Source organism: Podarcis bocagei, assembly GCF_964188305.1.
Source record: "Podarcis bocagei genome assembly, chromosome: 15".
In the NCBI taxonomy this organism is placed as follows: Eukaryota; Metazoa; Chordata; class Lepidosauria; order Squamata; family Lacertidae; genus Podarcis; species Podarcis bocagei.
The window spans coordinates 15,906,444-15,978,532 of record NC_138141.1 but is presented as its reverse complement, the minus strand read 5'-3'; the positions used below and the strand labels follow the sequence as shown (position 1 = coordinate 15,978,532).

The 72,089-nt window shown below is 43.3% G+C and overlaps 1 long non-coding RNA gene across 2 annotated transcripts; it reads right to left on the bottom strand.

The window, feature by feature from the left end:
- Positions 1–32,094: 32,094 nt before the first annotated feature.
- On the bottom strand, positions 32,095–71,452 carry LOC308574293. 2 transcript variants are annotated; one of them, XR_014002451.1, is made up of 3 exons: positions 71,245–71,452; positions 55,433–55,520; positions 32,095–32,405 (listed from the first exon to the last, which is right to left on the bottom strand). It is a non-coding gene; the product is annotated as an uncharacterized lncRNA (long non-coding RNA). The 2 variants fall into 2 exon arrangements; XR_014002452.1 differs by lacking the exon at positions 32,095–32,405 and adding an exon at positions 54,349–54,462.
- Between the last annotated feature and the right edge of the window lie 637 nt (positions 71,453–72,089).

The following is a 72,089-nucleotide window of genomic DNA, read 5'->3' as shown; positions in this document are numbered from 1 at the left end:
ACCAGACATTTACAGAATTGGGGGCTGGTGTCTAATCACTCCACTGAGGAGTCTGTGCATTAAATTCTTCAGTGCTCAACAACACCCTAGTACTGCTGTTTCTCTCCAGCAGGAGATTTCAAGCATGCACCTTTGAAGAGAACTGGCTGCATCGGAACCAACAAACACTACTCATTTCCTCCATCTAAACAGTTTTAGCAGTGCTCTGGTTCCCTTTTGCTATGGTGAAGACACACATACAGGCTGTGGAATAAATTTTCAGTATCTCTATCTGTCTCCCCCCCCCCCCCCCGTACCACTTCAGATGAGTTGTTCATATTTTTATTCATGTTCAAAGGTCTGGCATATTTATCTGACTAAGTTTCCATTCAGTGCTTTAAAAAGAGAGGTGGGGGAGTGTCAGAGCCTTACTGTGCTAACAGCACTGTGTAGGTGTATGCATCTGGATAGGTGTTTGAACCCTTTAAGCACAGGTTTCACTGACATTATCCCTGGCTAACAACCCACAGGCAAAGGTGCTTATTTGCGGAACAATGGGGGGATTTTTCACCCTGCAAAACCCCTCTACCTTTTACCTAGACTGTAGGTCAATCAAAGTAAGTATTGAAAAAATCCAGTTTCTGATTTTAAAATTAAATGTTTTGTACACAACCTATATTAACACTCTTTCCTAAGCTTGTTTTGCTCACAAATAAGTTCCATTGGATTTCAATAAGATATATATCCAAGTAAGTATTTTAGGATTGCAGCCTTAATTAAAATTCTAATTTAAGATTCTGTTTATTTTGGGATTTAATTATAATCTCCATGTGCTTCTAAATACACATCCCTTTTGATTCTTACCAGAACACTAATGAGAGGGACACCTTCCTGAGTTTCCTTAAAGAGGTTCTCTGCCAGCGGAAAGCTTCTTGTTCTGTTCAAAGTGATGGGGTTGGTGTGAAGGTGTGAAGCTTCTGGCCCAAGCAAGGGTACACAGAAAGAGTCAGGGTCCTGAAAGCAGAATCAGGTGAGGCAAAGCAGAGCAAAGTCCAGGTTTCAACAAGGCAGAACAGGTTCAAGCAAAGGAATGCAAGGTAAAATAAGGTAAAACAAACTCCAGGTTCTGGCAAGGCGAAGCTTCAGGATGCGGGTAGCACTCTGGACAGCTCCCTGTGACACTCAAGCAGAATACAGTTGTCCCTTGGATCCTGAATGCTTTGGTACTTGGATGTTTTGGCTCCCCTACGCCACAAACCTGGAAGTGATTGTTCCGGTTTGTGAATATTCTTTAGAACCCAAACATCCGATGGGGCTTCTGCAGCTTCCAACTGGCTGCAGGAGCCACACTTTGGTTTTCAAATGTTTTGGAATTTGAATAGACTTCTGGAACAGATTTCGTTTGACTTCCAAGGTATGACTGTACTTACTCATAAAAACAAAGCTTAAATAATGCTGCAAGAACACATAACCCCCCAAATGAGCTTTAGGTTAATGGGGCATAATGTGGTTCAACAGCCATTGACTTTGACAGTGCAGGAGAAACGATGTGGCAGGAGACTGCAGCTGCCCCTCTAATAACACTACTAGATAAAAAGCCGAATGGACCAGAAACTGATGGGTTGTGGTGGAGGAGACTCAAGACAGTCAGCGAAAGAAAAGGTAAGCTGCTCACACAGCTGAGTCAAGTCCTGGTCAAAGAGGATGGGGCCTGGAGCTGCGGGGGCAGAAGGCAGGAAGAGAAAGGAGAAATAAGGAGAGTAGTTTGAGTACAAACAAGGTGGTGGTTTGAGGCCAAGGTAAGGCAAAAGGTAGGATCTGGGGCTTGCAACTCTGGTGGTGAGCTAAGTGGTGTGGGGGAGGTGGGAGACTTGGGAGTGGGGGTACTGTATAATAATAATAATAATAATAATAATAATAATAATAATAATTATTATTATTATTATTTATATCCCACCCTCCTCAGCCGAAGCCGGGCTCAGGGCAGCTAACAACAATAAAACAGTACAAAAGTACAGCACAAACAACACTCTAAAAATCATTCATTATAAAATTAATTCAAATCAAGCCACTGGCAACCATTGGGCCAGAGCTCCATGAAGATTGCCGAGGGAGGGAGTCAGGCTGTGCCCTGGCCAAAGGCCTGGTGGAACAGCTCTGTCTTGCAGGCCCTGCAGAAAGAAGTCAAGTCCCACAGGGCCCTAGTCTCTTGTGACAGAGTGTTCCCCCAGATCGGAGCCACAGCCGAAAAAGCCCTGGCTCTAGTTGAGGCCAGCCTAACTTCTCCGTGGCCTGGGACCTTCAAGATGTTTTTATTTGAAGACCGTAAGTTTCTCTGTGGGGCATACCAAAAGAGGTGGTCCCATAGGTACGAGGGTCCTAGGCCGTATAGGGCTTGAAAGGTTAAAACCAGCACCTTAAACCTGACCCTGTACTCCACCGGGAGCCAGTGCAGCTGGTATAGCACCGGGCGAATGTGATCTCGCAGCGAAGACCCCGTAAGGAGTCTTGCTGCAGCATTCTGCACCCACTGGAGTTTCTGGGTCAGTCTCAAGGGCAGCCCCACGTAGAGCGAGTTACAATAATCCAGTCTGGAGGTGACCGTCGCATGGATCACAGTGGCTAGGTCAGGGCGAGAGAGGTAAGGAGCCAACTGCTTAGCTTGGCAGAGATGAAAAAATGCCGTCTTTGTTATAGCTGCAATCTGCGCCTCCATGGAAAGGGAGGTGTCGAAGATTACACCCAAACTCTTAACGGACGGTGCTGGCACTAATTGCGCCCCCGCAAGAGATGGGAGTTGCCCCCCCATCCCATATAGTCCTGTCCCAGCCACAGGACCTCTGTCTTCGAAGGATTTAGCTTCAACCGGCTCCCACGTAACCATCCAGCCACAGCTTCCAGCGTCTAGACTTCTTGGTTGCGCTGTATCAAAGGATTTCTGCCTGCAAGCTTGTGGAAGGAACTTGTAGTTTGGGGGTTAGCCGGTAATAACGGAGCACAGCTGACTCCCTTGAGCTGTGGCTTCAGGTAACCCTGGGACGAGGGAGTGGTGGAGCTCTACCAGTGCCATTTTGTCCTGTTTCTGAAAAGTAAACGGGTTTGCCAGCCTTGCCCAAGAAACCTGATCTGGCTGGAGAAGCAAAGACAGGTGAGGGAGGGGCAAGTGGCTGGGCGCCCGGTTACTACATGTATAGTATTACAAACAGAAGATCTGGTGATGGAAAGAGTACCTAAGCTTTCAGAGTAAGAAGCTAACCCAGGGGTGTCAAGAGATAAGATACAGTCTGGGGCTTTAAGCAATCTGGAGACCTTGGAATCTTGTCTCAGCATACTTCCACTGCAGCTTCTGGACAGGGGTCCTCAGGGTCAAAGGACCTGAGCTCCCCAGCATAGCCCCCTCCCCCCTTGAATAGCTGTTCTGAAAGACAGGAACAGAATGCCAGGGTCATGACATGCTGCTCAGTAGAAAATAAAAATCTGGCTCTTTCCTACAACAGAGGCCCAAGTGATGGAATGCTTATCCTGTTTGGTTTCTGCCTACCACAAGAGTTGTTCAAAAAGCACAGGAACCGAGCCTGGGGAAAGGTGGCTATTTGTCTCTTGTATTTATGTTTTTCTTAGGTATGCACACAGCTCCCCTGCCCCTGCCCCAGTTATTTCACACACAATTAAGCTCCCTCAGTATACTTTCAGGAGGTCCTCAAATTGATTTGATTTCCTCCATAAAATGGTCTAGGGGACAGCTTTCCTCAACAGTCTCTGAAAACACCAGACCAACAGAGAAAACAGCCCCAGAATTACTTGAGACATGGCAGAATATTAATATTTAATTGTGGCAGGCCAGGGTTGCTGAGCCCAGTGGCTTTGAAATGTAATTGAAACAAAACTCTCCTTTCCCTAGTATATTGGTAATTTAGAGGACAGGGCTATTCCTGCCTGCATATCAACATTACAAAACTCTGGAATTCAGCTGTTGCTGCAGCTTTCCTGCTGTCAGCCAGTCGGCTCTTTTCCTCCTGTAAGGTACAGAGGGAAGGTAACATCCTGCTCCAGTTAACTCTGCAGTGAATAATAATAAACGGACTTCAAAGCTATATTTTAGAGAAGCACTTGCTTTCATCGCGAAGCGCGGCTCGGGAACATAACCTGGGTTGTAGAGGGAAATAAAGATGTCAGGGGAAAATAAAATGACATTTTGAAACTCTCAATGGCCATTCTGAGAATTTGAGGCTTCCAGATGCGGAGCGATGTGGCAGAGGAGAACATAAGTAACATCAGTACATAAAATGGGGTGGGTTATGTATGTATAAAGCAAAGGCTTTCCAAGATAGCTCTAAATCTCAGAGATGTCAGGGAGAGACGATGCTGACTCCATGCTGACTTGCTCTGTGAAATCCAGCATTCCAGCGGGAATCATCAGGGCAATTCATTCCTTGATGGTGGGCTCAAATCATAGAAAAATACGGCCATAATAAGCGAGACGAAGACAAGGAGTGTGATGCATTTTTCTCAGCCAAGTCTGGGGCAAGAGTCAAGCTTCCAATACATCCGGTATGTCAGGTGTGAGGAACCTATGGCCCTCCAGACACTGCTGAACTCACACATGGCTATTAACTATGGTTGCTGGGGCTGATGGGAGTTGTAGTTCAACAGTATTTGGCAGGCCAAAGGTTCCCTACACTTGCTCTGCAGGAACACAGTATTCCTGTCCATGTGGTCATTCTAGTCTTTGAGAGCACACACTATTTGAATTACTTCTTCACCATTTTCCCTAGCACCTCGAAGCATTTTACTAACGTAAAAGTGACATGAGAATAGAGCTATTAACAACAACAAAAAGAAATAAATCTGAGCTGGCTCCATGTTCAAGAGGGTCTCTGGTAAACTCATCTGATGGGGTCCTCTGGCAATAGCTGGGGAGCCCTCTTTTACACTTGTCTTGCTGGTTTTGATGGTGGACAGCAGCAGTGTCATGATCTTACGGACATAGGAAGTCAAACCAGTGGTCTGTCTCTCTCAGTTGTCAGGCTTGGGGGTTTCTATCCTCCCCCGGCAGCATCAAGGAAGGTTTTATTCAGTGGTGCAAGACAAAGAATCCAGTCCTTGACTCCATAGTGACGTTGCTCACTCTGATCTCCTCCCCTTCCTTCCCCAGCAACAGCCTGTGACCCTACGGGTGGCCTCAGGAGTCTAACTTTTTTGAGCCCCTTGGTCTTGAATTATAAGTGAATGGCCAGTAAGCGGCGATGGTGGCTCTTCTGTGCTTTCCAAGGATGTCTTGGCTGGCAATTCTCCCCCTCCTCCTCCTTCTCCTAACACCTCATAACTTGGCAGCTCTGAGTTCTGCTGCAATTCAATCCTGTCTCCCTCTTCTCTTGAAACTACTGGAGAAAGGGGTGCAATCCCCCTTCTCCCTCTCCTCCTCCAAGGGAAGCAGAGGAGAAGGAGAGGGTGATTCCCAGCCTTCCTCTCCAGTCCAGTCCCTGACATCAGTATTGCCAACTTTGACTGGCAGTGGCTCTCTAATGATTCAGATGATGATGTCTCTCAGTCATACCAGGAGATGCCAGGGACTGAACCTAGGACCTTCTTCGTGTGAAGCAGATGATCTGCCACTGAGCTTAAGCATTGCTGTGGGGGATTGCTGGAAATTTTACATAGGAAGCTCACAGCGCCAAAGCACCTAGTGAAAATTGAGTTGGGGAGTAAGGGAGTGAGTAAGCATGATCCTGGCCAGGCATAGCACCTTGGGACCCTTAGCAACTGCTGAAGAAGCAGCGCTGATGCCAGTCCTGTGGCAACAAAAGAAGCCGTGTTCTTGTAAAGCTTGCCTCTCCTTGGAGGTGGGGCTTTTTTGAGACCCCTAAAGCTCCAACTAACTAAAAACTGTGAAGCTCCTTGACGCTGAATGATAATTCTGGGTTCTTCTCTTGCCTAGAGATAGGCTGAAAAATATATATTTCAAATCCCCAAGCATCCATAAATATGTAAAAGTATAAAATAAATGGAAAATTCCATCAATTGCAGTATCATGCATCATAAAAAACAATCAATTACATGTTCTGCTTCAAATTTCCAAAGTGCTATGGTTGCAATTTTGGCATGGCTCTCTTTACAATGTCAACATTTCTATCAGCAAGTAACAATGCCATATTTATTTGTTTTTGTTCAACTGCCCAGTTGCCCTGTGTCTTTTGTAGCTTGGAATGAAGGTGTGAGTTCCAGCAGTTGGGTTAAAAGAGGGGCACATAGTCACACCATTTTCAGGAGTCTAGGTGCAAACTCCCCACCCCAGCCTGCTGACCATTCCTGCACCCTGTCCCAGAAGAAGTGAAACATACAAGAAGAATATTCTCTTAGGCTGTATCTGACCTCCTGGAATACTCTGTTCTAGGTGAATAAGGTAGACCTCTGAGGACAGTGGGCCCTATGCTGGTCTTGGATGCCTGCCAAATGCCCAGTCTTGCCATCTGCTGGAGCCAGTCCTGTTTCAGACCAGTAATTTTGCCCTCTTGTTGTATGTGAAAGTGAGAGATAGTGCCTTTGCTTTAGCTTAGTTTAGTTCTGGACCGTCTAGAGGGGTTGGGAGCTCGGGGCACTGTTATACAGTTGTTTCGCTCCTTCCTCATGGGCCGTGTTCAGAAAGTGGTGGTGGGGGATGAGTGTTCAGACACTTGGGCCCTCACTTGTGGGGTGCCTCAGGGTTCCGTCCTCTCCCCCATGCTTTTTAACATCTATATGAAGCCGCTGGGAGAGATCATCAGGGGGTTTGGACTGGGTGTCCATCAATATGCAGATGATACCCAGCTCTACCTCTCTTTCAAATCAGAACCAGTGAAGGCGGTGAAGGTCCTGTGTGAGTGCCTGGAGGCGGTTGGAGGATGGATGGCGGCAAACAGATTGAGATTGAATCCTGACAAGACAGAAGTACTGTTTTTGGTGGACAGGGGGTGGGCTGGTGTGGATGACTCCCTGGTCCTGAATAGGGTAACTGTGCCCCTGAAGGACCAGGTGCGCAGCCTGGGAGTCATTTTGGACTCACAGCTGTCCATGGAGGCGCAGGTCAATTCTGTATCCAGGGCAGCTGTCTACCAACTCCACCTGGGCTGAGACCCTACCTGCCCGCGGACTGTCTCGCCAGAGTGGTGCATGCTCTAGTTATCTCCTGCTTGGACTACTGCAATGCACTCTACGTGGGGCTACCTTTGAGGGTGACTCGGAAACTACAACTAATCCAGAATGCAGCAGCTAGACTGGTGACTGGGGGGGGGGCACCGAGACCATATAACACCGGTCTTGAAAGACCTACATTGGCTCCCAGTACGTTTCCAAGCACAATTCAAAGTGCTGGTGTTGACCTTTAAAGCTCTAAACGGCCTTGGACCAGTATACCTAAAGGAGCGTCTCCACCCCCATCGTTTTGCCCAGACGCTGAGGTCCAGCGCCGAGGGCCTTCTAGCGGTTCCCTCATTGCGAGAAGCAAAGCTACAGGGAACCAGGCAGAGGGCCTTCTCGGTAGTGGCGCCCGCCCTGTGGAATGCCCTCCCATCAGATGTCAAAGCGATAAACAACTACCTGACATTCAGAAGACATCTTAAGGCAGCCCAGTTTTTAATGTGTGATATTTTAGTGTATTTTTGGTTTCTAAGGAAGCCGCCCAGAGTGGCTGGGGAAACCCAGCCAGATGGGCAGGGTACAAATAATAAATTATTGTTGTTGTTGTTGTTTCTGGTTTAACTAACCTAGTGAATTTGTGGCTGAGATGTTATTTAAAGTTGGGACTTCTTGCCTCACAGCTGGCACTTTTCTTCTCTGTGCCAATGATTGTCAGCTGTTGCCCCTCCAGACGTTGCTGTAATACAATATCCATCACCTCTGACCAGTGGTGGCTAAGAGGTCTGGAGGTGATTGGAGTTTTAGTTCACCGCCTGTGAAACCCCCTACCAGATCCTGTGATATAATCCAGCCTTTAGAATGTGACTGTTGCTTCACAGTTCAAAATGCATTTATTGGGGCCAGGCACTGTGGAAAACCACTGGGGGTACTCTTTTAACAGCATCCAGATTTTGAGGCTGGCATGATGCCCTTGCACATAAGGAACAGCGCCGTGCTCAACTATTTCTTTTTAAAAAAACAAAACAAAACAAAACCAGGAAACTGTTCTCTAACACTGACCTCCTCAAGCCCCATTTTGACAAGCTGCTAGCAGATTTGGGATCTCACTTTTAATCCAAGCAGGTTTCCTTAAATTAATTTTCATTGCGCCACACAATTCATTAGCCCCACTTTTGGAATGAAGTGCTAACGTTTCCTGTCACCTCCCGCTCTTCTCTGGCTGCAGTTTCTTAAAGCTGTTGCAATCAGGAACATCAAAAGCTAATCAAATAAGACAAAATGTATGCCGAGTTTGGGAGCTTGCAAGTGCCCTGTGAAGATTCAAATTCCTCATTATTGCTCTCACGAAGCTCCTGCTGTTGAGGGGGGAGGCAGGGACACCCCCTCTGCCTGAACCTTTTTTTGCAAGTGACTTGTGATCCTATTAACTAGAGCAGCTTTGTTATTCTGAAACAATTCTCCATCATCTTTGGACTTTATAGAAGTCTGTGGAACACAAAGGACAGCCTTTATTCCAGGGCATGTAAAGTCAGAACGTTTCAAAGGCAGCCACTTGAGAGATCTGATGTAGTGAGGATTACCAAGCAGTCAGTATTTTACCTATCATTTTTTAAATTTCCAATATTTATAGACTGCTTATTGGCACAAATGGTCGCAAAGCAGTTCACACAACCATCAGTAAAACAAATGATGATGATGATTGCCCATCTTTTTCCTAACAGGGACTCAAGGTGTCTTACAGATAAAACAAGAAAAGCTAAAAACATATATATATATATATATATATATATATATATATATATATATATACACACCAATTAATTAAGAGAATATTAAAGGTAAAGGGACCCCTGACCATTAGGTCCAGTCGTGACCGACTCTGGGATTGTGGCGCTCATCTCACTATATTGGCCGAGGGAGCCGGTGTATAGCTTCTGGGTCATGTGGCCAGCATGACTAAGCCGCTTCTTTTCGCACACCGAAACGCAGTTTACCTTCCGGCCGGAGCGGTACCTATTTATCTACTTGCACTTTGACGTGCTTTTGAACTGCTAGGTTGGCAGGAGCAGGGCCCGAGCAACAGGAGCTCAACCGGTTGTGGGGATTTGAACCGCCGACCTTCTGACCGGCAAGTCCTAGGCTCTGTGGTTTAACCCACAGCGCCACCTGCGTCCCTAAAAGCATATTAGATCTATTAAAAACATACACATAATTACAATAAAAAGAGCAAGGCACCAGCCCTTTCATTAAAAACAGTCATTTCACAATTATATGGTGTTCAACAGAAACAAAAGCACTAGTGAAAACATGCATGTTCCATAAATAGGTATAACATGACCTGTATTCCATCAGGAAACCAGATAAGGGGTAGGAGAAACTGCATTCTATCCTGCTGCAACCATGATCTACTAGCTTCCAACTCTGCTTTACCTCACAACCTGCTAGATTACATCTTGACATTAGCCCTCTTCCTGGCCCTACCACTGAGCAGTGTGAGATGACCGTTCCTAGTGATAGATGCTGAGTCCAGGGCAGCAGTGGCAACTTCCTGGCTGCTGCTTCTGAGCTCCTGACCATTAACCTACGCTGAAGGATAGAGCTGTATATGGCACACATATACAGTGGTGCCCCGCAAGACGAATGCCTCGCAAGACGAAAAACTTGCTAGATGAAAGGGTTTTGCGGTTTTTGAGCTGCTTCGCAAGACGAATTTCCCTATGGGCTTGCTTCGCAAGACGAAAACGTCTTGCAAGTTTGTTTCCTTTTTCTTAACACCGTTAATACAGTTGCGACTTGACTTCGAGGAGCAACTCATAGAAAGCGGTGTGGTAGCCTTTTTTGAGGCTTTTGGTGATTTTTGAAGCTTTTCCTAAACTTTTCCGACACCGTGCTTCGCAAGACGAAAAATTCGCTAGACGAAAAAACTCGCGGAACGAATTAATTTCATCTTGCGAGGCACCACTGTACTAGCCTGCCGCCTCTTGTGATGGAGGATACTATCCCATCCTCAGTTCTGTTCCATTTTCATTATAGCAAAATGAACAGATAAAAGCATTTCCCCCAGTAATCAAGAAATATCAAACAATTCCAGTAATACAGAACAAAGGAATCTAGAAAAATAATAATTAGGAAGACCTACCAGGCACAATCATAAGTTGCAATTTTTTATATTATTAACTCCATTCTTTCTGAAGTACACACATAGTGCTCTGCTTTCTGTTTGCCCAATGAGGTTTACATGAGCGCCCCACACCAATGCTTCTTTTGATTACTGATATTGTCCCTTGTGCCCTCAGCAGAGGGAAATTCTGTCCCCACTGCATTACCAATAACTCTCATGCCTGCAGAAGCCCCTTTTTATGTAAATAGAACTACAAATACTTTTCTGATTATGTATTCCTAGTAGGATTATAGAAGCGGCCAGCCTATAGTTCAAATTCCCCATCTAAAAAACCACATTTATGTTCAGTCTAAAGAGGAGAAAACAAACAAAACATTTACATACCCAGAAGACTAAGGACTATAACATATGAAATAGAGAGTGCTCCACCAGGGGCTTTTGGATGACTGACGCTTATTAAATCATATCAACAAGAACTAAAAAAGTTTTGCTGTTGTGTAATTCTTCTCATTGGGAAGAAAAATACAAAGAGGTTGATTCTGCCTCAGGGGAAATTTAGTGGACTATTTCACAACCATTGTTGTTCCCCACTCAGGCATAGGGCAGGCTTAGAACATATTACAGTTTCTGTAAAAAACAAAATAGCAAAAACCACAGAATGATTCTCTCTCTTTGGGAGTTGTGACATAAAATTCCACCACTGTTTTCTTTTCCCAATTGTAATGCAGCCAGTTTTTAATTTGCAGACCTGTGCACAGACCCCCACCCAATCCAATTTGTGATCCTGATTTGCTAATCCATATGAGACTCAGTTCAGTCCAGACCAATTTGGACCTCTTCCAACCCAAATTACAAATCTTTGGAAATCCCATTGACTTGCACTGAGAAACCAAAAATGGCCATAATTTCATTGTGTGTGTGTTTTAATATAAAGGGTAAAGGGGACCCCTGACCATTAGGTCCAGTCATGACCGACTCTGGGGTTGCGGCGCTCATCTCGCTTTATTGGCCGAGGGAGCCAGCGTACAGCTTCCGGGTCCTGTGGCCAACATGACTAAGCCGCTTCTGGTGAACCAGAGCAGCGCATGGAAACGCCATTTACTTTCCCGCCAGAGCGATACCTATTTATCTACTTGCACTTTGACGGGCTTTCGAACTGCTAGGTGGGCAGAAGAAGGGACCGAGCAACAGGAGCTCACCCCATCGCGGGGATTCGAACCGCTGACTTTCTGATTGGCAAGTCCTAGGCTCTGTGGTTTAACCCACAGCGCCACCCGCGTCCCTGTGTTTTAATATAGAGGCATATAATTTGGAAACATGGTAGCCCCTACAGAGGGCATTAGCCCTTCTAAAATTTAGATGGGTTGCTCAATGAGTTTTTATTCTAGCCACCTTTAACATTTGATTTTTTTAAAAAAGTTTTTTGTGTGTTTTTTAAAGATGTTGAATGCTCATTCATGCCAATTCTCATGCTCCTGTGTTTGCCCCATGTCTGCTCATCAAGAATGGGTGTTTGGCTTTGACATTTTGGGTGGCATTCAGTTAAGTTCTCCTCAGTGCAGACGCATTGAAATGGATTGAGTGAAGTTAGTCATATCCCTTAATTTCTGTGGGCCTACTCTGGACACAATTATTTATAGGTTTACTACTGTGGGGGGTAGGGACTGACAGTGCTTGCTACATTAAGTGAAAAGCAGCTCTGCATGGCAATTTGCACCGATGGCTCCCTCGGTTCAGAGAGAACACTCTGCCCATTACGCCGCAAGAATAACATCATGAATAATGTGCTTTGCAAATACTGCACAAAGGGAAAGAGACTTCCATTATTATTTTTATTAGACATCATCAGGAAAATCAATTAGCCCCATATAAATTTCTAATCTAGGGAGCTGTTGCAGTTTCTCTGCCCAAATGTCTTCACATTATATCGTTGCATGCTGAGAGATGGCTTGGTGAAGGTACTGTATTTCTGCAAAACATGTGTGATCAAAACAGTTTTTGGGCAAACCTCGCCAAAGCCAGCTTACCCCCTGCCTAGATATGCAGTTGGTAGCATTATAAGAGTGTTTTCTTAGTGCCAAGTGGTGGCATTCCGCCATCTTCTTCATGACCACACAAATCATGGGGAAAGCATTGCAGCTGTAATGTGAGTAATTTGACTTGACTGTTGCATTTACATCTCTTCCAAGTTTGCTAGTGTTTCCTGAAAAATAATAATCAAATAACACAAAAATCAGACTCTTTCCCCCAGTCTCTTGGAGAACAAATACAATATTGGTTGGGGTTTTTTCTTTTGGGGGAAGGGTGTCCAAAGTTTTGCAAACAGAGTCTTTCTATAGGCAGTCTTCAACCTTTGCTGTCCTTGGATAAACCAGCAACCTAAATTTCATCCTCTCTCTCAGTTTTATTCTTTCACCGTCTTTGCCTCCCACTTCTCCTTCTCGCTTTCTCCTTTCTCTTTTTCCTCGTCTTATAAAAACTCCGAAGCAACAAGAGCCATAAAGGACACTTGAGATCAAGGGGCATGTCTGTATTGTGGAGTCCACTTGTTGAAAGACCTGTTGAAAGAGCTTGAATCTTTCCAGAAAACATGCAGAATACTTTTAAAAATAAAATAAAATCCCAACACTCTGTTACTGCTAGTGCTGTGTATTCTGTTTCATCTGAGAGCTGCTCCAAATATCATAGAGAAAAGGAGAAAGATGTTCAAGTGGGTTGCCTTTCTTTTCCATTACTATGTTGTTGTTGTTTAGTCGTTTAGTCGTGACCCCATGGACCAGAGCCCGCCAGGCACTCCTGCCTTCCACTGCCTCACACAGTTTGGTCAAACTCATGTTCGTAGCTTCGAGAACACTGTCCAACCATCTCATCCTCTTTCGTCCCCTTCTCCTTGTGCCCTCAATCTTTCCCAGCATCAGGGTCTTTTCCAGGGAGTCTTCTCTTCTCATGATGTGGCCAAAGTATTACTATAGCAATATGTAAAAACCCCCACAAAAAAACACCAAAGTTGGCATCCCAAATCTTATACATAGGTCAAATCCAGTGCTTGGAACGAACTAATTCAATTTAGCAAAGTTCACCACTTTAGTCCAGAAATCTCTGACCCACACCTGAAAGTAGTTCCCATAATTGCCAAGTGAACTGAATGTGAATTAATCAGGGTAAAACTTTGAATGGGTTTCAGGTTCATTCTCTTACTTAAAGAAACAACTCTTTAGACTCTTCAGGGTCATAATTTTTGAAAAGCTTAATAAAACAACCCACATTCCACTGTGTGTGTGTGTGATTTTATATATTTTTTTGTTTTGGGGGGTATATTTTATGCTTCAGCACAGCAGCTTGTAACTTGCTAAATGCTGAAGAAAATTTGCCAATAAAAATTCTGATGAACTTGGAATTGACCTGAATGTGAACCAACCTAGTTAGTTCATTTTGTAAAGGGATGCTCGTGAACCGTTCCTTTTCACAAATGTTGAACTTGATCTTGCTTATTTCTTAAAAAAACACAACCCAACACTTTTGAAATGCTGATCAAGATATAACAGCTCTAGAAACCATATAATTTCAACTGCTTGCTTTGGTAATATATCATCTCCCCCACTCCATGTGTCTATTACATAGTTACATTACACCATGGGTTTCATAATCTTAAACAGCAGTTTTTCAAGCATGTGTGCATTCCCCATGGCTCCACTGCATTGTTGGAAGGAGCAAGGGGGTTTAATTTCTGAAACTAAGAACAATTACTTGTGGGGTGGGGGGAACTTCATTTATGTTTCTTGGCTTCCTGTGAAAGGGTTTGCGTGTTGAAATCAATAGCTCATTACCTGAATGAGCATGCCCGAAAGCAAAGTGAGTTTGGGTGGGTATACCTTTGATTTCAGAGCGCTTTTGCTCTTTGAAGTAACTCAAAAGTTTAGCCAAACAATAATAATTGCTGTAGGAAGAGTTGGACAACAACTCTAGTAGCCCTATAAAATATACATGGATTTTCTTCTTTTCTGAGTGCTAGCTTTGCCAACTTGCTCACATTTGTAAGATCTGAGTGAATACTCAGAAGGTGGCCGTTTTGATCACTGGTGGTGTCTCCATTTAACAATCAGGCAGCAGATTTGAAGATAGATCCTCTGCCTGAGATGAGACCCTGGAGTGAGTGTGTTTACAGGGCTGCTTGAGGTATTTGGTATTTGTAAATTATAAGAAGAACTGGCTTGATCTGCACCTCCGAAACTAGTACACTGGAATGCAACCTCCAATGTTGCAGTCCTCTGAATGGTGCCACATATAGCAGTCTCTACCTACCTACTAAGGGTCCCAGCTGCAGTTTAAACTATCTCAGGTTCCCCCAAAGAACTCTGGGAACTGTAGATTGTAAAGGGTGCTGATATTTGTTAGGGGGGGCCCTTGCAGAGCTAGAGTTCTCAGCATGGTTAAGCAGTCAATCCCTGTTCCTAGGGAACTGCAGCTCTGTGAGGGGGAATAGGGCCCCCCAAATAAATATCACCCTCCTAACAACTCTCTGTGTCCCTAACAAATGACAGTACAGTGGTACCTCGGGTTACATATGCTTCAGGTTACATAGGCTTCAGGTTACAGACTCCGCTAACCCAGAAATAGTACCTTGAGTTAAGAACTTTGTTTCAGGATGAGAACAGAAATCTTGCTCCCGCGGCGCAGCAGCAGTGGGAGGCCCCATTAGCTAAAGTGGTGTTTCAGGTTAAGAACAGTTTTAGGTTAAGAACAGACCTCCGGAACAAATTAAGTACTTAACCCAAGGTACCACTGTACCTAGGATTCTTTGGGTGAAGCCATGGCTGTTTAAAGTGGTATGATGCAGCTTTAAATGTATAGTGCAGATGTGGCCTATATCTCAGAAAGTGTAATTTTATATAAGGTACTTCAGAAATGCATATTTTGAGAGAATATGTTTAAAAATGCATGCGTACCCTCCACTCATGTTTTATAGGATCAGTTTCTTAAGGCACTTCATAAATAGTAATAATATTCACTACAATTATGGCAGCAATTGCTGTCCTTATTACTTAATTGAAAATGTGCAGCCATTTCTGATGGGTCTGCCTTATCTTTGTAATATAATGTGGTGACACCAGCAACTTTAGATGCTCAGGTGTTACTCATGTCTCGTCCATTGTCTTTATTTAAAGAGCAGCTGTCTTAAAGCAGCCTCCTCATTATGTGCACCTTACGCTATGGGAACAAGCAGATCCAGCCCACCTCCACCTTTCTGCACCCGAGGATGATAAAGGGCCTGTTCCCGTCTTTGATCCTGCCATCCTCACCCTGGTTTCTCTGAGGGCATGGAAGGTTTGGGTGGGCGGGTGGTAGGGCCTCAATCTTTTCAACACAGCAGGATCCACCTGCTCATTACTCAGCAGGGAACGTGACGTTTGAAAGGTAAGTGTCAAGAACCTAGAGTGAGGCACAGAGGCTTGCTGCTTTCATCTAAATGCACAGAAAGCCTGGGGAAGATGCAGGTTAGATGTGGGAAGGCAAAGGCGGCTGTTGGGGCAAAGCCAGGAAGCAGAGAGTTTGGATAGAAATAAATATAACAAGCCTGTGTGCAGCCCACCCTCCTCCCTGTGGCCTTGATCTGCGGGTCTCAAATCATGGAGACTCATCCTGGGCCAACCTGGAGACAACCGTCCTGTCCTGGATCCATCCCTAAAGTAGTTTAGGTGAGTTGCTGTTTTAAAAAAACCTAACTAATTATACAGACTCGATGGGGAAGAGATATTGTTCTTCCCTGCTCACTCCCAGCTGGGAGCAGGGGGAAGGGGTAAATTCTGCTAGATGCTTCTTTGAGAAACTGCCCTATGCACCAAGGAAGATCAGCTCCTCTGCTGAACAGCTGCATAGGGCTCCTTTGGAAGCGGCTTCTCTGCAGGCAAGCTTCTTACAAAGGATGCAGGACCGGCGCCTCCGCTCATCATACACACTGATTCTGACTCTTTGCACGTGGTTTCTCTGAATGGAAGATGCTTGCAAAGGACCATCCTGCACAACACAGGATTGGTGCCTCTCCTGCACAGCTGCTCAGTGGAGGCACTGATTCTGCTGCTTCACAACAGATAGAAAGGAGAACCAGGCAGGGGACTTCTACCTGTTCCTGGTAGTCAGAGTGAGCTTTCACCTTTTTGCAGGTGTTTCCTGCCCACTGCCAACCTCTCTTTCCTGTCTGATGCCCCACGCTTGGCAGTCATGCATTGCCCTGGGCCATCATGTAGCAATATGTGCTCGACTTTACTCAACATGTCCAAACCCTGAGTCCCTCCTGGGCACACCGAGCCGAAGGAGGACAAAGCAGCTGGTAGTTTAAGTCTTTACTGACGTACCCTTACAGTGGCTCCTAAGGTGTAGCGAACATGCACACTTGCTTCTGGTGGCTAAGTAGCTGGCCTCCCTTCCCTGGGCTTGTTGCTCTGAGCTGGACTGTTGGAGCAACAGGATGACTGTGTCTCCACCCAAACCTAAGTACCCTCGTCTTATGGGGCGCACACAAGCAATTTGTGACTTCTCCTATATGGAACTTGTCATTGTGCCTGTCTCTTCAATACCCTTTTTGTCCTGGGGGACATCAGAGGAGGCAAGGGAGGGGATTCTGCACCCCCCCAGGCATTCTCTTCCTCCACTCCTGGTGCATTCTGCCCCTCCTCCCTTCAACCCTGGCTTCTGCCTCACGAGAGGCACAAAACCCCATAAATTGCAGCCCTCTTCCCCTGGGTAAGCCTCTGGTCCCATGGCCTCTGCTACCCAATCCTCAGTGCCCTGCCGGTCCCTGACACCTATGCAAAGAAATTCCCCCTTGTATAATGCATTTCTGTATTTTGCTTTCATTGATACATGCATTTTTAAACACATTTCACCCTCATGCCTTCATTATTCCACACATTACTTGGCTGGAGAACCGCACTGGAAAGTTTGGAGAAGTGAGAATTGCAGAGTATGGCTGTGCTTCAATCCACATAGTTTTGGAAAAGCAAATTCGATAAGAACTGAATCAGAATCCTCCCTCATCCCTAAGTCATCCCATGCACTCGTTTCTTGGTAAAGCTCAAGCCAGCGAAAACTAAGGGAGAAAGGCACACGCAAAAGAAAAGCTTTCTGAGGAGATACATGCATTTAGGTTATTCAAACCATGGGAGACTTGGGAGAAACCCAGGGGGAGGGCTAACCAAGTTATGCACTGTAATTGTGTGATGTTAGAAGATGTTATTCAACACAGACAAGTGAAAGGGAATGCACAGTGGGAGGAACAATTAAACTATTCACACACCCTGATGGCTTCTGAATTAATTGTAGCCTCTCAGGAAAATAATACCGACTTCGCTGTGGACAACTTGATGAAGATGTCAGCAGCAATTAAGAAAAGGAGCACGTTGCTAAGGTGCATTAATATGGATATTGCAGGCTGTACAGGAAGGAAGTAGGGTGATCTTAAGCTCCCCCCTCCCCTGACGGTCTGCTGTTATTAAGATTACTGCTGCGGATCCAGATCTGTCCTGAGAAGTCCTCTTGCTTTGGTTCAGCACTTGCCTCCTAATGGATGGGGGTGGAAGTGGGCAAAGTTCATTAAGGATGCAATTAGCGGCAATACGAAACTGTTCAATCTTTCCCCCCTTCCATTCATTAGGAATAACAGAGAGATAGTGACACCTACTCCTGGGAAGAGGGCCAGAGCACCACTCTGAACTTTTGAGTTTCAGGCTGTGGACTATTTGACACACTTTTCCAGGCCGCATTCAAACCTTACCTTTAAAGTGCTAAGAAAACACTTTAAACCGTCACAGCTTCCTCCAAAGAATTCTGGGAGATGTAGTTTGTTAACGGTGCTGAGAGTGGTTGGGGTGCCCCTATCCCCCTCACAGAGCCACAGTTCTCAGGATTCCCTGTGAAGAGTGATTGATGGTCAAACCACTCTGAGAACTGTGAGGGGGGTAGGGAACAACTCTCAGCACTCTGGGCAAACTACACCTCCCAGAATTCTTTGGGGGAAGCCATGTTTAAAGTGATATTGTAGTGTTTTAAATGGGACCCCACTTGGTGTTGTTCTTCCTGTGTGCACCCCCTCCTTCCTCCACACACATAGCACCATGTGTTATGTGGTAACCTTAAAAAGTGGGGGGCAGAGGGAGAAGGGAAACGTGACAATGGTGATGTTTTGCAGCTGGGGACAAAACATGTGGCCTTCCATCCCTTTCCACCAAACGTGCCCTCTACATATGAAAAACATCTGGAAAAGGTAATGTTGTGTGTTGGCAGGTATGTTCCTGCTTGCCTCTGCGACAGGAGGACGATTGGCAGCCGGCAATGCATGTGAATCAGCCAGTGTTGCAGACTGAGGTTGATTTAAAATTCTTCTCTCATTTTCTTCTGATCTGGTAAAATTGGAGGTGCAATAAGTTGCTGGTGTTTTTTTGTTTGTTTATCTGCTTCTCTCTTTCTCATTGAAAGATGCCATACATGCCAAGCATCCGCTCATGCGTCCAAAGGAACTATCCTTTACCTTGAACCTGCCATTGCTCGGGGAAATGGGAAGCAATTACTTTCAGGGCTGACAATCTCTCTGTCAGGTCTTCACATCAGGCTTAGCTTTACCTCCAAGAAGTGGGATAGCGTCCTCATTATAAGTGCCCCTTCATGCTCCCCGCACAAGGGATGCCCTTTCAGAAGAGAGAGAAATGGCAATTCAATGAGCCCACTCCACGTAATGAGCACACAGCACCTGAGCCCTGAGCTGGCCATGACTCTTCAGCAGGTGCAGTAGAAATGTACTGACCTACCCTATTGAATCATATATTTATGGGGGACACACCAAAGCGTCACCATCTTCTCATGCTGCACGTGAGAAGCTCAGGCTAACAACCCAGCTGAGATGGGATCTAAACTAATGAGTGCACAGCATATAAATTTTAATGGATCGCAAACCAATCTACGGCAAAACTACTTTTGGAGCACGGAGTTCAAGGTGGCATGCATAATGCTCAATCCTGTTGTATCATTGCAACCTGTGGATTAAAGGTAAAGGTAAAGGGACCCCTGACCATTAGGTCCAGTCGTGGCCGACTCTGGGGTTGCGGCGCTCATCTCGCTTTATTGGCCGAAGGAGCCGGTGTACAGCTTCTGGGTCATGTGGCCAGCATGACTAAGCTGCTTCTGGCGAACCAGAGCAGCACACGGAACCTTCCCGTCGGAGCGGTACCTATTTATCTACTTGCATTTTGACATGCTTTCGAACTACTAGGTTGGCAGGAGCAGGGACTGAGCAACGGGAGCTCACCCCGTCACAGGGATTCGAAGTGCCGACCCTCTGATCGGCAAGTCCTAGGCTCTGTGGTTTAACCCACAGCGCCACCCGGTCCAAACCTGTGGATTAGGTTAAGATAAACGTAGGCACACTTTTGGACAACTAAAAAGAAGAAGAAATGCATCATCAACCCGCCCCCCCAAAGGAGGGCATGAATTGCAGGGCACAGATTTGCATTAAAAATACAAGTGTTAATGGACATGTATGGATGCATATTTAAAAAGAATCACCATAATTTGCATGGAAATGCAGTACAATTGCACCACAGTGAGAAATAAGACTGTGACCAAGAGTGCTTCCAGACTGTTGCTATTTTCAGGTGGGATTCAATCACAAACCAGAAAATTCAGGTTCTATAATTGCATTTTATTTCAGGCAGTAAAAGCTGTTCGACAGTGGGATGGACTCCCTCAGGAAGTGGTGGACTCTCCTTGGATGTTTTTAAGCAGAAGTTGAATAGGCACCTGTCATGTAAACAGTGGTACTTTGGTTTATGAATTTAATCCGTTCCGGAAGTCCATTCTTAAACCAAAACCATTCTTAAACCGAGGCGCGCTTTCCCTAATGAGGGCTCCTGCTGCCAGTGTCCTTTCACCATTCAGATTCCGTTCTTAGACTGAGGTAAAGTTCTCAAACCAAGACACTATTTCTGGTTTTGTGGAGTTTGTAAACCAAATCATTCTTAAACCGGACTGTTCTTAAACCGAGGTACTACTGTAATTTAGTTGAGATTCCCGCATTGCAGGGGTTGGACTAAATGACCCTCGAGGTCCCTTCCAACTCTACAATTCTATCATTCTATGATATTGCACCACAAATCTACTTCCCACCAAAAGTTGACTTTTGTGATAAGGGAAGTGGTGGAGTAAATGCACTGGGAAGTGTGGGGGGTAACATTTGCTTGCTGCAGCATCATCTAATCTCCCCACAAATGCACCAGAATAATTGCTCAATAAATAGCTTATGATGTCGAGCCAGCCTGCAAACTTTGGGCTGATGTATCAGAATGAATGTTCAATAAACAAATCCTCCCAAAGCGACCCAGATGAGCAGAGGAAGCAACCCAATCTGCTGTCCAGGTGCTAACTCTTTGTGGCCAACTTTCAGGCCCCTCCTGCTCCCTCTTCTTGTGGTTCTTCACCTTTCATAGAATCATAGAACTGTAGAGTTGCAAGGGACTCTAAGAGTCATCTAGTCCAACCAGCAGCAATGCAGGAATCTTTAACTGGGACTTGGAGTAGACAGCCCTTCAAACAGAGCAAAGTCCTCACTATAAAGTAGGGCAGACACCCACCCTACAAAACAGAGTGCAGAATGCTCAGAGGATGCCTCCACCAGCCCTTTCCTACTCAACCTGCTTGCTTTCAATTTTCCTCTTTAGATGCTCCATCTAAGTGGATCTCAGGAAGCATCTCAGGCATTCTGAGCACATTCGTGGCACACTCCAGAGGGAATTCTAGCATTACAGTATCACTCAGAGCCATCCAGCAGAGAGAGAAGAGCTATTTCCTCCTACAGAGGTTTATTTCATTACAGCTTGAGCTCAGCTGCTTTCTGCTTTGCATCCTCATTCGATTCTGCCTCTTTCCTCCCCCCGGCCCAGCACATATGTTTGTGCTCCTGACTCCGTCCTGAATATGCCACCTTTACCCATAATGCTTTTCTGTCTGTGTCCACAGGGGAAAGCTCTGTATTTATCTCTGCTGTGTTCAGGGGAAAGGACCTCTCTGACTCCTTGCTCCGCTCTCGCCTCCAAATGAGATTCTCCGCTTCTCTCAGGAAAACTCCCCAAACAACTCTGGGGAATATGTCTATCTTTTGCGCAAAGTGTGAATTTAGCAGTCAAGAAACTGCCTGGCACATTTTGAGACCGGCTCGACGGAACAAGCCAAGGAAGAAACTGCCACCATTTCTAGGCAATTCATCATTACGGGGATTTTTCAAGAAAAGTGCTGAAAATTTCCCATAGAATGAAAGAAACTTCCTGCAAAAAAAACCCAAAAGGATAATGAGTTCATACATTAGATATCTTGCATGGAGACGGATGCAATAAAGACTGCATATATTTACTTTGGATCAGTGCAGATGGGTCACCTTTATGCAAGGCAGCAGGAACAAATAGAGCATTGCATCAAATGCATTCATAGAATGGAGAGTTAAAACTTTAGGCTTAATACCTTTCCAAGCTATTCCTGATTCCTGGGGGGTTAGGCTGCTGTCTCTGTAATGCACTCTCAGATAATGAGCATATATGCATGAAGCAGAAACACAGTAAATCAATGTCAAAAAATGGAAAGAATAAAGGAAAAATATTACAATATTAACCAATAAATACCTTGTGTGGGTGAAATGCATTATATTACAGTATATATCATATATGAATGAATGTATTTTGGGAAGGGTTTCAGCTCAGTGGTAGAGCACCTGCTTGGCAAGCAAAAGGTGCCAGTTTCAATCCCTGGCATCTCCAGGGGATTGGAGAGCTACTGATAGTCAGTGCAGGCAATACAGAGGTAGATGGACGAACAGTCTGATTCACACAGCTGTCAGGTGCATAGCAGGCAACCTGCCTGCCTTTCTGGGCTTACTGGAATGCTCATCTGGAATTTTTAGGAAGTGCAGGCACCCAGGAAGGCTACATAGTTCAGAACACCAGAAACATAGGCACCAACTCCTAGGGTCCTGGTCCCTTTGGTCTCTCCAATAATAAATTTTGTGGGGCAGTGGCCTCAATATTAATGACAATCAGGGGCTGATCGCACAGTCGATCGTGGTGAGGCATGGTTTCAGCAGGTGATGGCTCCTGCTGCTGCTGCAGAGGGAAAGGAATGGGGAAGCAGCCCTGGGCCGATGGCAGTAGCTGCAGGAGGAGACAGAGAGCACTCAAGAGGAGCAGCCACCAGCCATTGAAGCGGTGTTACCACATTCGGCTCCTCCAAGCATCCCTGCAAGCGCCCCCTCCAATCATTTTCTCAAGTTGGCATCTCTGAAGCAGAAAGATGATTTCTAGAATGAATGAAATGACATTCACAAACACTACCTGTTCATTTTGAAAGCAAAGTAAATGCAACAAGGACCCTCGGACCCTCGTACCTACGGGACCACTTCTCCTGGTATGTCCCATGGAGGACCTTAAGGTCCATAAATAGCAACACCTTAGTGGTCCCAGGCCCTAAAGAAGTCAGATTAGCCTCACCCAGAGCCAGGGCCTTTTCAACACTGGCTCTGGCCTGGTGGAACGCTCTGTCTCATGAGACCAGGGCCCTGCAAGATCTGATTTCTTTCCGCAGGGTCTGTAAGACAGAGATGTTCCACCTGGTCTTTGGCTTGGAATCAACTTGATCCCCTCCCCCTCTTTCCTTTTTCCTTTCTCCTTCTTTGATGGAACTCCTATTTGGGGACTTCCCTGGCTTTTTTCTGGCCCACGTAGGACCAGTCTGGATAGTTGGCCTTGGTGAAGATTTGACATTTTCATCCCCCAAAAAGTTTTTGATTTGAGTTTCTACTGAAATGAGGCTGCATTTTAATGTTGTATTTTAATCTTGTTTTTAAGTTGTATTTTAATCAATTGTTTTTATACCTGGTGTTAGCCGCCCTGAGCCTGGTCTTGGCTGGGGAGGGCAGGGTATAAATAAGTTTATTATTATTATTATTATTATTATTATTATTATTATTATTATTATTATTAAACCCTCACGCCCCAACCATGGCAATTTCACCAAATGTTTCTCTTCCTTTTGATAATTTCTGAATACAGTTCCTTTTCTGGTCAGTTGTTGGATAAAGCTATAGCTATAGATCTATAGGGGACAACACTAGCACACATATAGTTGTGTGCACATCAGGCTTCTTTTCACTAATCCCAAAAGCATGGTCACTGGGACTGCATGGCTGGTCAGTGGGCATGTTGGCACTGGGGGACATAGCAAGTGGACATGGTTTGGCTTCCCAGCACCCATTCATCCAATGAATGAGAGAAGACAAGACAGTATACCAGTTCTAAAACACTGGAGAAAGCAGGTTATAGCATGCCTGGATAGCTCACTTGGTTAGAGCAGGGTGCTGATAATGCCAAGGTTGCAGGTTTGATCCCCATATGGGACAACTATATATTTCTGCATTGTGGGGGGTTGCACTGACCAGATGATCCTCAGGGTACCTTCTAAGTCTACAGTTCTAAGATTCTATGGTTGTCTTCAGCTAAGCCCTACTCAGAGTAGACCCATTGAAATTAACAAACCTAACTTTAGTCCATTAACTTCAATGTGTGTACTCCGAATAGGATTTAGCTTAAGACAATCCAATTTTTTCTAGCGTCCACTTTTTTCTTCTTTAGCTTTTGCTAATGTTGTTGGTGCATGCTTAGTGTTGTTTGGAAATGGCAAGGGGCAAGGAGTAGTTAATATGTTATTGCTACTACACTGCCGTGATTTTCTTTTTTAAAGTATTCTGTAAAACATCTGCAACTCACACCCTCAAGTTTCACAGAGTTCTGCTTTGCAAAAGAGCACAGGGCTCCTGTACTTTGTATACTTGTGCAGAAAATAGAATTTTGGCAGGTACGTACAGTACCTTGTGACACAGGGAGGTGAGCTGCAGCTGCTGGGTGTTCTTTATTCTATATACCTATTAAAGGTGGAAGAGCCTTGCTTTGGCAATGATTGCTCATTTGTTGACAGCAGTAAAAGATGTCAATTGCTTGAGAGAATTTAACACATTGCCTCTTCTATAATGAATTGGCTAGTTTAGCGTATAGGACATTGTCTAAATGCTAAAATTGACTGGTAATTATATATGTATGCATAAAGGATGACAGGTAACCTTTTAAGGCAAGAAAATGAACATTGCTTTTGATGTTTTGGAACAGCAAATTGTAAGATAATCTAAAACCAGATGCTGTCTTGAAAAGTCTCTTGTTTGTAATAGGATAACTTTATAATAAGAAGTACTGGATAGAAAAAAATATAAAGTGAGAGGAGGAGTATTTTGTGTAACCCGGTAACATTCATTTTTAGAAAGATAGATGTAAGTACAATTTCACTTATATAGGTATTTAAATATACCTTTCTGAAGAAACCAGAGGCCTTTTTCCTGGGCATGGTTGGCCAATTGGTGTTAAAGAAGGATAGAACTTTCTTTATGTATGCTACAGCAGCAGCAAGAATACTTATTGCAAAGTATTGGAAGACACAAGATTTACCCACTCTGGAAGAATGGCAGATGAAGGTGATGGACTATATGGAACTGGCGGAAATGACTGGCAGAATCCGAGACCAGGGAGAAGAGTTGGTGGAAGAAGATTGGAAGAAATTTAAAGACTATTTACAGAAATACTGTAAAATTAATGAATGTTAGAATGATGTCAGAATGAAGTTAATTGGTTTTAGCAGCAATGTTACAAAAGAGTATGTAAAAATGGATTGTTAACAGGTGAAAACTTAAAGTTACAACATATTAAGTTAAAGGATTAGGTTAAAAACAAAGAGGGAAAGGATTTGCTGAATTACTTAATTGAACTGGAATACAAAAAAGGGAGGTGTGAGGAGGTCAGGGAAACAAGTAAATGAAATAAGTGTTTCTACTTTTCTGTATTTTGTATTTTTTCTTTTCTTTCTTTTCTTTTTTATTTTTGTAATCTTTTTTGAAACTTCAATAAATATCATATATATATATATATATATATATATATATATATATATATATATATATATGTATTTTTCTACAATGTATTTATGGGGTGAGAGAGAGATGGAAAATTGAGATATTACTTAGATTTTAATCTATGTAGATCAGAGATGGGAAATGGAGGTTCTCCAGATGTTGGGAGACTCCAGCCAGCAAAGCCAGTAGACCAACAACATCTGGATTCCCCATCCCTGATATAGATTTCTATAATTCTAATGTATATGTTTTAGTTCAAGTTAGTTTACTTTTATTTATAATTCTATTTTTATATTTTCATTGATGGGTGTCAACCTCCAAATAATAACTCTGAGAGGCAACTCAGCCTTTAAAAATTAAACCCTATCCATTCGAATATTCCCTTTCCACAAATACCTTGGTAACTCTGTATACATGTGGGTAGGTTTAAAGACCTAGTGTGGATGTGCACTGGGAAGGTTGAAAAACTGTGTGCACACATCTCTCTCTCTCTCTCTCTCTCTCTCTCTCTCTCTGTGTGTGTGTGTGTGTGTGTGAAATTTGCATCAGTTTACAAAATTGTAGGTATTTGGTTGCTGGCTCTTCTGCCTTTAATAGCGATATGCTCTGAAAAATCATTCAGCAGGAGACACATCATGCAGATGAATGCTATCCCATGCGCCTCCCTGTCCACTGTGGTGGTGCTAAAGGCATAGCTGCAGTACCATAGTTTCAGCAGTTGGTAATGCTTTACAGCAGGTGTGGGAAAGTTTTGACCCATCATATGTTGCTGAACTACAACTCCCATCATTTCTGCCCATTGGCCACGCTTGCTGGCACTGATGAGAGTTACAGTTCAGCAATATGTGGAGGGTCAAAAGTTCCCCACAACTGTTCTGCTGTAACACAGTATCGTACCCCTCAACTGCTCCAGGGACATCCCATTTGGGGGCACTGCGGCCCCAAGAGATGCAAGGTGTGATCTTGCATGAGATTGTGGAGCCCCAAAATGTGCTGCAATCTCATGCAGGTCACATGAGTCATGCGGTAACGTGTCCCAGAAAATTCATGTCCTGGTTTTCTGCAACAACCTGTTGGAGGGTGTTCAATATTCCTGTGCATCTGGTCACTCCAGCCTTTGAGAACAAATGGAAAGCCTTGTTCCATATTTTTATGCTACCTGAGCTGCTTCCCCAAACCTCCCTCTGCCATCTTCTTTTGAGGCTGTCTTAAAAAAGCTAGCTAGGTCCGTTCCTGAAAGATTTTGTCAGAGAAGATGCCTGGGAGTAAGAATTATATGATAGATCTTTGCCCTGGAAGGACTTCCACTGAGGGGCCAGTTTGAGACTTCCCAAGCTCATTTATTTTCCTGGCGATTTGGGCCTAGGCCACCAGAGGAGAAAGGTAAAGGCATTTAACTCCTGCCTTCAAGGCATAGAGATTTTCACTGTGATGTATGGAATGACTGCCCCGTTCCTGCTGGGAACTGCTGAAACTACAAGTTTTTTCGCACACATCTAGCCGAAGAAAAGCAGATTTGACTGAGAGGGAGAGAAGAGGGGATGTGGAACTTGGTGACAAAAGGGAAAGTCAGCACATGACTCAAATGAGCAAGTACATTGTAGACAGACAGGACCCTTGCTGCAGGTGTCCCATCCCTAGACACTGTGTCTTTCTACTCCCATAGTGCAAAATAGTGGGGGAGGGGGGAGAGGGCCCATATGCCCTACTTTATAGAGACAGTCCTGTCTGAATGGATGTCCTGTCCAAATCTAACTTAAAGCATTTTGTTTTTAGTTTTATGTTTTATTGACAGTTTTAAGGTTTTTCCTTTTGTAACCCACTTAGCAGTTCTATTTGCAACCTATAGGTTTGCTTAGTTGGGAGAGCCCCTGACAGTGGCGTAGCGTGGGGGGTGCAGGGGGGGCCGGCCACACCGGCCGCAACATGGGGGGGCGCTCGCACTCGCAGCTCTCTGCCCCTACCGGGTTAGGGGGCGCAAATTACTTGCCTTGCCCCGGGTGCTGACAACCCACGCTACGCCACTGGCCCCTGACTCTTAATCTTTTGTCACGTTGGGCAAAAGATTCCTGCAATGCAGTAGGTTGGACTAGAGGATCCACGTGGTCCCTTCCAAATCTACAATTCTATGATTCTATGAAATTTCATTAAGTCAACAAATAAAATAAATACTCTAAATAAAAAAGAGAACCATACATGCCAGTTACATTCATCCAACCTGAAGGTTGGATGAATCCATCAGCTTTCCTCCTGTCTTAAGTTTTCTACTTAAGCGATAAACAACTACCTGACATTCAGAAGACATCTTAAGGCAGCCCTGTTCAGGGAAGTTTTTAATGTGTGATATTTTAGTGTTTTTTTGGTTTCTATGGAAGCTGCCCAGAGTGGCTGGAGAAACCCAGCCACATGGGCGGGGAACAAATAATAAATTATTATTATTATTATTATTATTATTATTATTATTATTATTATTATTATTATACATTTCTGCATTATTGTGCTTTTTTTAAACAAAAGTCCTCTTGAAGATTCATCAGCATTTTAGTGAGCATTCCTTCTAATGCACACATTTTTGTGTGCAATTTTGCATAATATACACAGATTGGCAAGTAGTTTCCTCTTCTATAAAGCATTTTTAGGTTATTTTCACTAAAACATGCTTTTAATGCACACTCCCCCCAATAGCTATATTTATAATTATATCCAGTTCTAAAATGCATATTATTTGGTTGGAGAGCTGCATCACAAAATTGAGAGAATGTTCATTTCAAAGGAAATCTGTCTTCTGGTTTACACATTGTTTCAAGAACTGAAAATGTAGTAGTTTTGCATTAAAATGCAAACAGAACTGAATTATCCCCCATCCCTACTAGAGGATAAAATGGAATTTGACATGGGGACCTGGTGGCTCAAACTCTTATCTGCTCCACCAGAAGTACATACACAGAGTTTGTGCCTGTTCCCCCTGTCTCCTTGCAAAGCATCTTCTTGGTTCCATCTGTCGAAAAGGATGCCCTGAAACTGAGGTCCAGGAGTCGCAGGGCTTTCTGAGAGAGCAAATGAGATGCATCTATCTGCCCATCTGTCCCTGCTTTTTTGGTCCCTTCCAGATGTTTTCTGCCTCCTATTAGCTTTAACCCTTTCTTGATCTCACAAGGACTGGAGCGGATAGTGGAGGGCTCCCTGTCTGAGCTGCAAACAGAAAACAAAAAAACCCCAGCCCAGCCATAAATTCTCCTTACATCCAGCAAAGCCCAGACATCCAATTAAAGCCATAATCCTATAAACCTGTCAGCAATCAAACAGGCTTCTTAAAATCAGGAACGACAGGTTGCTTTAAATCAATATGTCTAGGTAACAACTTGCAGTTTGTAGGGATGCTCTGACATACCATCTTTTGCTGCCTTGTGTCTGTTTCATGCCTGAAGTGAAAATAACAAAATACTCCACCTTCCTTCCTATTAGTTCTCCTTCTTATACTCCCATCCCTGCTTCATCTCCTCAGCCCAGTAAAGGTAACACTGCTCAAAGGCTGAGTAATTATCCGTTGTGATGTCGGGAACACTTGGTTCATCCAGGTGACCAAGTTGTCACTCTCTTCCCCTTGTACAGTCTGATAATTGAAAGATGGTCATATCATCACTGCAAGAATTGTTGGCTCCATCTGTCTCAAGGCACAATGTAGTGCGCCTCCAGGGATGAAGCCAAAGTGACTTTCCTGGGCATAAGCCTGGGCAGTGTGTATGGAGGTCCTGGGCTGTCCAGATGGCAAGACCCACCTCTCAGCCAGAAGGAGGCATACAAAGTGCTACCCAGCCATCTTAGAGACAAACTGGGGAAAGTGTCCAACTCAAGCTCCACTAGTGGAGGAGAAATCCACAGCACATTGTCATGATTTTTTATTGTTCCTTTGTAGCTGCCCCACACCTGACGCCATATGATGGCAGGTGTGGGGCAGGTGGGTGGGGCTTGGGGGAGGAAGAGCCTTGTGTGGGGTTTTAATAGTGCAAAGGAGACGTGCTTCTCATTATTCAGTAGATTCCCATTTTTCAAACTTGCAGAAGTGCAACACCTCCAACATTCAGATAGTAAGAAACGTGGACTGGTAATCTTTGAGACATCATGAACCTGTCAGAGAACCTGTCCAACAATAAAAGTTCTTTAGGAGAACTTTCTGAAATGCTTTCTGATGGTGAAAGCTGTTTGACAGTGGCACGGACTACCGCAGAAGATGGCTGGAGGTTTTCAAACATAGGTTGAATGGCGATCTGTCAGAGATTCTTTAGCTGCGAGACTTCCATTGCAGGGCTTGGACAAGATGAGTCCGGACATCCCTTCCAACTCTACAGTTCTATGATTACATGAAGCTTCAGAACAAGGATATATGTCTTTGTGTTTGTGTGTGATTTGATTATAGGCTTTTATGGGTCAGTCGCTAAGTCTGCTGTCTGGTTTGGTAGTTGTTCTTCCCCAACATTAAAAAAAAGAACAACCAAAGTTCCCCAGGACTCTTTTATCCCCCATCTGCACACCATCCCAAATTCATGGCAGCCATTTAAAAGGCTTTGCACAGGATGCAGCAAGTGTGTGTGTGTGTGTGTGTGTGTGTGTGTGTGTGTGTGTGTGACTATTTCAGGACTATTTAGGGAAGCTTTAAAGCCTTTTTATTAGGACTATTTTTCACAGTCCTCCATGTGTAAAGCCAGATGGCTTGGTTTCCAGACATCCAACGATTCTCAAAGGGAGCCATAAAGACTCTAAAAAGTCCTCAAGCAGCTTTTTGGTACATAAACAACTCCTCTGTTTTACCTCGATACACTCAAGGCTGGAAGTGATTGCTGTCTGCCCTACTGAGCTTTCTCTTGACCGGCTTATATACAAAACTTGCGCCAGGGGGATCTAATTGTTGCGACATAAATAGCCAGGCCACCATAGATGGCATGATTGGGAAACAGTGGAAATAGTCAGAGAACATGATGCAACCCCTTTTGTGGGGAGTGGGTTTTTGCAAGAGCAGGAACTCAGAGGCTTTTTCCTGAGTGAGATGTTCCAAGAGATGTAATATGCCTTCTGCCATTTCTTGCTCTCCTCCTGCTCCTTCCTTGCAACAGTTATAAAGAAAACTACTAAGTGGAAAGTTTCTTTGCACTTCGAAAAGTAGCCTCATCACATTAGAAAACTCGACTTAACCGGAGGCGGCTGGAAGGAGAGGGGGAGGCAATTCCCAAAGGAAACACTAAGCTACTGAACAAAGATTTATTGCATGTTCCTGTGAAAGGTTTTAAGACATACAGAAGATTATTACACGGAACGTGTTTGTGGTATGATGTTTTCTTATCTGTTTAAATGTTTTGCTTTGTAATGAAAAACTAGGAAGTTCAATATGCTATTGTATTGTTTATATTATTTTGCCAGTTATGCTTTTTCCTATTCCCCCCCTCCTTTGAATGCAAGTCTGTGCTTGTCTTTTGTATTCTGTATCTACAACTCTTGTCATCTTCTAAGCACCATTAGGGGCTTGTGGTGACATGACCAAATTGGAGCATCACCTCTGCCCCAGCTAGAAGTAAATATAGCTGGATTGGCGGAATCAGGAGGTGATGGGCAGGGCTGGTGGGTGCTTCTGATTTTTCTGCCAGCATATAACTAGGTAGATGGGCTGGGAGGAACAAGACAGCAGCAGCAGCAGCAGCAGCAGCGGACTTACCAGAGTGGAACCTACTAACCTTTTGAATTGGTGAGGAAACACAGTGAAGGTGATTTCTGGGCAGGTGGGATACCACCAAGGATACAGGCACTGAGTGAAGAAACTACAGGGTTCATCTAAAAATAACAGCTAGTCAAGATGATGATGTTGTTTAATAATGGGACTTTATTTAATGCCAGGATACTTTTTGATGAGAGGAGTCCCAGACTTCCAAACTAAAGGAATAAGGGACTCACCAGGTGTCAGGCAGCAGAGGAGCCAGCCATCACAGCAGGTCGCCAGGAATGGATAAGACAAGGAAAAGTCCTTACCAACTGCTTTTTATTCAATACTCACAGAGAGAGGCTTGGGAATGCAGTCTCTTGGATTAATGGCATTGCCCCAAGTGAGTCTCCACCCCTTCCTCTCTCATGCGTCATAGTTATGGTTGCTGAAAACTGTCCTCTTCCTTTGAGCTCTTTGCTCTCCTACTTGCAATGCTTGCCGGATTCTGGGAGAGGGGGTATCTGGAATGCTTTCTAAAGACACTGTGTCCATCAGCTGTCCCCCCTCTGGTGCTTCGTCTTCCTTCTCTCCCATTATTTCCCAGTGTTACCCCTCATTTGCCTCTGAGCTGTGGCCTCCCTCAAACCCTTGTTGTAATTCTGAACTGTCTTCTTCATCTCTGGAAGGGTCAGGCTGGGGAGGCGGTTTCCATCGTTCCTCCTATGCCCACTCCCTGACACCAGGGTTCCCCAAAAGTGGTTCCAGTTGAAGCAGCCCCACTTCTAGCTGGGTCCACCATACAAAGCATGCAATTCAGAAATCATGCCACCTCCATTGAAGTGTATAACGTAGTTGCCTTATACTGAGTGAGAAGATCAGATAGCTCTGTATTGTGCATGCAGCTCTTCAGGTAGACAACAATACCTTTTTTCTGAGCCAGTTCAAAGACTCCAACAGTCTCAGAAGCCTTTTGTCACCCCCTAGGAACTAATGGAGCCATTGATTCCAGTGGAGGAAGTAAAATTAAGCTGCAGGAGCTATACTGGGAACAGTGTAGCAGATTTCTTGATACACATACAGCTGGCCATAACAACAAAAGAGCCTTATAGCCTTTTAAACATGAATATATTTATTATAGTATGAACTTATTTGGACTACAGTCCACTTGATCAGATGCATAAAGTGTTATCCTTAGGTGCAGGTACATTTGTGCTAGTTCAATCTAAAAGTGGCAGCACTGAAGCTGTTGATGTATTGTAATTCAACTGTTTCATGTTTCAAGTCTCCCTCTGAAGTTTCTTTGTTCAAGGATGGTCACTCTCTGGTCAGTAGCACAGTGCCCTGGGAGGCTGAAACATTTTCCCTACTAGCTTTCCTAGGTTGCCTTTTCTCATGTCAGATTTGTGTCGATTCATTGTTTTGTATAGAGATGTGTATGCAGAAGGGCATTGCTGGCAGATGATGGTGTACATCACACTGGAAAATGATGTTGTGGGTGACATTATCAGGTCCTGTAATCAGGGATGTAAGAAAGCATCATATTACATTCAACCCTGTATTTGTCACAGGCAGCCCTGTTTCCATTCCAATGCAGTTCGCTTTTCGCCAAAACCAATATTAGTCACTTCACTGTGGAGAAATGCCATAACTTACATAATTTATGCAAATAATTGTGTAAATTGTCATTCTGTTATTCCACCCCATTCATTTCAATGCGAAGGAAACAAAATGCAAAGGGGGGGGGGGAATGTAGTCAATTGCATACTGTTTGTGGACTGAAAACAACAACGACGGTGAATATCTATCACAGTCTCTGGATTGCATTCCATTCCAAATTCCACTCTTGTTTTCATTTTTATCAGAATTTTTCAATATCCCTACCTGTAATAGTGCTGCCAAAGTTAATGTGGGTGCAGAGTTGGCATCTGTGTACTTATCTCTCCTGTATTTGTTGTCACAGCTCTCAGTTAAAACTACTCAAATGTATCACCAGTGATCTTCCTGGATAATGGCTATACAATATTCCTAGCAGCACCACAAAAGCTGCTTCAAGCCAACCCTTGTGCGAGACAAGATGACTGCATCATTCGGCATATAGTAAGATGGTAACATGGATGGAGCTGAGCTTCGGGCAATGGCCATCCACCCTGTGTAAACAGGGAGCAAGGTAGTTTAAGAAAAGGTGGAATAAATACGGGGCCAAAACACAACCCTGTTTTACCCCTTTGTTGGTAATGATTTTGGGGGTTGGCCTGCCTAATTGGGAGCATTTCACCTGGCAGTACATGGAAATGTGTTGTTTTTTGATGAGAAAGGGTAACTTTTCATCAATGTTCAATTTTGGCAGTTTGTTCGAGAGCAGCTTCCTCAATGCTCCTTTTAGGTCCTTAAGTATCTCCTACTATGTTTCGTTAACTGTGTTGTATACCTGAAGGAGCGTTTCCACCCCCATCGTTCAGCCCCATGAGATCCAGCACCGAGGGCCTTTTGGCGGTTCCCTCATTGCAAGAAGTGAGGTTACAGGGAACCAGACAGAGGGCCTTCTTGGTAGTGGCACCCACCCTGTGGAACACCCTCCCTTCAGATGTGAAGGAAATAAGCAGCTATCCTCTTTTTAAAAGACATCTGAAGGCAGCCCTGTTTAGGGAAGTTTTTAATATTTAATGCTGTATTGTTTTTAACACTTGATTGGAAGCCGTCCAGAGTGGCTGGGGAAACTCAGCCAGATGGGCGGGGTATAAATAATAAATGATGATGATGATGATGATGATGATCCATGTATTAGATGCACTTTTTCTATGACAAAAAAGGAGATTGATTGATTGATTGATTGATTGATTGATTGATGATGGCATTTACTTCCCACAGGCCTTGGGTGGAAGGCCTGTGCTAACTTACAAACAGTTCCCAACCCAAGCAGTCACTCACCAGCAACAACAGGCCACGCAACAGAGATACAGACATAGGGACACAGAGTGGATGGGATGAAACTGTTTACACTCCATGCACTGGGTCAGATCAGGGAGAAGTATTTTCCAGTCTGGCTCAGATATATTGTATTCATTAAGCAGGATAGAGATTTTATAAAAAGCAATATATCTTAAATAATAGTTGTCAAGATGAAAATAAAACTTCATGACTCCAAAACATTGCTAATTGTAGGTCAGGTTGCCAGCTCTCCTTGAAGCAATTTCAAGTTTGCTTTTCAGATACGTGCATAGTTAATTTATGAAAAATGTAGCTAGCATAATACAACTAACTTTGAGGTGTCTTGAAAAATGAAGACTCTATTATGTTTATGCTGGGGGCACATGAGATGTGCTGGCTTCCAGAATCTTGGACTCTTTCCTATTTATCTGCAAAACTTTAGAATCTCATTTCTCCCCATCCCCCAAAAGCACCATACCTACAACCTGAGCCTTTTAACAGTGTGCTGGTTACCGCAACAAGCTTTGCGTAGCTTTTAGAACAAAGATGACAACTCACTGCCCTCCAGATCTTTCTGGACTCTAGCCAGCCTCACCAAACATGGCCACTTGTCAGGGAATATGGGAGTCGGAGTCAACCCTCATCTGAAGGGTCACTGGTTCTTGATTTCTGTTCTAGAGTTTCCATATCCTCCTCATCTTCATGTGAATATCCCCAGAAGCAAATATTCAGAGTTAGCAGACTTATCAGTTTTGCTCCACTAGCTGTGCAGACATGAAACCTGGACTTGAAGGGGAGTCCTGATCTTGGTAGAACATCAGGGATTGGGTACCTGTGACCCTCCAGATGTTGTAGACTATAACTCCCATCCTCCCTGCTGGCTGTGGCTGATGGGAGTTGGAGTACAACAGTATCTGGAAAATGAGAGACTCCCCAAACCTGCTGCAAGTTATGGGTGCTGTACTCTGCACACAACCAGCCAAGGAAGGCAAACAGCCCATAGTTAATTCTTTATTGACAAAAACACACACTTACTGAAGCTCTTAAGGTGCACCAGATACACACACACACACTTCTAGAGTCTACGTAGCTGGCATTGACTTTCCCAAGTGCCCACTGGAGCAGCTGAAAAAACAGTGGGGCCACACACACACACACACACACACACACACACACACGGCTTATGTACCCCCATCTGACAGAGTCTGCACATGCTGCTTGAGACTTCCCCTGCATGGAAGTCGTTGCTGTGCTTCCCTCTGTAAGTCCCTCCTGGTTCTAGGAGACAGTGGGGCAGTAGGTGGCAGGGATTCAACCAGCCTGCCCTTCACTTGAACATAAATCACTGCCTACCTCTCCTGGGTCAGCACCTGGGCCCCCTGCCTTCTTCATACCCTTGTCAGAGCCCTGCCAGTCCCCGACATACTGTTTACAATAGGGGGATTCATCCATTTGCTGTTTAGTTGAACATACTGTTTTCTTACTAAATAAAACAACACTCTTAGCACAGTTTTATCCTATTTTATTGCTTGGGTCCATCCTGTTTCATTTTAATCTTCAGAGGCAATAGTTTGTCATAAGTGAACAAGTTTTGGCAGTTGTCGAAACACGTCTCTCCCCATGCCCCACAAAATATGGAAAGTTAGGGCTAGTTCCCTGTTCCACAACATGGGATTTTATTAAACCCCAGGTTGACATTTACTGAAAAGTGAAAGCATATTTTTGATTATACACTAGTACACTCATAAGCAGCTTAATTTTGCTCTGCTTTAGCTAGGAACTATGTAAATTCCTTACAATTCATATTAAAATTTAACTTGATGGGCAGCTCAGCCTTTTGGCCTGAAACCTTCCTTATTTCTTCATTTCATTACTTCATACATTTGCTTCCTTTCACTGTGCCAATAATAAAGACTAAGAAATGGGCCAGATGAGCTTCCCCCCTCATTTCTTCCTGGTCTTTCCACACATCCCAGCAAATTGTCTGGGCAATCAAAAGAAGAGAGAGAGGGAGAGAGAGTGAATGATTCACAGAAGGAAGGAAACTTTCCATTTCTGACTGAGTCAGAAGCTAAACATTAGGAGGACGCATCAGATGAATGCTGAATTAAGAACCAAAGTGAGTCTGCTTCCTATAGATTTGGATCTTTCCAAAGTGCCTTAGAAGGGGGACCACTGAGGCAGTTTAGGGTGACTCAAAGATTCAGGTGTTGTTGTTTTTAAATTGTGCAGATAGCATGTTGGCAAAAACTTGAACATTTCTCCACAATCTTGTCGTATAAGGGTATGGAGAGAAGGTGAGGATGGAGTGCTCTTTCATGATTAGCTTCATACAAGGCCAGCCTACCCATGAGGTGGGGTGAAGCAGCCACTTCAGGTGGTGGAAACCCCCCCAGGTGGCACTCCCCTCAGGTGCCGCAGCTGTCCTGCTGCTTCCACCTCCAACAGAGAGGCAGTGAGGGCATCAGCATCTATTTATGGTGAGATCTTGCAAGATCTTGCTGAAATCTCATGAGATCTCACCAAAAGTTCATGAGGAGGCTCACTTGGACTCCACATCTACCATCACAAGTCACACCATAATTTGTAGTGCTTTTGGCAGCCATGACTATGTACAAGAGTATGATATTCCGAAAACTTCATCAACCAAATGCATGCTTTTACTATTCTGCTCAAATACATTCTAATCATATTTTCTCTATTTATCTTAAACTTCTCTGAATTCACACTACCTGCTCTGTCCCCTCCAAATTTCAACTAATTAAAGAACATTAAAGTCCTCACATCAAAGAGTGTGGATTTAGATTGAATTTGTCTAATTCTCAGCTCATAGCTGGGCTATGAAGAATGCATCTCCTCTCCCTTTTGTGTGCATTTGTAGTTTAGTATTTTGGTGATACCTCTAATTTAGTTTTGGTGCTGAAGGATACAGCATAAATAGACTCAATTTTCTCTGGTGCTGCCAAGTTCATGGCGTGCCCTCCCCTCATCATTACATATATTTTGACATCATTCCAAGACATACATTTTTTTACAGGTCTTTGCAAGTGGAGGACGAGATCTGAGTATTCGTTCAGTTGCAGTGCTGCTGCTGTTTCCGACTCCTTTTGATTCGGTTTTGTGTATGGTTGAGTCAGGTTTATGCATTACATGGTTTAATTGTTGTGTTGGGTTGTATGGAATATGTTGCACAGTGGGACTTCATGGTAAAGGGTGGACAATAAATGCATATAAATGCATAAATAAAATACTGCCATGGGGATGGCAGAGCAGTGGCTTCACGTGTTTGCTGCAGCCTCATAAAGGATGGCAGGATGGAAGAGTGTGATAGGAGAAGCAGTAAACATAGAGAGGAAGACAAGGAGGAAGGATGGCTGGCAAGTACCAAGTATGCAGAGTAAGGAGCAAAGAGTGGGAGAACCTCTGACCTAGAAAGACCAGGGGAACAGAATACAAAATCAGAGGGAGAAGAAAAACAGAGGAGGGAAGCTTGCACTTATAAAGACAAAAGAGGGATGAACAATGATGCAGCTGTGATGATGATGATGATGATGATGATGATTATGATGATGATATATTATTTATACTCTGCCCATCTGGCCAGGCCTCCCCAGCCCCTCTGGGTGGCTTCCAACAGGATATTAAAAACACAATAAAACGTCAGTCATTCAAAACTTCCCTAAACAGGGCTGCCTTCAGATGTCTTCCAAAAGTCAGATAGTTGTTTATTTCCTTGACATCTGATGGGAGGGCGTTCCACAGGGCGAGCGCCACTACCAAGAAGGCCCTCTGCCTGGTTCCCTGTAACCTCACTTCTCGTAGTGAGGGAACCACCAGAAGGCCCTCGGAGCTGGACCTCAGTGTCCGGGCAGAACGATGGGCGTGGAGATGCTCCTTTAGCTACACTTCTAAGAGGAACAGCTATACTTCTGAATACCAGCTAATCTTCTTCTTGGATCCTGCTTTTGGGTTTCCCACAGTCATCTGGTTGGCCACTGTGAGAAGAGGATGCCTGATCTGGCAGGCTCTTCTTATGTTCTTACATTGCTGTCTCAGAGGTGAAACAAGAGATAGCAAAGGGAATTTTGCAAGCATTGTGTATCACAAAAGGGACACTGTGGTGAGAAAAGTCCTTTCCTTCATGGGAAGTTGAGGGTCCACCAGGGGAAACCTGGAGTAAGGAACCATTCTGGAATTCTGACGGCTCCCTTGGGGGGTGTTAACAAGAACAGGAAGCCTGAGAGATGCATTGAACTAAATATTTAATTTAAATAAATAAGTTGTTCTTCTATGGCATCTGACTTTTCTTGATGCCCCAAACACGATGTGAGAGAATGAGATTCCCCACAGACGACTAACAATGGGGGAATCAGTGTATCTCTGGTCTGTATTCCTTTCCCAGAACCTCATTCAACATCTGTTTGCTTTATCTCATTTCCATACTAAACTGCATTTAAACATTAAAAGTTTGCATTTAAATACATATTTTGAAGCATGTTTGCTTTCCAATATGCATCTCCAAATGGATTTTCTTCCAGACATGCATTTTAAAATGTCTTTTGATACTTTTTTTTTAAAAAAAGCTGAAGAACATTGACAAAGTACAGAATCTGGTGTGTAATTACCGTTAGTATGGGAGATGCATATAAGGTCCATTCAGATCAGATTCCGTAAAAAACTGACTTCCCAGGTATCCGTACAGATACCTATTCCTAATAGCTTTGTAATAGCTTCCTGCCTTCCTGAGGATCGTTAACAGGTAGCCAATCATTTTATCCTTGCAAACTCTCAGATCATCCATTTCTTTAAGTATGTTATATATAGATTTAACTTTTAAAAAGCATTTTTCCAATTATTCCATGCTCCACGTTGATGCCTGGAACCTGGAGGCTACAAATTACTTTACCAAGAAGGAAACCACTGCTTTGGCTAATCAGTATCTGATTCTGCACCCTAACATACTCTTGGGCATGGAGCTTGCCTCAATTTCCCAATGCAGAGAACAATTAATTTTTAATAGACAACTGCAAAATTGTATGTGTTTTCTTAAACTGATAACAACAACAGCAGACTTTGGGATTATTATTATTTTCTTTTTATATATATATAAAAAGGGAGACATTTTAAACTAATCCTGTTAGGCAATGAGGGAAGTAGAATATTTTTCCCCCTTTCCACTAATGCTAAGTCTGAAGCAGATTAAATGCATCTGCTAGAATACATCCTCTTTATGAAGAATTTATAATGCAGGTTGTTATGGCGGGCAGGGGAGCAGAGTGCTTATTATCAGATTATCCACATTTAATGAGGCTGACCTAATCCCATCAGCCGTTGCCGGTGGCAGGTGAGAGTCACCCGGTGCTGAGAGGTTAATTCAGAGAGATGGTTTGCTTTGTTTCCTTCTGCAGAGGTGCTAATGGTTATGTGCAGGGTGGCTTTGGAGGGGAGGCGGGACAAGCGTCCTGTCAGTTGTTCACTCAATAATTCCATGTTGCACAAGAAGGCGCCACATTCTGGGAGATGAAACACCCAGGCTGAAAGTCAGGGAAGGACCAGCCGTGCATAGAATATGGGTGCTGAACCTTAGACCCTTGGGCCAAATGCAGCCCTCCAAACCTCTCTGTCTTACCTTTGGGGTGTTCCCCAGGCTACACACTGTCCCGAATCAGACCCCTCGTCAGCTGTGCTTGGCACCCTCCTTGAGCATTTTTTGCCTGGCTGAATTTATCCTTGAACAATTGCATGGGTAGGCAAATTAAGGCCCAGGGCCCGGATCCAGCCTAATCACCTTCTAAATTTAGCCCATGGATGGTCTGGGAATCAGCATGTTTTGACATGAGTAGAATGTGTCCTTTTATTTAAAATGCATCTCTAGGTTATTTGTGGGGCCTGCCTGATGTTTTTACATGAGTAGAATGTGTGCTTTTATTTAGAATGCATCTCTGGGTTATTTGTGGGGCATAGGAATTTGTTCATATATTTTTTTCTCTAAATATACTCCAGACCTCCACAAGGTCTGAGGGACAGTGGACTGGCCCCCTGCTGAAAAAGTTTGCTAACTCCTGAACTATTGCCTCTTGCTTGCCTAGGTGGCAAGTAGCGAGGGGTGTGTGTGAATGCATGTAGCCAGCAGACTGTTGTGCAAAAGGCAAAATCCACATTAATTGTTTTGTCCACTTTTGCCTCTAGCCTTGACCACCACTGGCATGTGGCCTGGCATAGGTGGGTATGCTCTGCAAGGATTTGGGACTGTCCAAAGTTTCTTGGAGCAGAGGCCACTGAAGCAGTTTGGGGGATTCAGAGATCAAAAACAGAAAAACTCTGTGCAGACAGCATGCCTGCAAAAACTGAATCGTTTCTCCCCAAGCTTTTTGTATAAGGATGGAGAGAACAGGTGAGGAAGGAGAGCTCCTTGGTGACAGATAGGTCCAGCTTTATACCAGAGGGAATAATATTACAGGGACTCTCTAAGCGCAGTGTTTTCCCTCCATATCTTCCTATTATTATTGCTATTTATAAAATTTGCATACCACTCTACATCCATAGATCTTAGGCTGGTTCACAACATCAAATTACAATGTAAAAAACAATATATATATATATATATATATATAATAAAAACAGAAGCAGAAACAATTCAATAATCCCCCCTTCCTGACTGAAGAGGAATGCTTTCACCTAGCACCTAGAGATAATGAAGGTGTGAGCTGAACCTCCCCGGGGAGAGTATTCCACAAATGGAGAAACACTGCAGAAAAATCCAAACACTCATGTTTCTGAAATGTTACAGGTTAGTTTCTTACAATGCAGGCCATTTTCATAATAAAATTGTTGCCCACAGAATCACAGGAAGGAAAAGGAACAGAATTAGCTTCCCAGAAGCAGACATGGCTAGCTAGCAACCTGAACAGGAGCACTCCATATTAAAACATTTTGCTGCAGTGTATTCTGAACGAAATGGGAGTGCCTGATCACCTGAACTGATTGATTCAAAATTGGGAAAGGAGTACGACAAGGCTGTATATTGTCTCCCTGCTTATTTAACTTATATGCAGAATTCATCATGCGAAAGGCTGGACTGGATGAATCCCAAGCCGGAATTAAGACAAACCTAGGCAGCATCTTAAAAAGCAGAGACATCATCTTGCCGACAAAGGTCCATATAGTTAAAGCTATGGTTTTCCCAGTAGGCATGTACGGAAATGAGAGCTGGACCATAAAGAAGGCTGATCACTGAAGAATTGACACATTTGAATTATGGTGCTGGAGGAGACTATTGAGAGTCCCATGGACTGCAAGAAGATCAAACCTATCCATTCTGAAGGAAATCAGCCCTGAGTGCTCACTGGAAGTACAGATCCTGAAGCTGAGGCTCCAATACTTTGGCCACCTCATGAGAAGAGAAGACTCCCTGGAAAAGACCCTGGCGTTGGGAAAGACTGAGGGCACAAGGAGAAGGGGACGACAGAGGACAAGATGGTTGGACAGTGTTCTTGAAGCTACAAACATGAGTTTGACAAAACTGTGTGAGGCAGTGGAAGACAAGAGTGCCTGGTGTGCTCTGGTCCATGGGGTCACGAAGAGTCAGACATGACTAAACAACAACAACAATGATAAAAAACGAAGCATGGGTCATTTTGTTAATGATGGCGAGTCCCAGATCTTAAAAAGTGGAGAATTATTACTTTAGACTAGCCTTCTCCAAACTGATATCTTCCTAATTTATGGGTTCTGTGCTTCCATCACTCTGACCATTGGCCACGCTGCCTAGGAATGATGGGAGTCAAACAATATTTGGAGAATAACTGGTTGATGTTAAACATAGTTATAGCGTGTTTGGTGGTAGTCTAAAAGAGGCTAGTAAAGTTTGCAAAGGAAGTCCTGTGGGCCACTCCAATATACTATAGGCAAGAATATTTCTGGTGGTATGAAGTCATGCTTTTAATGTAACTCCTTTTACTAGCAAGATATACTAAGTACACTTCTTGTGGCACACCCACAAAACCCTCCGCTAAGTGAATGTGTTTATCATTTCCAGCATTATTCCACTTTCTTTCATTGCTGCCTACAGATGAGCCTGATCTTTACTGAGGATAATGACAAAAAATTGCGGTGTAATACTGTAATGGGGTTTATATATAGAAGTTGTGTTCTATTCACACCCACTGGATAGATGTATAAAAACATATGCACACAAACATATCCAACGATGGTGTTTTCACCCCCCACTGGCACATTATTGTAAGTGCCTGAGTTGGTGACAGAGAAGTGTCATTTGAGGAATCTGGAAACACTCCTAAAATCCAGAACATCATTGCATCTTATTATAGGTAATGGGGCCCATTTAGCTGCAACAGCATTTATATACAAGTTTTTCGTTCGCAAAGAATCTCAATGCGCTTTTAAAATTTCATCCGATATACACCCACTACTCTGCAGTATACCAGAGTTGGGTGAAGAGGCCTTGGAGAGTCACTGTGCCACGGACTACAGTGTTGGGCATGGGTTCAAATCCCAAGCCACCCATTAAATTACTAGGCAGTTGTGGGTTACCTTACTTGCTAAGTTTCAACCTCAGTTCTCCATCTGTAAAATGGGCACAATAACAGGTAAATTCACTGACTTTGGAGAATGCCAAACAGATTATAATTTAAATCATATTGAGCTGCTGGTTAAATGCTAAACACCAGCAGCAACAATCATGTGAAATTTTATCATTCATTGGTGTTATCTCTACAGAAATTATTGGAAAGAAAATATGAAAAGAAAATACGTGGTTCACACCACACCATTCTGGCATTGTGACCCATCAGGAAATGCACGGTAAAATGTGTAGGTGCAAAATTAGAAACACGACAGCAGCAACAAGAAGCAGAAATAACAATGCCAAATTAGCAGTTTATACATGAAAAAGAAAAAGCGCTTCACAGCAATGTCTTGCTTCAAGGGTGAATCTCTCAATATGCACAGCAATCTCTATGAAAAGGGGTTAAGTGGCGCTGTTCACTAATCCGTAGGTTGAAGAAAAAGGTTTTTTTTATTTATTTAAGTGGGATGGAAATAGAAGGCTCAGTTAGGATATGTAAAATGCTGGGAGATAGTTAATAGGAGGCAGACAAATCTGTCAATTTCAATTTATCATTTTCCCAATCTTAAATTCACTTCCTCACATTTCCCCAAACTTTTCTGTGTTTTTTTTTAAAGTTTGCATTAAAATTAATCTGCATTTTCATTCTTCTAATATGCACGTTTTGTACAAACTTTCACCTTATAACCTTTTTTTTTACAAACCATTTCCCCTAATTTAATGCATTTTGTATTTTAATCCCTCCCCCACTTATGTTTCCACTTACACACACTTTCCCCTAGTATATGCATTTGTGAATGACTTATTTGGCTGAAGAACTGAACTGCAAAATTCAGATAAGTGTGCATTTGGAGAAATGGCTGTGTTTCAGACTGCGTATCGTTTCAGGAAATGCTGATTACACATTTCAACCTTTAAATGCTGGCTGAATTAAATTTCTTCCCCCTTCCTTAAGTGTTAAAGCACTTGAAAAAGAGATGTCGGAGTTAACACTGCATGGTTGCCTTGGTTTAGTAGCCTTGTGGGTAAACTGTAACCTGGTAAATAGGGTGAGGCCATAGCTCAGTAGGAGAGTTTTTCATGCAGAATGTCCCAGGTTCATCCCCTTGCCTCTCAAGATGAAAAACAAAACTAGCAAGGAAAATATAGAATCATAGAGTTGTAGAGTTGGAAGGGACCCCAACAGTCATTTAGTCCAATCCCCTGCAATGCAGGGATCTCTACTAAATCATACATGACATGTGCCCCCAGTTGAGTCTGTTGCACTGCTGAACAGCTCCATCTTATATGCAGAGGCGGAGCTAGCTACTCCGGCACCTGGAGTGGTGCACATGTTGTTCACCTGGGGGCAGAGCCAGCCTCCCGAGGGGACAGTGTCCCAGGAGGCACCGCCCGCAGCGAGTGTCAAAGGGGAGCACCGCAGCAAGCGTCCCAGGGGGCGAGCTGTGGGAACGTTTATACAATTTACCAGAGTTTAAACGATCTCCTGTTTGAGTTTAGGCAGCTAACTCATTTGAGTCCTATCAATAATTATACCTTCCTGGTTGATAATCCCTTTCTGTCCCTCTTAAAGAAAACACACATGAATCTGAATCATACAGTGGTACCTCGGGTTACAGACACTTCAGGTTACATACGCTTCAGGTTACAGACTCCGCTAACCCTTCAGGATGAGAACTGAAATCGTGCAGCAGCGGCAGCAGGAGGCCCCATTAGCTAAAGTGGTGCTTCAGGTTAAGAACAGTTTCAGGTTAAGAACGGACCTCTGGAACGAATTAAGTTCTTAACCCCAGGTACCACTGTATTAACGTAAACTACTTTACTGTCAGATTCATTCAGGTTTACTATTACTTCCCTTCATTGGGACACTATACTTTCATTGATGCAGACTTAAGTTTCAGACCCTGGATAGCTTCTGCCAGTCAGAGTAGACAATACTGGGCTAGGTGGGCCTGGCATACAAAGGATGAACAGGTTAAGTCTGTATTGATCCACTGGGCTAAGGATTGGGGGCATAATATCTAACTTTCAGACTGGGAAAGTAAAAAAAATTCCTTCCTGTAGCACCTTAAAGACCAACTAAGTTAGTTCTTGGTATAAGCTTTCGTGTGCATGCACACTTCTTCAGATACACACGAAAGCTTATACCAAGAACTAACTTAGTTGGTCTTTAAGGTGCTACAGGAAGGAATTTTTTTTATTTTGACTATGGCAGACCAACACGGCTACCTATCTGAGACTGGGAAAGGTTATGGAAAACTGATTGGAAATTCTCAGCATGTTTCATGCTGAAAGAAAATTATATGAAAATGATGTACCGGTGGTATCTGACTCCTGGTAAGTTAGCAAAAATGTATAAAAAAAGTACAAATATATGCTGGAAATGTAAAGAAAAAGAAGGTACCTTTTATCATATGTGGTGGATGTGCAAGGTAATAAAAGCATTCTGGGAAACGATATATAATGGGTTGAAAATATGTTTAAAATAACTTTTATTTATAAAAAAACAACAACAGAAGCTTTTCTATTAGGAATTGTAGGTGCCGATATTCCAAACGAGCAGAAAATACTTTTTATGTATGCAACAACAGCTGCCCGGATGTTACTAGCCCAGAGATGGAAAGAGGACAAAGTACCTACTAGAAGATTGGCAAACTAAGATGTTGGGCTATGCCGAAATGGCAAAACTGACCGGAAAACTCAGGAACCAAGGAGACCGAAACTTAATAAGGAATCGGAAAAAATTATAATTTATCTGGGAGACCACTGTAAGCAGATGACAACATTAGCAGGATTACAATAACACTTGTAATGTAGCAAATATTATGAACAAAATGGAGTGATGTAAATTATGGATTGCCAAATTATAAGAAGTTGAAAAGGTTGACAATGGGACCCTTGGAGGGGAAGGTGGGAAGTCTAGAGATTCAGAGCAATCTCTAAATATGGATATGTATTTTGTTTTGTTATAATTTTATACTTGTAAAATCAAATAAAAACTATTTCCCAATAAATAAATAAATACCGGGCTAGGTGGGCCAATAGTTTGAGTTTAGGGCAAGTACCAAGATTTGAGTTAGGTTGAGTGTCCCCATTCTGACTGCATTTCCTTCCACTTCAGCACTCTGTTCTAGTGGCTCTGGCTTTGTTCTATTACAAAGGCCCTTTGTTCTCTAGCTGGAGTGGTTTTTATGTTACTCAGCTTTTGATTAACTGTTGTTTTATGCTCTTGGCTTGTGCCTTTTTAATTTCTATATTTAAAATGCTGCAAGAGTAAAGGACAGAGGAAACCGAGAGGGTTGAGAAAGAGAGCCACAATGTGTGGTGCCGGTGCTCTTAATTTTGACGAGCGTTTCTCAAACTCTGATTTGGAATACGCAAAAATGTACCCAGGAAGGGAAAGTGGGGAACATCTGGTGCTGCTCATCCTGCATTTATAAAACCTTCCATTCCCTTCAAAAAATGGAAAGTGTTGGTACACCCAACCTTACAAAGGGCCTCCTCTATTTGGGGGACTCCTCTGTTTGATGGGCTGTACAGTCCAAGTGTGGTAAATAAATGACAAAGCACTCTAAACATGGGGAGCAGGAGGGCCTTGGAATTGCCCATCAAGAGGGATCTGGGTGGCGCTGTGGTCTAAACCACGGAGTCTCTTGGGCTTGCCAATCAGAAGGTCAGTGGTTCTAATCCCCGCAACAGGGTGAGCTCCCATTGCTCTGTCCCAGCTTCTGCCAACCCAACAGTTCGAAAGCACACCGGTAGAAGTAGATAAATAGGTACCACTGCAGCGGGAAGGTAAACAGTGTTTCTGTGTGCTCTGGCTTCCGTCATGGTGTTCTGTTGTGTGAGAAGTGCTTTAGTCATGTTGGATACATGACCCAGAAAGCTGTCTGTGGACAAACACCGGCTCCCTCGGCCTGAAAGCGAGATAAGATCCACAACCCCATAGTCGCCTTTGACTGGACTTAACCGTCCAGGGGTCCTTTACCTTTACATTTTGCCCATCAAGAGATAACATCTATACAGCAGACTGAGCAGGCACACAGGTCACCTGGTCTCAGTCTTTCGCATGGTGGTGAGATGTACTCTGCTGCTTGCTATATTGTTGTAATTATTTCTCAGTTTCCATCTAAGCATAAAAATCTGCAAATGCAAATCCATACCCTCTCCCCCACCCTGCACTTTGTTGATGTTGGTTTTTCTCTTTTGTGGCTGTGCAGGCGTCTATCCTATTAGGAGCGGTGGGAAAGATGCATGAGGTTTTCTTCCCCGTCACTAGCATTTTTGCACAGCAATCCCACTAGAACTGAGTGCTGCCATGGTGAAAGAGGAAGGAAATGCTGCCAGACAACTCAGCCACTTCTAGACACAGATCTTTGGGAATTGGAGGCTTGCCTAGTAGGACAAATGGGGCACTGCCCTACTAACTTCAGTCTGCCCTCAGACAGCCCTCACTTCCCTGCTTTCTAACTCACATTTGATCCAGGAGGTGTCCCTAGCTGTCAGCTTTCTCCCTCTTTGTCTTAGTTTTGCCCTTGTAGGACTCCACAGCATGGGCATATCTGGGGCTGGGGCATAGCTAGGGGAACAGCTGGCCCCTCCATAAATCAAGTAAATAAATAGAAATACTCAACTGACTAATTGCATGCAGATAACTCAGTTCTGCCCACTAACATAATGCCTGCCCCCCCCCCAAATCCTGGCTAATCCCATGCTCCACAGGCAGGAGAAAGAGGGAGAAAATGAAAATGAGTTGCTGCCTGTCATTGGCTCTGCTTGCCGCTGGCCTCTTTGCTTCCCACCCTACCAGGCCAGGGTAGAGGAGTATGGTTTGAGGTGGAAAGTAAGGGGAGAAAGGTCCTGCTGATGTCCTATGTCAAAGGGCTCCCAAACACCCGGAGCTCAGCAGTGCAATGGCAAGGGTAAGGTTCCATAGCCACCTCAGAATCCATAGTTACTACATTTCCCATGGTTCCTTGCAGTGGAGGCCCTGCTGTCAATGATGTCAGATAACTTTCAGAGAAAGGAGAAAGTGTTGCAGGGGTCTTGTGAGGAGGGTGGCGAGACCTCAAGGCGCCCGACTCTGTTGTCCTTCCAGTGCCATCCTCAGGAGTGCATTGGAGCCCATAAAAGGACTCAGAAATGAACCATTTGTGTTTCTGGTTATTTAACATCATAATTTTACCCCAGCTGATTCATTAACAAAGGAAAGGAAAGAGGGTGTCATGTGGCTCATCCATCACCACTGTTGTATGTTCATAATAAATATCCAGAGATTAAGCCCTGTGGAAGGTCATAAAAATGAAACTGCCTCCTCACCACACCACCCCCAGTTCAGCCAACCTGTGTTTGATGTTGCTGTTATTCCTGGCTAGATGACAAGACATTGTAGCACCCTCTGGTGGAAGACAAAACATTTCTACCTTTTTCGCTGCAATGAACCTGGAGGTTGTTCATAGTCACTACAGTGTACTCTGTGGGATTTTTACTTATCTAATGTAGCTTCTTATACAGTCTTATGTAACACAGGTAAGCAGACCCACTAGATGGAAGTGGTAGATTTCTTCATATCTTCTACTGAACTCTCCCTTTTTTGTCAATAGTCTGTGACTTTACCCAACACACTTCTTTCTTATAGGACTACCCTGCAAAGTCTTCTGGAGCTTCTAGGACCAGGTTATGCATTGTGCCAAGTACACCAAAGAGTAGGTAGGATCTCAGCACAATTAGATCCTCTGCTAGAACAGAAGTCTATGATGGCAAAGAATGTGTCCACCTCTTCCTAGAGCTAAGGTCCTTTTGGGCAGGTGGAGTTGGGAAGATTCCTGCACCTTAGAACTAGAGTTGTTAGCTACTCACCCAGAGGCTGTGACTATAGGCTGAGACCCTATCTGCCTGCAAACTGCCTCGCCAGAGTGGTGCATGCTCTGGTTATCTCCCGCTTGGACTACTGCAATGCGCTGTACGTGGAGCTACCTTTGAAGGTGACCCGGAAACTACAACTAATCCAGAATGCGGCAGCTAGACTGGTGACTGGGAGCAGCCGCCGAGACCATATAACACCGGTCTTGAAAGACCTACATTGGCTCCCAGTACGTTTCCGAGCACAATACAAAGTGTTGGTGCTGAACTTTAAAGCCCTAAACGGCCTCAGTCCAGTATACCTGAAGGAACGTCTCCACCCCCATCGTTCTACCCGGACACTGAGGTCCAGCACCGAGGGCCTTCTGGTGGTTCCCTCACTGTGAGAAGCCAAGTTACAGGGAAACAGGCAGAGGGCCTTCTCGGTAGTGGCGCCCTCCCTGTGGAATGCCCTCCCACCAGATGTCAAAGAGAACAACAACTACCAGAATTTTAGAAGACATCTGAAGGCAGCCCTGTTTAGGGAAGCTTTTAATGTTTGATGTACTACAGTATTTTAATATTTTTTGGGAAGCCGCCCAGAGTGGCTGGGGAAGCCCAGCCAGATGGGCGGGGTATAAATAATAATAATAATAATAATAATAATAATAATAATAATAATAATAATAATAATAATAATATCTTTGATGTCTCTGCTGCAGAAAGATAATTTTCAGGGACCACACCATGCAAAAGCAGGCAAGAGCTGGGGGAGTGAGAAGTGGAGTACTTTCAACTTCAAACCTTTATCCGAGGAATTACACATTTGAACATGCCTCGCCCCAAGACTATGTTAAATCAATCTCAGGATCCCTCAGAAACTGTATAGACACAACCTCTGGGAAACCATAGCTCATTTGAAGGACCATAGCTCAGTAGTAGAGCATCTCCTTTGTTTGTAAGTGGTCCTAGGTTCAATCTCCAGGCAGGCCTGGGAAAGACTCCTTGCCTGAAACCCCAGCGATCCACTGCCAGTCAATCATAGGCAGTAGTGCACTAGATGGGTCAGTGGCCTGACTCGGTATAAGGCAGCTTCCTATGTTCCTTCCTCAGAACCACTGCTCCTCATAATAAGCCTTGCATGTTGATAACTGCTAAGTCTAGAGCACCCACTCTTCTGCAGATGATTTCAGAATGAAAGAGGAATAGATACCTGGGAATTCGGAGAGGCAAGTGGGACCTCCATCAAAATGTGTACTTCTGAAAACCATTAGGGTTCCCTTGAACTTGCGTATACCTCCCTTTGGTGCATGGGCAGTGCCAATTTGACTATGTAAGCAGTGACAGTCAGTGCCAAACACTGAAGATAGAGAGAATGGTGTGTCAATTTTGTGTGCATTCACTGCCATCTGGACCAGAGGCAGGAATTTCCTAATCATAGAATTGTAGAATTGGAAGGGGCCACAAGGGTCATCTAATTCAATGCAGGAATCTTTTGCCCAAAGCTTGAACCCACAACCCTGAGATTAAGATCCCTGGACCTGGTAAATGTTCCTATTTATAACTTTTCTGGGTGCTGTGCTGCAATATTGCCAGTCTCTGTTCCCATTTTTCAGGACTCAGCTCCTTCTGCAGGGCCGCTGGATGTGAAATCTTTTAGTGGGTGGATGGATGGATCTTACCTCTAATGCACAAGCATAAATGCAAGTGCATGTGAGCCCTCCAGCACCATGCAGTGCACAGCTTGCCATTTCAGACACTGCAGCTGCTAAGGTATGTTTTGAATACTTGGAAACAGATTGTAAGACAATTATGGTTCCCCCACCCCCAAAGTGTATCTTTAACCAAAAGAACAAAACATCCTTTTGGTGTTTAAAGCAGTGGATTTAAACATGAATGCAAATGAATTCAGCATATCGTGAGGAAGTAAAGAAAAATCCTTCAATGGTATGCAGAAGTTGATAACTCAGGGATTGCCAAGTGATTCTTGATGTGAGAACAGTGGCACTGCATCCCTATTTTTGTCTGTGAGATGTTGGTGGATATGACTTCCCTACATAAGAACATAAGGAAATGCTGCTGAATTAGGCCAGTGTCTCATCTAGTCCAGCATCCTGTTCTCATTGGCTGACCAGATGACGATGGGAAGCCTGCAATCTGGACATGAGAGCCACAGCAGTCTCCCCACCTGTGATTCCCAGCAGCTGGCAATCAATGACATAATGCCATGGAGGTGCCATGTGCATGCCATGGTATAGCAATATTGGAAGGAGACCACATGAGACATTGTTCAGAGATTATGATGATTAATCATAATATTTGTTCGTTCCTGTATATATATACAGAAATCTCAAAACGACTTAACAAGATAAAATACATGCTGGTAAAATCAATTAAGAGCCAGAAAATTTGATCCAGTAATTTATGTGCAACACAAAATTCGTAAAATGTTCCTGGTTCAACACAATACCCAGACCCACTAAAAGATGAGACCAAAGTGGAGGCCTGGGTAAAAAGAAAAAAGAATGACTTAGCCTGATACACCAAAATAGACAATGATAGCAACAGGCATGTTTTCCTTGGAGAACATTCCACAAATTGGTGTAGGCTGTTTGTGTTTCACTGAAAAGACCCATCCGTATACGGCCACCCTCTGTACCTCCCTCAAGTGAGGCACACCTTCTGTGGAAGGGGCATACAGAGAAAGGGCCTCAGATGCTGAACACAGGGTCCAGGCTGGTTTAAATGGAGAGAGGTAGTCCTTGAATTATTGGAATGCATGAAGCTTTATAGGTCAAAATCAGACTTTGAATTGACTCTGGAAACCAGAGCTGCAATCAGGTCACATTAAGTGGACTCCCTCAATGAGTCTAATTGTGTACTCCAGTGATGTAGCTCTGGAAATTCTTAAGGGTTATGAAATGAATGGCTGCCATGTGAAAACCTAGACCTGAAGTACTGAAATGTATCTAGTCAAATCGCCAGTATCAGCTGGAGATTCCAAGCACTGGAGAGAGGAAGAAGCAGAAATGAGCTTTAAGAAGGATATTGACACACAATGTGCCCAACAGAAGACAGCAAAGATAGTGAGTCCTTTGAAGAAAAACTGAAGGAGTTGGATCTGTTTAGCTGGAAAAGAAATGATTAAGATGGGTAATGACAGCCTTCTTCAAAAATTTGAAGGGCTGCCACATCTACAATCATGGAGCATGTTGGTTTTCTGCTGTTCCAAAGGTAGGACCTATACTAATAGGCACTGCTATTTTTTTCTAAAAAAATGTTTAGGGGTACTTTCATTTTCCTACTCATATTGAAATACTGCCCTTTAATGAGGCCAAATTTAGATTCACAAAATGTTTGGGGGTATGTGTACCCCTGCCCCCCCAAAAAAGCACTGGTAATTTGTTCACATTGTATCCCACCACGTCTGACTCAGAGTTGACCCACTGAAATTAAAGACCCTAACTTGGTCATGTCCATTAATTTCAATGGGTCTATTCTGAGTAGGGCTAACATTGGATAAAATGCTAAGAAAGGGGATTTCAACTTAAACATCAGGAAGAATTTCCTAACCATAACAATAAAGATTTGATTTGATGTCCTGATGGTTTCTTGACAGTGGAGCAGAGCAGTCAACATTTCTTTGCTTTTAAGCAAAGAGTGAGTGGATGACTGCCTATCAGGGATGCCATGGGAATGGGTTTTCCACATTGGCAGGAAACTGGAGGAGATTACTACCAAGGTTCCTTCCAACTCTGTGGTGGAATGGAGGAAGGAGACCACAAGAAGCATTATCAAGGGTACGAGTGGATAAGTACAAGGTGATGTAGCTCTGGAAGCTCCAACAAAAGTTTGGGATTAATGGGTGCCAGCCAAAAACCCATACCTAAAGTTTCAGAGGCAGCCATATGTTGCATCCCATTGGTTCCAAAGGGTTTATTTTTTCAGAAGAAGAAGAGGAGGCAAAACACACATTAAGTTTCAAAAATATTGAAACATCTCCAATCTTCAGTACCAGCTGGAGAGGACTCAAGAAAGGGAAAGGGAGAAAGAAGCAGGTAGGGGAGTAGAGAGATAGTGTAGAAATAGTTTTCATTGGCTTCTTGTATTAGAAAATGGAGAATAACATCCAACCAGGAGGAACTGTGAGAGATAGCTTTTTGTGATATTACTAGACAACCAACCAGAGAAATATGGTTCTCTTACTTTCCCCCTTTTTGAGATAGCAAATTGACAGACCTGCCTCTACTGATCTCACTGTCTGTAGGCATTGCCCCCCTTTACAAATTCCCTCATTTCCTTGCACCCCTTCTACTAATTAATTGAAGAATCAATAGTGTATAAGTGCTAATCTCTGTGCTCTCTCCTCTGGAAATGCCCGCACGGCATGTGTGCAAAGCGGGGATGTGGGATGGAGAGAACGCTTGGCTGGCAAGCTCCATCTCTCCCTCCAAATTTAGTTGTGATCTATATTCAAATGACAGTTTAATGAGCCTTTTCCTATTTCCAGAAACCTTATCACATCATTAAAGCATAGAAATGAATAATACATCTAGCAGTTGGATTAATCTGAACTCCAGACCTGATGCATCTTCAAAAGGATTGGCGAGGAAGAGAAAATTGAAGGAAGGGATGGAAGGAAGGAGGTTTCAGGGCACAGCAGAGAGGCTGTGGTGTCTGTTTAATCAAGCCACATAAATGCCTGCAGAGGTTTCCGATTCTTTTGTTGTATTATTGGTATTGGGAGAGGAGGAGGAGGTCTTCAACCTCCCTCCTTTCTGGGGGAGGCAATGAGTCAGTGCTTCTACTTCACTATGATGCAAGCTGACACCTCCTCAATTATCTGGCCAAGGGGGAGCAAAAGCTTTTATATTCTACTTCACTGCTGCTCTTGGCCTCCTGCTCCTCTCCTGTCTTCTCCACCCACCAACAATTGTTTTATCTATCTTTGTATATGTTTTTAAAGAACAGCTATATGTACATTCTGATTAGAATATGGGGGTGGGCAGAATGTCAGTCCCAGCGGCAAAATGCAACACCCCAGAACTTTCTATCGGACCTCTTCGCAGGCTGCACATCCTGTGCCCAAACCACAGCATCCACTTGTCTTACTTTGCACCCCAAAAGTTTTTGTCTGGCTGAAATATGCCCTTGAACTATGTTAATGCATCTTACTTCTCTGGATACAGTGAAGGGAGTGTGTGAAAAAACTAGCCTACTGTGCAGTCAAATTATTTGTCACATTCATTTTTGCCTTTTACCTTCAACCGCTGTGACACATGACACTTGGAAGGCTGCACAGAAGTGAATATGGCCTTTGGGCTGAATAAAGTCCTCTACTCATAGAATATAGAATAATGCTGGAAATGACCTCAAAGGCTATCTAATCCAAGCCCCTGGAACTGGTCTGTGACCGAAATAATAAATTCATTCATTCAGTCCAAGCCCCACCCTGCCAATGCGGGGAATGCATTGCTCCAGCAACTCTGCGAGGTGACCATCCGACCTCTACTTATGAAAGTCTAGATTCAGGTAGGTAGCAGTGTTGGTCTGATGCAGTCAAAATAAAAAAATAAAAAATAGTCCAATAGCACCTTAGAGACCAACTAAGTTCATTCTAGGTATGCACATGAAAGCTTATACCTAGAACAAACTTAGTTGGTCTCTAAGGCGCTACTGGACTATGTTTTAATTTTTTACTATGAAAGTCTGTAATGAAGGATGGTCCACCAACCTCAAGACAGTCTGTTCCACTGTCAAAGAACTCAGTCGAAAAGTGCTCCCTAATAGTTACCTGAAATCCCCTGTCATGTAATTTGAAGGTATCAGTTTTGGCCCTCCCCTCTTGGTCAACAGATGTTGACTTGACTGTCTCCAGGGCACAAGAAAGAGGCATGGTGGACATCTCTCCTCACCACTGTTCTGCTTGCAAGCTGACCACTGTATGAGAGAGAGCACCAGACCCAGTTGATTGAACACAACATGATAGTTCCTCCCCATTCCATCCACTTTATTTTGCAGCAAAGATAAATAAAGACAAACTAAGTATCTACTGTTCAAGACAGCATTGAAGTGGAGCAGAAGTGTCATGAGGCTCAGGCGGTGGGATGAGAGAGAGATCAGAATCTTTGTAGGTATGAACAATGGACAGTGTGGTGGGACTACACTGCTTCCCTGAACTCCCTCTTGCTGAGTCACTGCTTCATCCTGGGCTGGAGAGGAGGTGTGGCAATGTGGATGTGAGATCAACGTGGCACAGATGCTCCAGCAGGTGTCCCAATTTTCCCCCAACAACGTCAACCCTTCATGTTGATCATGGATAAGTGGATAGACAGACAGACCTCAAACACCATTGGGTCCATCTGCTGCATTAGCATGCTTGAGGTTGATCTTCGAGATCGGCTTGCACACCTCTAATGAAGGAAAGGCCACTGAGGGACGCCCCCCTTCTGAGGCAGTCTGTCTCACCGTCCAACAATTTGTACCCTCAGGAGCTACTTAATATTTAGCTGATATTCCCTTTCTTGTAATTTGAGCCCATTAGCTACTGTTCCATTGCCTAGGTGACAGCCTTTGAGATATTTGAAGATGTCAATCATCATCACTATTTGAAGCTGTTAGTCACTCGCTACACAAAAAGGTCTCCGAGCGACTTGCAACATATTTAAGAACATAAGTAAAAAAATACATTATAATAAAAAACACATTTACAGAAAAAACATTTACACAGAAACATATTCAGTTCATAAAAAACACACACAAGTAACCCCCAATAACAGCGCCAGAAAGCTTATGCAGCACAACTACCAGCAAACATCACCATCATAGTCCAACAAAAACCTGGGGGGGAGGGAGGTAATGTTTTACCTGGCACCAAAAATACATCACTGAAGGCACCAGGTAGGTCTCACTGGGGAGAACATTCCACAGATGGGGATTTCACAACTAAAAATGCCCTCCCTTGCCATCATCTTCCTAAAGAAAGACCTCGGGTGATGATCTAAAGGTAGAAGAGGTTCATATCAGGAGAGGTGGTCCAGAAGATGTTGAGGTACTGAGGCATAAAGATGGTTCAATAGGAAAGAAATAAGAAATAAAATAAAATAGAGGATTTGCTTTGATTTACCTCCATGGTGTTGTTTTATCACCATCCCTCTAACCTGCTTGTAAAGACCTTCTTACCATTGGAAACTTTCACCATCTGTGACACCAGGGCTTCGTATGCATCAGGTGTGCCATAAGCACTGGTCCTTCCAATAATTATGAGTTCCTTTGAAATTCAAAACACACTTTTTATTATTATTCCACTTTGAAATGGGGTTCATCACTCTGTTTTTCGGTTTCCCGAGTGTGAGAGAGGCTAACCTCCAGGCATCTTTTTTAATTAGCAGGGAGACAATGTGCTCATTCCTGCCTCCCTTATTCCTGCTTGTACAACACAGACAGAAAAAACCCTTTTTATAATACAACAAGCAACCTCTAGGTCACAGCTGGTTACAAGAGAGGGAAAGAGGAGAGAGAAATGAATGAGCCACACAAACAACAACACAAGATACTTAATTAGATTAGGTCCAAGATGGGTTTATTCATTTACTTACTTCAAGATGTACCCAGTTTGTCCCGTAAGGGGCAATTCCATTTTAAAAGCACCTCTATGTTTCATGCAAGCCAACCAGTCATGTAAATTCTGCCTCACCTGACCTGTGCTGAGGATCACCAGATGGGAGCACACTGCATGGAACCAGCCCCCGAAACAAATTTATTTGTTCCCTGGTAAGCATGGAGGAGAAATTCAATACATTTCACACTGAAAGGTGAAACTACATAATTTGCACTTCCTGAAACAATACCTAAACCAATCTGCAGTCATTCTATGGAAGCTGCACTTCTCTGAATTTTGCAGGGCAGTTCTCCATCCAAGTAATATGTACAAGTATATATATACTAGTCTGGAGTGTGCATAGAAATGCTTATATTGGGGGGGGGGCACATATAAAGATGCATCATAGTAGGGAAGTTGCTTGCAAAAATAAGTATATTAGGCAAAACTATATACAAGAGAGACAGTGTGGTGCAGTGGTTAGAGTGTCCAGCTCGGACCCAGGAGACCAGGGTTCAAATCCCCACTCAGTCATGAAGCTGGGTGAACTTGGGCATTGCCTCTTAGCCTACACAATGTTCTTGTGGGAATTAAATGAGGACAAGGAGAACCATGCATTCTACTTTGAGTTCCTTGAAGAAAAAGATGGGATATAGTAGGACAGTTATGGTACTTCTGGTTGTGTGTGCTTTCCTTCAACTTGAGACTACAGCTTTTGAATACAGGTATCCCATAGTCTTTAAAAAATAATATCCCCCCCCCCTCTCTGTCTGTCAGCTTGAAAACATGTAGCGCATGGCTAAAGCAGGCAGATCAGCAGAGGTGGGGTGAAAAAGAGTGCAAGAGAACAGCAGGCGGCTTTGCAGCGCAGAATTATAATCCATTAACAGAGTTAGGCAGGGAGTGCATCTTCACTCCACGCAGTTTCTGTCAGTAGTAACCCACGTGGAAAAGAAATATTGAAAGAGAAGCTTTAATTCAGCTGATTTCAATAAGTACGCTTTGCATAGTGAGATCCAAGGCGGACTGTGGTCTTTTTTCTTTTCTTTTTGCAGGCAGAGGTCCGGAAATACTGCAGATCTGATCTGAGAGGTCCGCTCCTACTCAGCAGGGGAATGGGGCTTTGTCTGCAGAACCCTATGACAAAACCCAAAGTCTGGTGTTGGAGGTAGAAGAAGACAACTTCTTAGCTGCAGCAGCATGGTTACAAGCCCAGGCTTTAGGGGCAAGCATGAGGATAAAAAGCGACACAACATGAGTGAAGGCAAGCTCATGTGTCATGCCCAGCTAGTTGCACCCCATCTGAAAGGTGCCACTTGATTGCCAAAGTCCCACACAATTGTTTCATCTCACATGGTTGTATTATTCAGACATACCCCCTTGCTGCATGGAAGTAGTATTGGAGTATTTATTGCTTGGAGGGAAATTTTCTTCAATGTATTATTCCTGATTTTTTTCAATATTGCTTGCAAGAATGTTTATCCATTTCTTGTTTCTTTTACCATCTGCTGCACCTTCTCATTCACTTCCTTTAATTAAATTAATTTGCCCTAAGTGGTACCATGCTGCAGCTAAATCTGATTGTCTATGTAGCTTAGTGATGTCCTGTTCACTGCCTGGTCCTTGATTGTCTAGGCTAGGGCCTCCTGAATGCCTGATTAAGCAAGCACTGCCTTCAGTCTCAACTGTCTCGACTGACCTAATTTGCTCTTAGTGATGTCATCATGTTGCCAAATCCAGGTGGCTACTCAGCCTTGTGGTGCCATCTAGGATGCTATGGGAACCCTGATTGACAGTGGTCACTCCAGGAAATCCAGGAAAAAGGAAGTAGAACCAAGTGGTGAAAATTGTGGTAGCTAAGATAAATTAAAGAGGCTTTGCAAAACTGAGTGAATATGTCTACATTGGGCCCCAGTCACTGTTTTCAGCCTGACAAGTGGAAACTGGAAATATTTGCAACAGTCCAAGTGCAATCCAGAATAACCTCACTTGAAGGCTTTCAGCAAATCTCAAATTTTTATTATTATTCTTATTTTGCTCAGCTGCTCACTGAGACACAGGAAACAATGGTGAATTGCCCCCCAAGATCTTGTGTATGTGTCGGTGCAACTTTTTTAAAAAATGTATGAGTAACCACAGATATTTTGGGGGGTGGAGGGAGTGCAAATAAAATCAGGATCATAGCACTGAGGGAGGGGGTTAACCCCCTTTCTCTGTGCTATTTTCCTCTTTAAAATCACCCCACATCAAAGATGCTACTTGCCTGGTGAATGGGGAAAAACCATCATGTAAGAGATGGCTATGAATCAGTCTATTTTCAATCTGTGTCAGTTTCACATCTGTTCATTCATAATTCTGTTCCATGCCATTTCAGTGTCAATCTGTGATTTTCAAGGAACGTACAAAATGTACATTATTCTGCACGCATTTTATCCTAAAATATACATTGCTGTATTCATCTTATCCTAAAATACACATTTTATGTGGATTTTAACCTAAAGCATACATTTTTTATGTGCATTTGGTACATTATTTGAGCCAAGAAGTGTTTAGCAAAAGTCACTGGAGTGTGAAAGCCAACTGATAACTGCATTCTGCTCTGGGTATTAGTCTGGGAAGTGCAAACCAGGTCACATCCCTTTAAAATACAGATGAAATGAAATCCTCAAGCATCCCTAAAACAAATAAAATATGGCATCTGTGTGTCTATGGATAGAAGACTGGATGAGCTTTGTGTTGTACGGTGCTTTTCCACAGTTAAAGTGCTCCACAGATGATCAATGACAACTGTATCCAACATCATGCAGGTTTTCAGAACTACTCTGCGTGCTATTATATGACTCCATGTTTAAATACCAAAATAATACATTACAGTCATGATTGCAATTAATGAATTAATGAATTATGGATTCCAAATTGTGAGGTCATGATGTAACAACCTGTGAATGATAAATTAAGTGAATTATTGCAATTGTGAATTATTGCAATTGGTCAAAGTTCGCTGAAACTCTCCGAAGGGAAAGGATTTAAATCCAAATGTGCATCGTAGGTGGAGAAAGGGAGAGCACTCAAATTCACTTCATCAGTTTGAGGAGAAAGCTCTTTGTTTTAGCAGCTGCAGCGATAAAAATCTAATTGAACAGTCAGACGAAAGCAATGCAAAGTGTGTTAACCTTAAGTTCTCCAGGATTACATTCCCAGTTCTTTATGTAACATGCATTCAATGGAATCTTTAGTCTCTTCCGTCTCCTCTGTAAAGGCCCTACAAGTTGTTGCTGCCACATGGTAGCTGTCAGCAGCTCGCCCCCAAGACCCAGTGATATTTAAGGCAACATCTCCTATGTGTACATTTCCTATACTAATGAATATTGCAAATTACTAAGGGTTGTATCCAACCCTGTGTGAGTGGCATTCCACTCACAAAACAGGACGTACCCCTTCATCCCCTCTCCCTGCATACCCCTAAAATTTTCTCCATGGGGTCCCTTGATCCTCTAGAACAGATTTTGCAGGGGTGCAAGGGAAAGGAGAGGATGGGGAAAATCTGTTGCACAGAATTATGTTGCCTAAGTAGAATGGCAGCGCTGGATGATACAGCTCTGAGTGAGGTTGTCCAAAAAGCCTCCCCACCCTCAGCCATTATAGCCCTGAGATCATGACATGATTCATTTCACCTCTAGTCTCCCACCCTATCTGCCAGTTGAGGAGAAACATGAATCAGTGTTAATATTCCAAATGTCCTTTGACATGACAAGCCCCACACTTCATAGAAATGGTTCCCATTGCTGATTATTATACTACCAGTAGCTTGTTCACCTAGCACAAATCAGATGGGCCTGTTTGCCTTTCCCATTCTGCTCCCAGGCTCAATTCAAGGTGCTGGTTTTGAACTTTAAATATTAAAGCTCAGGACCGGAATATTTTAAAAAATTGTCTCTCATGCCCCTGCCCTGCTTGAGCCTACCCAACAACTCCATTTCTCTTCTTAGGCTCTTTTTGGGGGACTTATTATAGGAGCCAGCTCCTAGGGGCTGAGGGGTCTTTGCCCCCCTCCAAATAAAATATTTGAGGGGCCGCACCCCCAAAGTTGAGGGGCATTGCCATTCATATGGTCCCCATGCAATGCGTCATGTGATCATTTATGCAGGGCAGGGCTTACTTGTCCCTGTGGCGATCACACAGGGTCCCCGGACGTTTAACGGTCTATTGATCCCTGTGCCACCACTGTGCTCGCTTCCCCGCTGCCACCAGCCAGTTACTCTCTGGTAAAACACTGAGTCCAGTCAGTTGTTAAAAGTGAACCAAAAAAACAAGTTTATTTTACAAACATTAACAAATTGATGGTTTCTCAGATAATATTCTTGTCAGTATCTTAACTTTTGTTTCTTTACCGGCCTATACGTTCCTAATACCTTCCGACTGATTATCTCAACTGTTTGACTGACTCCTCTTAACAATCACTCTCTCACACCAGTCTAGCCCAACCCACAGACTTATCTTGTCTTTCTCTTCTAACTCCAGACTGTCTTCTCAACAACTCTAACTCAAAAAACCTCTGTGCTTAAACCTTATACACAGTTAACTCTGCCCCCTGGGTTCCCACTGGTTAGTCATTTTACAATTAGTTAACCCTTTCCCTATGAACCCTGTATGATGTCACACACATAGGAGGACAAACGCCACAGTCCCCCTCCCCAATATTTTATTCAAGTTGTCACCCCTGTGACTTACATTGTATATACAGTATGTAGGGACTCAAAGAGGGTATATTTGGCATTCAACAACTGGAATAGCTCCCAAGAGAGATATGCTTGGTCCCATCATTGCTCACTTTTACAGGAATAGTGACTACAATTCTATTCCAGCAACAAGCTGGAATTGAATAGAAAGGCCCCAGTCTGGGGGGAGGGGGGGGAGCTCAGTTGGCAGTGACACAAGAATAGGTCTGGCATCAAATGACCTTCCTGGCCTTCAAATTAGCATGATTTTTCTGATGGCAAGGAGCAAACATGTACTCAAAAGATAGAAACTTTCTGCACTTCTAAAACTGTAGGCCAAATTCGTGGCTAGTGTAATTCAACTTAATATGAAGGAATTACCTTTGATGGAATTAATGACATTTTTTTCCTAATTGCCTCGGCTGTTGGCCCTATCTGGTGGGCTAGGTTTGAGCATCTGTTTGGATTTTGAAGCATCCCATTCCAGATGTCCCCTCTTTATACAGTGATTAGGACTGTGGCAGGTCTTAACACTTTCCTTCCCTCAACTGAGGTAGAAGGAAAGAATATTTTCAGTCATTTTCATCCCAAGTCTTGCTTGACAGCCAGAACAGTCTCTCTCTCTCTCTCTCTCTCTCTCTCTCTCTCTCTCTCTCTCTCTCACACACACACACACACACACACACACACACACACACACACATGACAAATGGTTTGGTTGTGTTGTAATCCACACATTTCCCTATGAATACTGTCTTTGTATGGAACACTATAAAATCTGTCCCCAAAAAGGCAGTAAGTTTGATATTGAAGGTATTCCTTCTAAGAATTCGGCATTTTTGATACCATTGATACCAAATGATACCATTTTAGTGCCAGATGATGTCTGGATCTGAAGGCTGGTTTGATCCTCAAGAGACAGGTGACATTTTAACATCTTTTGCATGCAGGTCATGGAGGTATCTTATATTTTAAAATGTAAGAATCTCCACTCAGTTTGCCCACACATTGCAAACCCCCAAGTACTCTCTCACTGGGCTGCGAGTTATATCCAACTAACATGTACTTGGAATAGACCCATTAAAATTAATTGTCCTACATTAGTCATCTCCATCTCCTGAGTAGGACTCATATTGGCTGCAACCCTTTAATTAACCCCCACAACCCTCACTTTTTTTGGTTGCTTTTCACTGATTTGATGTTGCTTTGCTTTGTATTTTTGGCTACTATTATATTATATTTTGTTATTGTTTGTATGTGTGTGTTTAATGATGCTCTGTTTTTGTTTTATAACCTTGCTGTTTGATGCTTATTTCTCCCCCTCAAGAATGGAAAGGGTATATATATATATATATATATATATATATATAAATATAAAAGTGACTAGACAAGCAAGTGTTCACTATCTGTTGGTAAATACATTGCTCTCCCCACAGGAGGATGGGTTCAGATGAAATATTCACCACCCATCAAAGGTGTGTGAAATTCCTACCACTGCCCTTCAAAAAGAAATCCCTGCAGGTGTTTTGCCCAAGTGTGCAGTCAGAGGTGTCATAGTCATAGTACAGCCGTGTGGAGGCCTATACCACATGCCCATCTGAACATTTTAACAGTTGAAATAATGGGGACCTTCGTGCTTATGAGTTGCTCCCCTTCCCTGCATTCTGCGCAGTGGCGTAGCGTGGGTTGTCAGCACCCGGGGCAAGGCAAGTAATTTGCGCCCCCCTAACCCGTGGATTTTAGCACTCGAGTCTCTTCCACTAGATTAGTTAGTGCTAGCGCGCCCCCCAAAATGTTGCGCCCGGTGCAGCCGGCCCCCCCTGCACCCCCCACGCTACGCCACTGATTCTGCGGTACCACTAGTTCTTCACAAACCTTCCCCAAAGATGCTACAACTGTGACACTCAGTAAGGGCTCATTTATATTTCCTTTTGCAGCTTATTTCTAGACACAGATCTGGGCTTTAAAGCTCTGTGTCCGAGTATGCTGGGGTTTTTTTGTCCCAGACCTTTCCCTGTGAAAACCCGGCACAAACAACAAATGGGTTTCTGTGGATGGCTGTTTGCTCCCATTCAGCGGTAAAATGAGGGTTTTTCCAGGGGAAATGCTTAGAGGGAAAACACACACACACACAGAGAGAGGTAGAGCTTTAAAGCACAAATGTGTGCTTGGAAAGTGGTGCAAAAGGAAGTCTGGATGAGCCCAAAGTGACTTAGTAGCATGGAGCGGTTGCCAGGCTAATCCAGGATATAGTCTTGGCACTAGCTTCAGGCACAGCTAATCTCCCCGCCTGCCTCACCAGAGGTGGTGTGACATGGACACAGCTGCCAGTATTGGGATGGAGTGAAGAGGATGAGTGAAAGATAAGCAGCAAGGGATATTGTCAGAAGCCAGGCTGACAGGCAGGAATATCCCTGTTCAGCCGTTAAAAAACAAATTAAAGAAAAAGACCAGCTACATCTTCTCAGATGGGATGGTGCAGAGACCCAGAAAAACCAAGCTTACTAATTCTGCACCTTCATAGCTTGTCATAGAACCGAACAAACATAGTCCAACAGCTCTTACAGCCTTGGTCCTAACCTTGTTTACTTAAATGGAAATTCAACTTATTTCAATAGGATTTACTTTCAAGAATGCACATTTAAGATATTTATTTGTTTACATCACCGGTAGACAATGAGGTGTCCCACGCATGCTACTGGACTACAACTTCCATCATCCTTGATCACAGCCAATGGCTGATGGGAGCGGGAGTCCAATAACATTTGGAGTGCACCATTTTGACAATCCCTGACTATCCTTAGAAGTCACTGCTGTGGGAAGAAACTTTCTTAAAATATAGGGCTGCCACCAATTAAATAAATCTTGGCTGGTTTTTTGCACGAGTTTTTGTTTATTTCTTACTTGATCCAATCCACATATAACTGCATACAAAATAATAGTTCTAATGGGATGAAATGCAAGATCGCTTTGTCCTTTGCTCGCTCCCAGGAAGGAATACCTCTGCTAAGATGATGCCTGCCATCTGCAGTGTTAACTAGTACTTGCATTAAGATTTTAAAATGATAATAATCTGCGGGCTGATTTTTCCTGGGCACCTTTTCAGTCAATCCAAATGTTTCTAATTGATTAATCTGACTGATTGATTGATCTAACACTGCAGCTGTAATAATCACAATTCTTTTCCTGTGACAATGGACAAAGCTCCATAGGGACAGAGAGAAAGGGAGGGGGAGTTCTTCTGTAATAGGGATGAAGGGTCTGTTATTTTTGTCTTGTGTAAAGAAGCTAATTCAGTCTCCATAGGGGATGAGCAAAGCTCTAAAGGATTTGGGCGTTATATGATCAGAGGGAATAAATGTCCTAAGGCTCATCTGCTTTATTTAATACTTATCCCAACAGACTCCTGCTGCTTCAAGGAAGCAATTTTACTTAGTGGTGCATATCTTACCAGGACAGGCCCTCCCTTTTACGACATTTTGACAGTTTCCAGGTTGCAAACATATTGGTCAGGAACGAATTTCAGGGGGCGGGGGAAGAGTCTCACAGAAATGAAGATTTGATTGCACATTTCAGAAATTTCAGATGCACAATCTTATGTTCTCAACCATGCTCTGTGACTAAAATGATTTCCCCACCTCTAATATGGGTCCTTCCTTCCTTCCTTCCTTCCTTCCTTCCTTCCTTCCTTCCTTCCTTCCTTCCTTTTCAAGTCACGCATATTCAGGACCTGAATTGAGGCACTCTAAGTCTGCATGACTGCAGAAGAGTAAAAGGGGACAGATTGGAGGAGAAAGGCCATGTTGCTGCTTTTCCATATTCTACCAAAACAACCTGTCAGAACCTTGTTTTCCCAGATGTTGTTGGGCTATAATTCCCACCAGCCCTGGCCATCAGGCCATGCTGGCTGGGGCTGAGGGGAGTTGCAGTGCAACAATATCTGGGGAACCAAGGTTGGAAAGGCTGCACTATAACATCACTTCTATGTAGCCCACTGGTCTTTCTTGACCTGGATTGTTCTCTTTATGAATACTTCTCATTAGGCTTGGGCATTTGCCTTGTCAACATCCCTTGTGCATTGTATGGTTGGCTTCCAAGTTTTGGTCTGTGCATATCCCTCTTTCCCAGACTGCCAGCTCTTTTGTTTGTCTGTCTCCCCTCATCTCTCTTGCTTTCTCATCACAGGGAGCTAGCCACCCGTCAAAGGAGTCCTGATGCCAACGCTAAACCAAAATTTCTCAAAATATTCATTTTTTTGGGGGAAATTTCTGAATTTTCCTCTTTATCAACTCACCACGCTCTTGAGAAAAATGAGGCCATGTTACAGAATTTTCATAAAAACATTTCTTATTTATTTATTTATTTTGTGTGGCAACCACTATTGGAAGCTGGTGTGATGACCTGAAAGCTTAGCTTGTGATGTGATCCTTTACAAGAGGCTGTCCATTCAAAAGTCTTTACTTCTCTTTCATTCTTGCACGGGGTGTGTGTGTGTGCGTGCACGCGCACACACACACACACACACACACGTGCACGCTAGCTCTTGCTGTGCTAAGTCTGTAAATCCATCAGTTTCCTGACTCCTTAACCTCATTTCCCCCCCCCAAAAAAAAAAAAAAAACCTTGAGCTATTGGAGCGCTTGACACATCTCCGGTGCACGAGTGAGAAGAATTTAAGAAAGCCTTTCTTTCCCTGACAACGAAAACTCATTTGCTCCTTTGAAAAGAAACCCAAACAACCTCTCTCTCATATTCAAGATAGGAGATGCAATCTCCCTGAGGGGAGAATGAGCAATTAATACAAGAAAGATTGCAGGAGCGTGTCGTCGCCTGGGTCTTTTGCAAAACACTGCTCCCATAAAGGCGCAACTGCGACCTTTGAAGAGCAATGGTGGGACACATCCCCAAGTATGGAACAGGTTTACCTGCAGCAGCAGCCTGGACTTTGCAGGCAGAGCACAGGGGAGCCCCCCCCCCCACCAGCCTACCCCCCTGTATCTATTCAGCGAGCTCCATTTTCGCTGCTATCGTAAATTAATTAGGATAGTGATCAGCCAGAATTCATTAAGAAGCCTTTTTTGAAATGTAAAGTGGTGTGTGTGTGTGAGAAAGAGATGGAGAACATAAGCTAAAGAAAGTTGAAGCTCTTAGAGAGAAACAATAGAAAACCTAACAAACAACCATTTCCTCTGGCTGTGTCTTGGGCCACCATTCAATGATATTATGGATGGAAGAGAAGGAAGGTGCCTCTTGCAGACTATAGCTTTTATGAATAAATTGGTCTTTCTGAAATTGGTCAGTTTCTTTGTGGACATTGATTTATTTTTCCTGGATTTTCTTTGTGATTGTTATGCTTTGTTTTGCTTTGCTTTGTTTTGGTTTTTCTTCTGGATGGTGCCTACTGATGTGAAAAAATCCATCTAGTATTGCTGATAAATCAGGAGATAACCACTGGGGTCAGGGAAAAGGGGAAAAGAAAGAGAGAAAGAGAGATGGAGGGAAGAAAAGTCTTTGCAAGTTGCCACCCTGGTTTTGTCTCCTTACGCATTGCCTTAAAGGAAATATTAGCACTGCTGAATGTGTAATTAGACGTGTTTCCCCTCAGGGCATGAGGGGGACTTGACTGTATTTCCTTGTTATCTGATCACAGCAAATGTAATTTGTGTTCCCTTTGAGTCTCTCTCTCTTTTAATTCCTCTCCCACTTTTGGATGGCAAGTCTCCGCTCAGCTGAGTAATGGATGACAGTGCTGGAAAATAGGACATTTTTCTTGTCTTGTACTCTCTAAACATTTCCAAGGTCAAGTGCGCTAAGAGGAAAAAGGTGCCCCCCCAACAAGGTGAGATGGGGTGCATACACACACACCTTATCTTATCAGATCTTTTTTACTGCAATAAAGTACTGTAATAAAAAAGCAAATTGGAGATAGATAGATATATTTTAAAAACTTGTTCATTATTGTGTGATATTTTGGGTTGATCCCAACAACCCAGCTGTGGAGTTTGGAATTTTTCCTTATGCCCACCCTCCCACATGGCAATCTTTGCATTTTGTGTACAGTGGTACCTCGGGTTACAGATGCTTCAGGTTACAGACTCCGCTAACCCAGAAATAGGGTTAAGAACTTTGCTTCAGGATGAGAACAAAAATCACGCAGCAGTGGGAGGCCCCATTAGCTAAAGTGGTACCTCAGGTTAAGAACAGTTTCAGGTTAAGAACAGACCTCCAGAACGAATTAAGTTCTTAACCCGAGGTACCACTGTATTGTTAATGATGGTATTGAAAATAGCAGTTGGCTCATAAGACCTGCCCCAGACCAACTGGCTGATGGTGAATAAAAGGACCTCTAATGAAGTGTACTCCATTATGATGAGTAGGGAATGTCTAGAGAATGAGTCTGTATATATGTAAGAAACATGGGGGATTTAATATGTTTCTGTGAATCCTTTGCAAAGAGGCAAATGGCACCACAACCCTCTCAAGTTCTCTGCCAATGAGAGCTGGCCCATCAGTGTCAAGGTTAGAAGGCACATTTGACCTTCATGACAACAGAATCCACAAGACCAATTATTTATCAATTGATTTTGCCATAGAATGGAATGCAAACCAGCCACTCATTTGTGTGTGTGGGGGGGCATACTAAGGTCCACTTGGAAATTCATCAGGATATGGAGCAAACAGTCAATGGGTGACTGTAGTTCCAACTATTTCCCATGTCACTGCTAGTGGTTACTGAAGTTAAATGATCTTCAACAATCAGTGGGTGGAAAATATGTGGTCCTTCAAGTGTTTTTGGCTGAGGGGTAGTCAGAGATGATGAGAGTTGTAGTTGAGCAATATCTGGAGGAACTAGAGTTTTCCCATAAGTGAGGGAAGTAATGGCAGGGGGCACCTCTGTCCAATAATGAAATTGCTGAGTCAATAGCTGCCATCAATCAACAACTGCAGACTTCCACGATGCCAGTGAGAGATGTGGGAGAAATCAGATTCAGTTCATATTTTGACGGAAACCTACAAAATCCGCACTTCTCTGAACTTTGTGATGAGGTTCTCCAATCAAATAATTTGTACTAAAAGGTATGTATTAAGGGGAAGTTGCATTAGTGAAAACAGCACACAAAAAGGCACCGTATCGGTCAAAAGTGCTTGCAAAACATGTATATATTAAGAGAAATGGACACTAAAATGCTGATGGATTTTGGTGAAGACTTTTAAAAATGCAACCAGATGCAGAAATGTTGTGAAGTGAATTTAAGACTGGAGAATATGAGAAGCTGAAATTGACAGATTCATCCAGCCCGAAGTGATGTATCCATTTCCTCCAGCACCACCTCCCACTAATTTCTGGCAACGATAAGAACTCCCATCCCTCCTTGATCATCCAGCAGAAATACTAGCAGTTCCTACTAGCATTCCACTTCACAAGCCACAGCAGAAATCCAATATGAACGCCAAACACATTACATTTATATCCATAAGCCATTATTATGTGCCTCTACAGCATTCAAAGCAGGTTGAGAACAGAAAATGATCCCAAATGTAATTCCAGGTTTTACAACTCCCTCTTTTCCTTTTGCAACACATCTAGTAAATACATTGTTCATCGCTAAGCAATTTGCCTTCCCAATCATTTGACCTTTAGAGAGGTTTCTCTAAAGTACAACACTTTTACTAGGTCACAATGGATGGGGACTCAAGTGAGCCATAAACCATATTAAGCTTTGAGTAATTGTACCAATAGGTCAGGGGTCCTGGTTTTGGCACAAAAGTTATCTTTTTTAATCAGACACGTTCTCTCTCTCTCTCATCTTGATCTGCCTAAGCTTGGATCCATTTGTGAGAGAAAGAGAGAAGTTTAATTACTGAAGGTATCTTTATTGGACTAGAAGTCTCATGAAAGGAGTAAACTATTATGGTATGGAAGTGATGATCTCACAGAAGTCTACAGAGTTCATGGGAAAGAACATATGGCTCCCATTTGGGGTGTTAGAGCAAGCGTCGTAGTCTAATTAAAGGGGTCACTGTGGTTAATGGTTCACACATTGCAAATTAACTTTTTACTTAGCTTATAATAAAAAAGATCCATTCTGATCATTTTCCACTGCCACGGCTATCAGTAGTTTATATTTGTATGGAGTTCAATGATGAGACAAGTTTTGCCACATTGGAAGACATATCCTAAATGCCTGGTAACCTCAATACCATTGTTTGGGCTGAAGTCCCATTGGTTTCTATTCCAAAAATGCAAGAATACAGAGAGTGTAGACAACACACATACATCATATTCAGCTTGTCTTAACACCTTAAACAGCACTGTGATTCCACCCATCCCCGAGACCAGTGTTGGTTAATATCTAGGTCATTAATTCACAATGTAAGGATACCACGCTGCCATCATTAATACATGTATGTCCCACTGATGTCAGAAGGATTTATGAGTAAGTAAATGGTACATGACTGAAGCTTCAATATGCAAGGAATGGGTTTTTTATTATGGAAATCACGACAGAAATACATTTAGAATGCTTGTCTAGATCTCTCATGTGGTGCAATGGCTCAACTACTAGGCTTGGAAGGCTAGGATGAATGAAAATGTTGCAAAATATTTACTCACAATGGGTGGCCTTGGGCAAATCCCCTGTAGGCTCAGGCCATTGTAGCCTAATCTTTAAAAAGCCATTCCTGTTCATCCCAATACTGATAACGCAAATATTGTGTGTCTATCAACAAAGCGTGTGGTGCAAAGGCCTCTAGAACCCTGTTCACATGTGCAAGTTCATGATTTGATGACAACAGCATTAAGTTGCTATTTACACATGTAGTTGATCCTCACCAAACAACATTGACACAAGACTCAGAAATGGGAAAGAGAAAAGATGGGGAGATCTAGACATAGCCATGAGCTTGTCTAAATCTCTTCTTTGTTTGGGGGCGTGTTGAATAGATTGGGATCCTTTGGGTTGAAGCCATTTCCTGACACTCCCTCCATATGCCCTCAAACCAACCTGACACTAAGATCTGTTCACATGTTATACTAAACACAGGTACCAGCTGTTCAAGTGTTTGTGTGAAAGAGTGTGCCTTTGTTGATTTGTGCAGCATCTCTTTGTGAATGCAGATTGTACACTTGTTGACTATACCCCTACCAGAAATGGATGATTCCAAAAAAGTCAGTTTTCGCCAGTTCCCCATTTTTCTTCCCTCTAAAGTTCCGTTTCCCATGCTTGTGCGTCAGTTTGCTATTGTTGTTTTTTCTAATGTACTCATGCAAATTTATCAGCATTTGAGTACCCATTTCTTCTCATCTATATAAACTGTTGCATGCCATTTTGTTTAACATACACACTGTCAAAAACATTCTCTCTTCTAATATAATGTGTTTTCGTATGTTATTTTCAGTAATACATCCATTTTTATGGACACCTTTTCCCAATATATGCAATTTAAATCTATTTTGGGGGTGGAAATTTGCATCTCAAAACTTGGGGAAGGGTGCGTTTGCAATAGTGGCATTTCGTTTTGCACATTGTTTCAGAAAGCTTAGGAAGGGTTGTGTGAACCAAACCAAATCCTCCCCCACCAAGATCAGAGCTCTGATGTCAGTAAGGACCATGGCTGTGGATGTTTCCATGACAGCAGGAATGGGAGGGGGTTACAATGCGCTTCCAGGGGCTGTAGGAATCCAACCTTCCAAGGCAAAATGTTATTTCACATTTTCTTTCCTTTGTTGTAATGCAAGCTACCACAGAATGACCCAGGTCAGTGATTTTGTTCTTGAATCTGTTCATTACAAGATACAGTGGGTTGATTTCTTTGAATTTGTTTTGGCCAGCTCTGTTCATTCAATTCCTGGAAGTCAGAGGCTCATAATGGAAGTGTCTCCTCTGCCATATTTATGGCAGAAAACTAGTACAAAAGTGGAAGTGGTATAATTGAAATTCACGTGGAAAGGGCCGGCTGAGAAAGGTTGAGCACAGACTGGTCTGGAAAGACCTTGAATGTAATGGAGCTGCAGGATTTATCCATAGCCAAATTAAAGCAGCCCATATTTTTTATCATCAATGTATATTTGTATCTAGCTATCTAGCTATCACAGCCAATTCTCAACATTCTCTTTCTTGGCCACAAACTTAAAAGCAAAAGTAAAGATGTATCACATCCTAGAATCACACAAGGAAACCAGGTGGAGATGTGCAGACAACGATGAAAAGCTATGTAGCAGGATTGGCTCTGATTCAGTATAAGGAAATCTATCTACTTTGTTTTCTCTCACTTTCTCCTTCCCGACTCTCAAGTCTGCACATTTCAACATCCATCTGTGATTTCTTTATTTTTAAAGAGTCCTCAGTGTTCTACTGCAAATTTCTCCTAACCATTTTCAAAAAACGATTTTGCATAATACAGATTTTTGCAAAGCAACTCCCCACCCACCCAGCCAAATATAATGCATTTTCATGTTGCTTGGGCTGAAGAACTGCATTGCTAAATTTGTCAAAGTGTGGTTTTTGAAGGATGGCTGTGTATTGTTCATGTATTGTTTTAGAAAGTGCAGACTGGGTAGGTTTGCCTTTAAAAAGTGAAGTGAATCAAATTTCTTCCCCCTATGCCTAGCTCTGATCTTGGCGACTGTTAGTGAACTCTATGAGATAAAAGCACTTTTCAGATATCATCCATACCTCAAAGGTACTCAACAGAAACAGACCACGTGACTGGATCTTCTCCCAACACCACATACATCTCTGAGTCCAACCTCTTGGTGTTCATGTATTCAGCACAATGACTTGAAAGAGGTGCCTGACTATTCATAGTCATTTAACAGAATAGGAAACCCAACGTGAATGGGATCAATGTACAGTCGTACCTTGGTTTTGGCTCTCAAATGATCAAAACCTGGAAGTGACTGTTCCAGTTTATGGAAGTTCTTTTGGAAGCTGAACATCTGACAGGGCTTCCACAGCTTCTGATTGGCTGCAGGAACTTCCTGCAGCCAATCAGAAGCTGCGCTTTAGTCTTCAAATGCTTTGGAAGTCGAATGGACTTCTGGAACAGATTCCGTTTGACTTCTAAGGTATGACTGTATATAGAAATGCCTATTTGGGGACAAAGTATGCTTAAAATCATGCACATTGAGGGGAAAATATTTTCAAAATATTTATGTCTACATGAAGTTTCATGTAGATTATTTTTAATACACAGATTAATGCAGAAATTGGATAGAATGGTCTTATGAATGAAGAGATGCAAAACTGACGGAGTCTAGAAACAGAGTGATTCATTCATCCACTCACCCATCCCTAATGATTGATGGGCTGACTTTTACTAGGGGGTTCAGAAATTATGCAGGCTTACACAAGAGGAAATAAATGCATCTCAGGACCTAAGTAGGCAATAGATAAAATGCATGATCACATTTAATATTTTCTTTTTTTAAAAAATTAAACAGTAAAAAAGTAGATGTAGTGATCAGATCTGGACCACAACACATGGGATAGATGTCCCCATGAAAAGTTGCCTTCTTGCT